The sequence below is a fragment of the Empidonax traillii genome, unplaced genomic scaffold (genome assembly GCF_003031625.1).
Source record: "Empidonax traillii isolate 1590-97213 ecotype Southwest subspecies unplaced genomic scaffold, ASM303162v1 scaffold178:size2223814, whole genome shotgun sequence".
NCBI lineage: Eukaryota > Metazoa > Chordata > Aves > Passeriformes > Tyrannidae > Empidonax > Empidonax traillii.
Window position 1 is genome coordinate 1,449,891 of NW_020955371.1, and position 72,089 is coordinate 1,521,979.

Genomic DNA, 72,089 nt, shown 5'->3' on the forward strand with positions numbered 1-72,089 from the left:
TCTTTGTAAAGCCCTCATCAGGTCCAAGTTGTTGATCACTTTGGCTGAGATGTTGGTGCATCATCTCTGGGTTTGGGACTGATTCACTGAATGAAGCCTTCTTGATAAACTCTTTGGGGGAAGTGTCAGGCCAATTTACAATCAATTGCTACAGACAGTAGAAACATCTGCTTCCCATCCTCTTCCTTTCATTCACCGTTAGAGACAATTTTGGCTAAAGTGGAAGAAATTGTAGGATGCCCATTAACATCAGTTACTTTATTTAGCATCTGCATTTTAGTCCTCTGTCATTTGTTTCTAAACTCATCTTCATCTGCTGAGCCAAGAACAAATGACAAAAAGTACAAAATCTGGTGAGGCAGTGAAGATCGAAAAGATGACTGCAGGGGACAAGAAAATGAACCAATTTCAGTGAGATTTTCAGTTGATATCAGAAAAGCCTCCAAGATTGTCAGTGCACCACTTAGAATAAAAATATGTTGAAATTATATTTAAAAAAAAAGAGGCATTTTAATTTTCTGTGGTATCTAAGCAAGTGGTGCTCAGTGTTCAGCTCAGTTGCCCACATACAGGTGTGTAGAGGCATCTGAGATGCCTGGTGACCGTGAGCTCCCTTGGCTCCAGAAGGGCATGGGTACACCCATGGGTCCTCCCAGCCCTGTGCAGATGCCTTGGGTGTCCAGGATCATCTCAGATCTCATGACAAGAAGACTATGGGGCAGGTGAATTGAGTGCTGAGATTCACTATTGGTGCCCAGGGACAGAGACAACATTAGTGTGCCTGACAACCTGATGACAACACACTACAAATGGGATGTCCAGGCACAGATTTTATACATAATTCTTATTTATAATTAATTTTAATAAAATTTTAATTTTCAAGGTGGTGTTTAGTCCTAGTCTCATGGTGGTTTTGCCAACTTGCTGGACCACGAGCTGTCATCTGGATTCCCTGAATTCTCCTTGCTCTATCTTCCCCATGTTTCCAGCCAGGACCTGTCCACTGCCCTGGGGCGTGTTCAGGTGTAGAGTCTGATGGGTCTGGAAGAGAACAGGGCATGCTACTCCCATCACATCTGTGTATGATGTGTGTAGCTACAGATTTAGCTAGCTCCTAAATTTAGACTAGGAAAAAAGTAACCAGGCATGGAGTCAGGGATTTTTTTTTCCCCTGACATTAGAAGACTCTGTGTGACACTGGTGCTGCTCATGAGCAGTTTGGCCTAGAGATTGTAAGAGTCACTCAGAGTATTCAGCCAAAGGTGTCCTAAAGGCTACAAAACCTGACTGTGCCAACATCCCCCTCTGCATAAAGGAGCACAGTTCCTCCCCCAGGAGTTGCTCTGTGACAGAGGTCACCAGCACCTCCCTGATGAATGTGGTGGGGGTTTTTTGTCTTCCTTTTCCTTATCAATTATAAATTAACTAATATTAGGGATATTAGGGAGGATCAGCCCCTATCCTAGGACAAACGGAAAGAATGACTCTTTTACTTGCAATAGGAAGTGAAAATACGAGAAATTAGTGCTTCCTTTCTCTGTTGCAAGCATCCAAGGTTTAAGCACCATCTATTCTGTGTTCCTGCATCCTGAAAAGATACAAAAGGGATTCTCAAACAAGGCACAAAACCTTCATTATTAAGCAAATCCTTCTCCTCTTTCTGACTGAGTATAAAAGGTGAGTTCCTTCCACAATTACATTATGTAAGGACAATTACTCAATACCTTGAAAGAAATCTCTTGACAATCTGCACTGAATGTGATCCTTTCTCAAAGCTCATGTCAATACTGGCCTATGACATTTGAAATTGTTAGCATTCTTTCCAAAGAGGTCTAGCTCTATGAATGATTTCTTGTAATAACAACCAGAAATAGCTCCATTTTCTTTTCTTTGAAGTTAACATAGAACCCCCTAAACTGCACAGTGAAATTCCCCCATGAAAATATTTAACTAACAAGCGCCCACATTTTCAGCTGGAGACCAATGTATACACTTTTTAGGCTATTTTCTAAACCGCACATTTTTATTATTGATCAAGAGTTAGAATCTAGGTTTATTTTAATCTTTCACATAAATAGGCTAAAAGCTCTGGATCATTAGTTTTTTCTGCTTTTATTTGCTGGAAAATATTTCACACCACTTTTAGAGATTAGGATTTGGTAACACTTTATTCTAGCTGTCTTATTGTTTTAATTTATGTGGTCATAGGAATAACAGAGATCATAACAAACTCTTTTGGTATTAAAGAGAGTGGTATGTGCACACAGATGCAGTCAGTGAGACATTTCTTTTCTTTAGAATCTATTACACTGATTTTAAAACTCAGGCAGCAAATGAATTTGAAAATGTTTATCTTTGGGTGAACAGTCAAATTAGTCATTTAAAAACTGCACTATAATAACGTTTTTATTTTAAAAGGTGGGACGATGTTTGAGGTCTAAGGGTAAATATAATATTGTCAGGACACTGATTCGTAAACTTTCTTGAGAAAGATAAGCCACACACAAGTAGCAACTGACTTGTCATTGTCTCTACCTCCAGTCTTCATGTAGGCTGGCAATGACTGCAGTCTGTATCTGAGACTACACTGTAAGTCTAAAACAGCAGAAAGATGGAACTTGGGATAGCTGGATTTTTAGAAGAGTTGAAGATAGATTTTTCAAATAAGGTTGGAAGAATGAGATGCTCAGTGTTCCATGAATTTCAGTGATATCTGCCATGAGCCAAGAGTATCTGTTCTCAGTAGGTCTTCAGGAGGTTTATAAAGCCTCCTCTTTTGCTGAGGACATACCTTATCACCAGTATCTGTTCATCAGACAGGAGGAAAGGAGCAGAGGGAAGTGTTCTTGTCTAAATGAGAAAGTTAAGGGGAGGAAGTCTGCTCTGAGGTTAAATACTAGAGAAGTTCTGAAACTCAGGCCAAAAAAGAGGGGCAAAAAAGAAAGAAAAACTGACTATAAATATCACAGGAATCCTTGTCTAAGCAACCTATTACATAACCATGAATCCTGGGAATGAATAGTGAGCAAGTACAGTGTGCTGCTAAAGCACTGGAATCAGTCTGAGTATAAAGAGTAACCTACTTTCATTTTGTTATTTTATTACGTCCAGGTGTAAAGTTGTTGTCCTTGGCACCAGATACTGCGTTTAAAGTGATTTGTACTGCATTAACCTGGACTTCTGTGGGTGAATGGCGGTTCACAGGAACTGAGGGAATTTCTCCAGAAATTATTCCTTACTTTAATGGTGGATCACCATAACTTGAGTTCTAGTCCTGGTATATTTTTTAAGTTGTGATGACCCAAGGGATTGATATAACATATTTTCTGGGACTGTGAATTTTGGGGATGGTGACTTACTGCTGGAGGGCAACGTAAGTCACCTGGAATGTACCTGCATGGTGTCAGACTCTCTGGGAGACAGAAGCTGGTTGCTTCCAGAAGGACCTCGAGTACAAGTTCTCAATCTGGAAGCAACTGTGGGTTTTCTCCCTGTCCTACCTGACTCTCTACAAGATCACTTAAGCTGATCTGACTTAATTGGTTCTCTACCAGTGTGGGTGTTTGGGTGTCTCCTGTTATCTCTGTACCATGCCCTTACTCTGCAGTTGATTTCATGTGTCAAGTAGGTCAAGTTTTTAGCAGACTATATACTATACAAGAAGTCAGCCTCCACTAGTTTCTTCTAGCCTGAAACTCCATGAAATTTTATGAGATATCAAAGGTAAATTAAATGATAAGTGGCAGATTTAGCACCTTTGAGTCCTTCTAGAGTCTTCATCTACTCTATGAAACAGGACAATGCTCAAATATAACTCAGTATCGTGTAGTGCACCAATTCACTGTGGACTAAAACTTAACCATTTTAATAGAAACTTTTCCTCTTAGCCATGTGTTAGTTACCCTTAGAGAAAGGTGGTTGGAATGGGCATGGAGACGCATCACTGCTCATGCATGTGATCAGCAACAACAAATAACTGTGCTTTACTGATCCATATTTAGGGAGCTAAATAAGTGGCTTCACTTCGAGCTGTGCTGCACACTTGAAGATGTGCCCAGTAGTGTAGGACCCACAACAGATGCTGATTATTATTGACATTTGCTTTTAGCCAAACACAAGCTGCCCAGCTGACAGCTGCACTGGCAATTTGCTGTTAGCCTCAGAGAGGTCATGGAGCCGTGTAACATGTACTCACCACCATTTTTCTTGATCTGGCACGCAGCCAAGGGAAGTTATGGAGTCCAATACGCATCATGGAGAGAACAGTAGGGTCATGGAATCAAAATGGGTGATAAAGACTCAGACAGACAGTCTGGTTAGGGCACATTTTTATATAAGAGAAGCTGATGACTGCAGGAGGACTAATTATGGGACTCCTGGTCACAGCATCCTGTAGCAAAACTATGATTTATCTCGGGGAAAGAATCAAAAACCCCAATGAAATATTCAGTGCTGCACCTCCTAAATGTTAGCTGTCTGGCACCAAGGATTCACAATGCTTTGATGGACACCTAAATTGCTATGCTGAAAGTAAGTATTAAGTGAGGCAAAAAAAAGGGGGTTTGGAGCAACCATAAGCTAAATCAGATGCTAGAAAAAGCTAATATGAGGCCAGCAGATGAAAATACTTCTCCCTAACATGCAGGGCCCCAGCTCAAAACTGTTCTGAGTTACCTCTGGGTACTTTTCTATTGCACAGTGCATACTCAGCTTCTACTCACTGAAGTTTGAGCTTCCCATACCCTGGGTCCAGAATCAGTTCTGCCACAAAAATTTTTTAATATTAGTTACATTTTTATTGCAAATAATGGACCTGTAATGACTCAGATTCCAAAAAATGGCACATGCAGACATTCCTATCAAGAGAGTTTGGGTCCAGAGTGCACTGGATGCAAGGAGGAGACACATTTTCAAATCAACGTGCAAATTCTTTGCTTGGGTGTGGTACCTCTCAATATCGTTAATAGGGATAGATATATCTTTTTGTTATAAATGCAGCGATTTATACATAAAATGCTTTTAATTTGGTTTGGTTTGGTTTGGTTTTTTTTAGTCAAAGATGGTCTGAGTTTTGATGCCTTGTTTTTGTGTGGCCTATAACACCAAACCAGTCCCATGCTACCTCTTTTTGTGCTCATGGCCTAGAAAGATTTTTAAGTTATCTCCATTATATCTCTACCATGCTATATAATTCGATCATTTCTCTCTTTTAAAACATACGTTTATGGGTTCAGCTTAGTGAAACTTGTGATGATGTTGTCAGTCTTTTAAAAAACAATTATATCGTGCATCCAAGTGGTTACTTGGAAAAAGTGGAAATATTTGATAATGGAATAAGTAACTAGTATGAGAGAGTAAGATCAATACAGTAAAAATTTAGCAATTCTGCAGTGAGAAGGTAAATAGTTCTGATTGAACGTTATGAATTGTGAGTAATAAATACTGAAAACTAGTAGAAACTTTGTATGGGCAGGAGCTACAGACCTCTTGAGTTGTCTTGGCCTTAAGCATCACTACTAGGAAAATTATGGAGGTAAGACTTGTGAAGATTTCATACTGGCTCTCTAATATAGATGCAGAAAGTAAGTTGTATTTTTATTATTACATCAAAAAAATAGGCTAAATTATCCCTTTGTCTTCTGAGTATTGGATTATTGCAGAGATGGGTGAAAGAAAAACAATAAACTATCTGCAGTCAATGGATGGGACATACCCACAATTTTAAAAACAACGTCTGGGAATAGATTTTTTGACACTTCTACTTCCTTCTCTTCTGGGAAATATTTCTACAGATATACTGGGAGAACTATTTTCCCTGTTTATATTAGCAGGTAAGTACATTTAATTCCAATTGCATGTTCAAGATAATGTATTACATTGGTACATATTTACGTAATGTTTAGAGACTGAATTTTCTTCAGTCTGAATTTTATTGCCCTAGAGTATTTTCATATTAAGTCCCAGAAGATAATGATTGAAAACCCACATTTTTGAGGATGTCTCTGGGTGCTTAACAGAGTAACCCCAGGGAATAGTTTGTATTAGGATTTTTGGAGTGCTTCAGGACCCTTCAGCACTTGGATAATGGCAAACTGACACTAAACAGAGTTATGACAAAGCCAGCAAGGCAAACCCTAAAATATTATAAAGTGAATAGCTTAGTTCCCTTGGCTAGAAAGGGCTTCTATAATAGAGGGAGAGAACATGTGGTTCAGAGGAGGGGGTTTTATCGGCTTTCTTCTGCATCTGAATTGAATGTTTGACTATTTCAGACATTCAGAGTACTGGCAGGCTCACAGTAAGCCAACCTTTTGTTGCTCTGCACAGCCTAAACAGTGCCGGATGTTGCTCTTGCATACCTGACTCTACTGTCATGCACAAACACTTAGGTATTCCAAAGATTTTGCCCCAGAATTAAAGCATAACCTAATATGATACTTTCCAAACAGAAGCTGCAATGCCTGTGGTCTTCAGTGAACACACGCTTCCAGAATTTTAGTAAAGTAAAAAAAGTTGAAGAAACCCAATCTTTTGGCTTTCTCTTGTCAATCAGGTGGATAAAGGAAAAAGGCACAAGAAACTTGCCTTTGGTAGAGAAGGAAAAGTTCCTGTTGAATTTTCATGCACATACTGTCAGCAAAAACTTTTAGCAGCATAAAGTACTTCTCAGGAAAAAAAAATCCAAACCAATTAATTTTCTTATATAGGAAATCCCTTCAAGTTCTCAAAATAACACTTGACAAATTAAAATAACTGCATTAAAGTCCCATAATTTGTTTTTGTCCAATGTATATCCATGTTTTGTGATTTTGTCCAATTCTCTCTGAGAGTTGCAAATGTGGTCACTTTATGCAGCTGACAGCATTTATTATACAATATGAAGAATTGTGGCGCTACTGCATGAGTGTGATGAACTTCTCCAGCTCTGAGGCATGTTCAAGGGTGGAGATTACCAGAAGCTTTGTCATGGGGGCCTGACTGTATCAGTTTTTTCTTTTGCTCTCCGTTGTTGGCCACATCTCTCTATCCCTTCCTGTACTGTTTCACCTGGATTCATCATGGAACTCAGAGGCATCTCATTGCCCCTCTCCAAATGGCTCCTGCTCCCCAGATGTCTTGCCGGCACTGAAGCTGTGGGTTCTAAGAAATGAGCCAAGAAGTCCTCAGCAGGTTTTTAGCTTGTAGTTCCCATCCTGCCACCTGACTTCTTACAGTCAGGAGACGTTGCACACCTCAGTGCTGGGCACACCAGTGTTAGAGGCTCCTGTAACTAATACGGAGGAGACCTCAAAAATAGTGAAATACTGCTACCTTGGTGCAAATGACCTGGGAGAATAGAAAAGCACCTACAAGCAGATAGATGAATGCCTGAAAATATTCTGGATACAAAATCTAAAGAAATATGTCTTAAAAAAAAAAAAAGATGAAAAAGAAAGAAAGCATGAGTAATTCAGATAAATAGGCTTGGAAGGAAGATTTTGCTAGCATAAAGCTACAGTTATTCTATTTCCTCATTTTGCAGCAAAATGTGTCTCTCTGATGCCACTACTTTCATCTACATCTACAAGCCTGAGTAACTACTTTTCTCCCATTCTGAGTTTTCTGAAGGACATAAATGGATGTTTAAATTATTTCAATGGAGAGAAGATGAGACCAAGTCTTCCAGAAGGAGAATCACTGTGCTTAACTTGCTTATGAGCATATTGTCTATGGAAGGCAGCAAGAAGGGAGCCCTGGCAGGTGGTGCGGTCTGCCCTGAGAAAAGAAGGCTGGCTGCATCCCTTCTGTCCCTTCTGTGAGACTCCTCTGGGTCCCACCTGAGACACTTATCCTGAGACTGGTTTGGGGTTTTTGTGATTTTTCAGTTCAGAGCACTAAAAATATCCAGGGAGCCATTTAATCAGGAGTCTCACTCACTTTTGTCCTCAAATCATTATGTTACAATAAACATTTTATTTATAATCTAAATAATATACCAAACATTTTGCCACATGCTATTACCAGCACTATTACCAACTTCATCCAGCAAATAATTACTAGTAAAAACTATTTGTAGAGTAGAAGTGTTAGCAGCCTTTGACTTCATTTTATGTAGTGCTTGCAGTTCTCCTTTTAAAGAAAAAAAAATTAGTATGAAAGAAAGACAATCTGTCTTATGTTATTTAATAAGTTCCCGAAAATGCATGAGCTCAATTTTTGTTCAGCTTTCAAACAGATGTTATCTTCTTTAAAAATGATCCCATCTCAAATGCAGCAATTTTAAGTGCACATTTACTGTGTAGTCCAACACTTCTTGGGTTTAAAAACACATTTTATTACAAGCCAGAACATCAGATCTTGAAACAGATTGTGTACATATTCTTAGGAGCAGGGACCAAATAGCAGATGCCCTTGGTCCCAGAGGAACTGTGAGGGTTAAAAAATAATTTTGTTCTTCACTCATTACACTTTTCTTAATCATATGCATGATACCTACTTATTTTCCATATACAGACAAGCACTGCTCCCACAGGCCAGGTCACAAACCCAGTCTATCTTTCATCCTGGTGAATTAGGACTATCAATTAGAAAAGTTGGGTTGAGATGTCCTGGCAGATAATTTCTTCTTCACCTCCTATCCTGCAGCATGACCATGCCTCCTCTACAACCGAGCACCGCACAAGTCCAGCCAGGTCAGGGTTTTCAGAGCAGGACTTCCAAATCTGACCTCAGAAGGGTTTCTGGGTATTTTCAAACCTTTGGGATCAGCTAAATGCCTAATTGCTCAGAACTATTGAGACATACTGTTCTGAGCATGGCCAAAGCACATGTGGACTTTGAAGCTGTGGAACTTTTAGAAACTAGGAAATTTCGTTCCAAATGTTGCCTCATTCAGAACTAGGAAACATAAGGAACATGTTGCCTCTTTGGGAATGTAGCATCTGAACAGATATATAAATGCTTTTCATTTCAACAAGTGCAATGATTTTTTTTTTTTTTTGTAGACCTGCCTGAGAGGCTTATATAGGATATTGGAACTTGAATCATGCACAGGGCTTGAAAGTAACAGCAGCTCCTTCCTTGAAGTGCCCTCTCCCAAGGTAGTGGGTGTGTTGCCAGAACAAGTTTCTCCTGTACAGGGGAATGAGCCATGATGGGGGATAATTTGTCCCTTATTTTTCCCTTCACTTTGTCATTCATGACTGATATATCTGGCAGACAGGGAATAAACTGAATTTTTCTTGTCATCAGAATATAAACGTTGGCAATTCACTTGTGTTAATGCTGTGCAGCTGTTTGATGCTCTGACTGCAAAGGACCAAGAAGACATTTTAAAGCTTGGACTTTTTCAGACAATGTACTCCTGATTGCTTTTCAGTCAGCTCAGAAGCAGCCTGGTTGCAGGAACAGGCTGACTCTGCCATTCAGGCTGCTTTTAACTGAGACACAAGAATCAATGCAGAATGAAAGTCCGTGCTTGGTGAAGAACCCCAGTATAGGGAAAAGAACCCAGGTGTAAGGAGAGGACTCAAGCACCAGCAAGTGTACTTTCAAGCTGTGGGTTACTGGAAAGGGGCTAGGATCATGGGGTTACAATTCTAAGAGCCCTTAGCTCTAAGACAAACGAAAAAAGACAACACCCCCCCTTCCCCCCCCCTTGAAACCAGATCAAGGATGCTCAGGGAAGTGATGGAAGCACCATGCCTGGAAGTGTTCAAAAGGTGTGTGGATGTGGTACTTGCAGGTAGGGTTTAATGGTGAACATGTCAGTTCTGGGTTAATGGTTGGACTTGATTTTAGAGATTTTTGCAACCTTAATAAATCTATGAACATTAGAAATATTGTCAGGAATAAGGCACTGCTTGCCAAGTATGAAGCCACTTGAAGGAGACACTTAAAGTCCTTGTGTAGTGTCAGAAACTTTTAAATTCGTAATTACAGCATAAAAGCTGATAAAGAAGTCTTTTTTAAATAAAAGATGACAAGATTGGGAAAAGAGTAGAATGTAGAAAGAATCAGTCTGGACTAGCAAGTGATAGAAAGGTCACACCTCAGTGGGATTAAAAATGCATTTTAAATAGAGTTATCAGAGTCATTAATATAGAGTTAGATAAGATTTAGAAAATTGTCCTGGATGAAACTACCTAGACCATTTTCCTCCTTCACAAATACACTGGTAGGTTTTGCTACCTGCAAAATGTTTCTTAGATGATATTCACAGGTTTTCCCTGTCCAAATGTTTGGGCTGGGTAGATCCTAACCTCTTTCTTATCCAAATTATCAGAAGAGTTCAACTGTATGCCTTACCTGTCAGAAAGTTTTCTTTCAGAGCAAACAGCTGTCTCCTGCATCCCTTGCAATGAGCTGCATCACTGATGCAGTCAGAGTCAACTTAAGAGTTTCTTGGATTGTCAGGAAATGCTGATAAGTGAATGGAGGATGTTGCTGTGAGTAGGGAATATGACATTTATTTAACAAGAATATGGTTTGTTTAAGTGGATTTACCTCTTGAGGTCATCTGTCAGGTTTTAAAAATACCATTTTCAAATTCTTCAAATGATACTTTTGAAGTATAAATACTGTTGCTCTGAGTTTATTACCACAGTGTAGGGGATTAAACAAGCTCTTCAATTTTCATTAGTTTGCCTGGCCTAAACTTTCTCTAAACCCCTCCCCTGACACGATGCTGGAAAGGAAAAAGCCAAAGTTCTGACATTAAAAATTAAACTAAAGTTCTATTGTATTTTATTGAGTTTGGATTGAAGGTGAGAGGATGGCGACTGCTGCACATTGTGCCCCATGTCAGCAGTTTCAGAAAAATTATGTCACTTTTGTACAAAGCAAAATTATTTGGTTTCAAAGTGCAAAGTGTAATTAGACCTTTCCTTTTAGTAGAAATACCCAGTGCATGTAGGCAAGATCAGCTGCCTGCTTTGTGTGAATTCTCAGACTGCAAAGCTACTTTCCCTCCATCTGATTTCCTTTGAAAAGGCCTATTTCTTTAGACTGTATTCATCCATTTTCATTGTAAATGAGTAACAAAACATAATTACTTTATGAAAGCTGGAAACTCAGAATGGCCTTATTTAGAAGGCAGAAGCCTGGGGATTATTGGCAATTTGTAAAAAGTTATGACTATGTTGCTGTGATCTGTCAAACTAGCAAATAGGAATATTGTTATGCATGCTTTAAAAAATAACCACGAGAATCTAATCCTGGATTACCATAGTGCTCATGGGTCCTCAATTAAATCAGAAAAAGTGGCTTAATCTTTCCTCCTCATTTTCAGAAGCGACAAAGATATTTAAAAGGTTTTTATCTATTAGTTTTCAGTAGTGGAGGGTAATGTGATGCAGATGAACTAAAAGGGTTTTTTTGTTTGTTTTGAATTAGCAAGAATGGCAAGGAAGGGATAGATTATAATGATAGAAAATGGCTGTGGGGGTTCTTGGAATAGGAGAAAGGAAAGAAGACAGAGGGTTGTATGAAGGATTAGAGGCAGAGGGGGAAACATAGACACAGCAGAGAGAGAAAAATGGAAGGAGCAGGCAGAGAGGTGGAATATAATTAGAGGCAAAGAATGAAAGTCTTTGCATGAGGTGTCTCAACTGACAGAAAAAACATTAAAATATTCCGATAAATGGGGGGAAAAAGGAAATGCAAATCAAAGTATGAAGATGATAAATCAAGAGAATGATAGCTGATTCCACAGGCAGCAGAAAGTGTTGTCAGTGGAAAGGACCTCATTGTGCTGGAAGATCAGCTGCAGAGGCAAGAGCAACTACATGGGAGTGAGAGCAGGAGGGAGAATGATGGGAGCTGAAGGTAGAACTGAGCAACATCCAGCATGGACTTGGCAAGAACAAATAATGTTAGATCTTAAAACCTTCTTTTCTGCAGCTCAGTGGGTGGAAGACAAGCAGAAGATACCCTGTGGGGTGTCTGTAATAAGGCTTTTGACATTGCATTAAAGAGTATTCTCACAAGCAGGTCTTGAAACTGTGTTTCTAAATGAGACTACAACAGACTGAGGCATAGAACAGGCTGGAAATATGTACTCTAGTGATAATGAAGAGGGATGCTTTGGAGCCTGTTATCATTAACTATGGGAGGATAGAACAGGAGAATGCTCATTAAACATACAGAGGACATGCAACTGTGAGGAGTTACCAGGACATTGTATAATTTCATCAGAATCATGGAAGAAAAAAAAAAAAAAAGGGAGAAAAAGACATCATAGGAAAAAAAGCCTAAAAATTAGGACACATTTCAATGAGAATAAATCCTGGTGTATGCTTTTTAAGTAGGTATAATGAGGTGCCATGTAGGAAATATATGATGTTGAGAGAGAATCACAATCTTCTGAATAGTTCTTGCCAGCAAAAAATCTTAAATAAGTGTCTGCATGGAGAAAATATAGAGATCAAGTCAGTTTATTTCTCTCTTCTTTTTGCAAAATAGACTTCCTCCTTGATTTTCACCACCATTTAAAAAATATAATGGTTTTATCATCTGTTGATGCAACCTGATATCAACTTGTCTTTCCCTTACCACACCAGAAGGTCTGAAAGCAAGTTTCAGCTATTTGCTCTTGCAAAATTAATTTCTTCTGGAAAAGAAGAAAAAGAAAATAAATCATTAGTAATCCAAGAAGAAGCAAGGTCAAACTTTACTCTTAAGAATATGCATTTAATAGTTTAAGGGGTTTTATAAATCAGATTGACAGCTGGACTCACCAGTGTATTTTTTCTTAGAAGTCCAGTCACTTTTTGCATGTTAAATTCCATGTAAGAGATCAATAATTGTAATGATCAGGAGACACCTCTCTTTTTTCTAGGAGAGATTTTTACTGCCTTTCTAACAGCTCTTTAAGTCTTGCTGATCTGTTTTGGAAAAATAAGTTCAACTGGTGCCAGTTTAACTCCTGTTCATATACAATGATAGCCTTTACTGTCCAAGGAATAGATTTTTCATTGGATGATTTTTTTTCAGAGAAAATCTCTGTGCCCAGAAACCCTGGGAAGTGCCACAGACTCCTTCCAAGCCAGCCCATTCTCCAGAATTTCACATCTCACTGCTGAGGTAAGTTTTGACTTGGATTAAAAATGCAGCCAACTCCCTCTTGGAAAGTTTTTAGAATCCAGTCTGAATGGGGATCCAGATGCCACAGCCAAAGCCCATCCTGGATCCAGGAGAGTCAGAAGTGGTGAATAATCATGTTTAGCTGATTAGTTGCTGAGAGGTATTTGCATTAAAGAACAACAAAACTAAATACCAAAAATCATCAGGTCCTATACATTTTTAATGCCATTGTCATAATGTGGAAATCATTGTTCCTAAATGCAGTGTTCCATCTTTTAAACATGGACCTAAGTTAGAGCAGTGTGTTCCAGAAGACAAGCGCTCTGAGGGTCTTCAAGGCCCATCCATTTCCTGCAGTTGTCTTTAACTTCTGCAGACTCTCTACAGTTTCCATTTTGCCTTGTGTTCCTGGGAAGTCTCTGAACATTTTCATAGATGCCACTAAAGTATGCCAGTAACTTGGTATTTCCCTGGCAGTTGGTTATTCCATCAAAAAAAAAAAAAATCACATAATAAAATCTATAATTATCTATCACAGAGTTTCATGCCAACATATGGCATTGAGAAAGTATGTTTAATGAACCACTGGTCTTGATAGACCAGCTCTTACATATCCTTATTTTCTGCACAAATGGAACAAGGGAATAAAGATTTTAGAAAAAAGAATCAGGAAAAAAACCACTGAGTTATTTCCTTCCTATTCATTGTTCTGTAAATCCCCTGATTTGAATTATGTTCATGGGACTATAGGATGAGGGTTTTCCCCTTGCATGTTGGTAGATAATTCTATTTAAGTTTTTAAATAAAACTTAAAAGCAGATGTACACAAAATAATGTATGCACTGAGAAACATCAAGTTCATCACAAAAATTAGAATTAAGAATGCTGCACAGAATCTGCTTGTTTGTTTTAAAAAACCTTTTCACGTGATGCTCCCCTAATGACTGCCACAGAGAGGCTGCTGTAAAAGCAGGAGCAGTAGGGGCAGTGGGATGAGTTCCCACATGCAGGGTGCACATTCCTCGTCTGGGGGATTTACAGTTCCAAAGAACAGTGCTAAAAGCACCACTGGGTACAGATCCGTGTGTGTTAATTCCAAGTTCTGTGTTAACAAAATTACTGTTTTAAGCCCTTTCTTTCCACTGGGCTTTTACCGAACAAAAACCAGTTGACAACTGCGGACAAAAAGCCCCAAGCGCTTTATGTTTGTCAAATTGCCTCTTCAGTGGATGCATTAGGAATCAGAAGCATAAGAAAAATTCAAATTGCTTCAGGCTTTTGTGTTGAAACTTCTTTAAACGGAGATCTTATTTGACCTTCACAATACACACATCTTTCATTAACCTGATGATCTGAAGACATACTGTCAGGTTTGTTTTAGAACAAAGAAAGAATAAGAGGGAGAATTAAGGGCACGTAACCCATTAAAACTCATCTCTTATTTCCTCTTATCTCTCTGGGTAACATTTAACTGTTTCTGCAGTGACTCATACCCCATGTACTCACAAGCGAACAAATTTATATTCTCTGTGGAACTTTAATATCTGTATAGATGGTTTTCTTCTTCTAGCTGTCCTTTATTTTCTTATAATCCATTAACTTTATTAGTTAAAATAATTGCTTCATTGATAAAAGATGAAGGGGTAAATTAATAGAAACATTGGTCAAATTCCAGGTTACAATTTAAATCTGTAACCGAAATGGATGTGGTTGAAAAAATTGTAGTGGATAAACTCTTTTCTGATTATTCTTTGGGAATTGACTGGTTTTTCATTAGAGTCACAGGTGGCTCCTGGTCTAGAGGCGTGGGTCTAAATAAAATGTCTTGTAAAGAAATTATTAGGCAAAAGAAAAACACTAAATCATTTAATCATGCAGTGGGGATGAAACTCAGGTTTTCAGCTCCTGCAGAAAAATAAATGAAAATCAGCCTCTTAATTTGGGAACTGATCTCCAGGTTATGGTAGGTCAAGAATCTAGAAATTTTAGTTAATTTTTCCATTGTATGAATGAAACCTGGAGCAGTAGTCAAGGAGTTGGACTTGATGATTCTTGTGGGTCCCTTCCAACTTGGTATATTCTGTGATTTTGTGATTTTCTCCTCTTTTCTTTACAGATGACTTGATGACTTGAGAAAGATCACAGAGATTGAAGTAATAAAGTATTTTCTGAACCATCACCGGAGCTTCACAGTAAATCACATTCTTCATGATGAAACTTTGAATGTCAGAATTTATATTTTTTTTTTTTCAATTTCCTGTCCTTGAAGCACAGATCATCCAGGAACTTTTGAAGCAGGTGTATCTCGGGAGATTGGAAATAATAAGCTTTTTTATGGAGACACTATACAAGTCTTTCAGTTCATCTAAAGTTAATTAAAGTTTGAAGTTTAAGATATAATAATGTACCCAATTCCTTAAGCAGGCCATGTGGATATCACAGTAAAGCCAGCTTGCTCAGGTCTTGACAAGGCAAAGAAAAAATGAACATCAGCAGCATGGCTATGTATGACTCCTATGGCCATTTCAAACCCAGCACTGATTGAAGCTGAGAAGAAAGGCATCCAGTATTCCTCTCTCTCAGTGTCACTGCCATACACACTGCTTTAAAATGGATGGGAAAGACTGTTTAAAACCAGAGCCATTCCTTTGAGGCAAAGGGCTGGAGGTTTCAAAAGAGGGTATGGGCTCTTTGTCAGCACTTTCAGCATCCTGTTTTGAGAAGTTGCCGCTGTCAGCTGGAAGAGGCTGCCCTGCAGCCCAGGCACAAAGGCTGGCTGTGTAGAAAGGAAATCCGCTGCAGTGGGAAACAAAACAAGTTTACTGACCATCTTCACCTGATGCACTGTAACCTTCTGCAATGGTTTATGCAAGGTTATTTTAGTCACATTTTCAAAAGACCAAGACCATGTGCAATTACTCCAGCACAGCTGAGAGGCTGACATCACCAGGTACGCCTCTAGGTTTCTTGCAGTTGATCATCCTTAGAGGTTGGTCTTAGTTTTGCTTAGTTCTGGGTCAACAGCAAGTGTTTAATTCCTTGGAAAAGAGACAACAGGAGAAAAATTTCTGGAAAGAAAGTTTTCTGGTGGTTACCTGTACAAGGGTTTCTCTGACTCTTGTGGCAGGTACCAGCTACTGGGGCACAGAATGCAATATCCAAGGGTGTAGTGCTGGAGTTTACAGACCTGTATTCTTCTTGAAAATCATTATTTACAGTAATTTAAGATTCATTTGAAAGTTCAATGTAAGCATTTTTGCAGAAAGCAGATAAATAAGGAGTCTTCTTTCTCCAGGTGGCATCTTAAACCTTTTGTTCACATATTTTCTCTTTAAACAGCTGTGAGCAAACTGAAGAAAACCCTATTAGTTTAGGCTGGCTGTTTGAGCCATAGTGGGTGCAAGGTGTCCCAGGGAAAGACAGAGGGGGTCAGGATCTGCAGTGCTGAAACCAAGAGATTGTCTGCCTGGTTTGGGAGATGAGGGGAGCGAGCAGATAAAGGTTTTCTGTCTAAGCAGAGAAACAGCAGAAAGAGGCAGGTTTTCGTGGCTGATTCAGTATTTCTGATCTTTGTGATACCTTGAGCATATTTCCTTAAGCATGCACAAGTGCCTAAGCTGGCTCAGGGTCTGGTTACAACAGGAACTGTATGTAGAAGGCACACTGAAGTGAATTTTCTGGTGCTGACCTACAGCCAGACACTGCTGTTTGAGTGGGCATTGTTAGTGTGTGGGATTACTCTTTGCTTCTTTTGTGAACATAAAGAAAACAATGAAGAAAAAAGAGTTGTGGGTTTTTTGGAGGCTCCTGTCAAAGTATTTTTATTGAAAAATCCAAACTAAAAATGTTGTCACTGGGTGGTCTTTGACAGGTGCATCTAGTTCCACAAAGTTAAATGACTGAGTAATTTGTAAATTCCTTACCATGGATCTGGGAGGCTGAATTACTTGTGCAAGGTGCTGCATGCACAGCTTGTGACTGCAGAGATCTATTGGCAGCATCTTCCAGAAACGACCCACTTCCACTTCCTTATCTAGTGCTTCAGTAAAGCTCTCCAATAGTAACTCTGAAATCCTGCTATGGCTATGGTACAGCTATATGGATGAGACCCCAAATGTGGATGAAAAGGTGCATAGACACTACTAGCAGTGAATTTAAAACAATTCTTCCAAGGATCAGTTGGTAAGTAACATAAAATCCTTTGTATGTATGCAAGCCATGCATGCACACACTGATAGATATTCAGCAAACTATTTGTTAGAGAATCTTGGCTACAAGTAGATAGGTAAAAATATAACTCTTTTTGGACATAATTTACCAAAAGAGTACAATGCCTCTAACTAAAGAGAAAGGCTGTGATTAAAAATCAATATTCGTGCTGTCTGCCACACTGTTCACAGCTAACACAGGCTACAAAAGCCTGAAACAGAGATGCTTAGTAGTGTTTCAATGGTTTAACACCAATGGTTTATTCACTTCTACTTTTTTCCAACATTTAGATAATTTTGATTGCAACCCAGAGCAGGTGCCAGAAGACAAGGTCACTTCTCACAGTGTGTGCTGGCAGGTGTCACAGTGCAACCTGACAGTGACACACACAGATCCAAAGGGGTGGCCAGTGGTCCAGGCACTGCAGCAGGGAAACAGAGAAAATTGTGGATTGTGACTGTGTTTTGACAGGATAGAAGATCTCATTTAACAGAAACCAGATATAACAGCATCAGTCCCCTGATGCAACAAAAATGTGTTTTTCTGAGGATTCCCACAGCACTGAGAAGTAATCAATTCCCATGCTACACCAGAAAACACTTTCTCACTCTGCAGCGACAAAATCGTGGAGCCCCAAGCCAGCTCTGCTGAGATGAACAACTAAATGAAATTACTCTGATAATTAAGTTCATATAGCAACTGCTAAGCATGGTACTGTGCCCACTGAAGAATTTGTGGTTTAGTTACATTTATTATAAATTCAAATATCACATCTAGGCCATAAGCTAAATTATACTAGTATCTATTAGAGGCAACATTCAACAACAAATGTTTGAGAGCAGCTGTTTGATTTAGTCTTGGAGAAAGCTTTTCATAGATCCAGCAGTAATGTTCAGCTCCTCTGTAAAGGGCTTTCCATGCCTATGAATTTAGGTAATTTTATTTTAAAAGTATATATTTTTCAAGACTCTCTAATCAAAAGTCTAGCCTCTGTAAACTGAGGAAACATTTCTGACTTCATTGGGATTGTGACCATTTACCAGGGGCTGGTCTTTGGCCTCCAGGATGAAGTTACAACCCCTGCAAATGCTACATCAGAGATAATTTTGTGATTGGGTTTTTTAACTAATGTTAGACATAAGTCCCATAGTTAAGACCTATTTCCTGATCTTTTAATTGCTCTTTTCCAGTACAAATCTCTTTGTGTTGTTATCAGAGCAGGAGATGAAACTCAGCTCTTTTATCCTTTTGAAAACCACCCACAAGAAATAGGCATCACCTCTGTACAAACTTGCATTTGCTTGTTCTCTTTTTTAATTTAAATTTCTAAAAGAAGATATATCATTATTTCCAGTGTTATTTCTGCACAATCAACAAAAAAAAGTAAAATGCAATAAAAGCACAATCCATATGATATCTGCTTTCTATCATCCTTTCTCCCCTTTAACTCACTTACTGAATGGGAACAAACAGAACGAAAATAAAATGTAAAAGAATATATATAAGTGAAGCATGGAAAAAAAAAATCTTTCACAAATATTTAGAATTGTGTTTATTTTATGGCTTTAATACTTGGTAAAAATAGTCCTCAAAACTGATTGCATGTGGAAAAAATGCAAACTCTGCTCTGTGTCATCAAAATGTAATTGTGCTAATGGCACATACAAAACCAGAGCAACTTACTGCAAAAATGGATTTCCATGTTTAATTAGAGTGGATAGCACAAGAATATTCCGTGAACCTTTACCATAAAGAAAATGTTGTCCTGCCAGGTTCTATTTTCACTTTCTCCTAACACCACAGCATGCTCAACAGTTTGCTGTTGTTTGCCCACTGGCATCATGTTCTCAATTTCCCACTAGTTATCACTTCTGCAATTACCAGGCTAATACATTCTGTGAAATGCTGCCTTAGATTCTGTTTGTCAGGGCTTCCATATAAGCACAAGCATCCACTTTGCATTTTTCCCTCATCCATATCTCCAAAGATAATGGCAAGGTAGACTTCTCCTTGGAAGAGCTTTTCGATTTGAGAGGCTTCGGAGCTGTGAGGGGGGATTTGCTGCAAACAGGGGCTCGGGGTAATCTTCTGTAATCTTGTGTAAGTTGCAATAACCATCTTTTTCCCTTGGGTTAATGTAATTGTGAGCACATGGAGGAGGCCATAGGAAATGAAGAAAAGTGGTCTTCAAACGAACTTGCAAAATAAATGCATTGGTGTGTACTGAGGAGGGAGGAGATGCGCTCAGAGGAGCGAGCTCTCCCCAACTTGCCCATGGTAAAGCCTGTAACTCTTGACACATGAGAAACATTTGCAAAGGGAGGAGAAACACACCACCATTTGCTGAAATATGGGTTATGTTCTGTTTAATCCTTTCATCGTTCTTCTTTTTTTTCCTTTGCTGCCTTTCCATGGAAACATAACATAGTCTATTGTTTTGTTTAATTTTTGTGATTTGCTTTTCTTCTATTGACCTCCTCTAATATGTGTCTGATTCTATTTTTTTTCAGACTAGTTAATGATCCAGGAAGAGGAAAGACATTTTCAGGGCAGTTCGAATATAAATGATAAACTGTAAGTCACATTTGTTTGCACATGGATAGTATTTGTGGTTTCACACTGTTCCAGTGCAGGGGCTCTTCTTCCAAGAACTGGCCGGGTAGTCTGCCTGTTATTTATCACACTGTCCCAAGCAGATGATTTCTGGATGATTAACAGAGCTATCATTGCATTCTTACATGCGGGCTGAACTTATCTTGCTGCTTCTGAAATACTTAGCAGTTGTTAAAAAAAAAAAAAATATAGAAAAAAGCGTGCCCAGAAACACTCATCTACTAACCTTGTTGTTAAATGTCTTTTAAATATTAGCAGTATTTTAGCTGTAATTAAAGCCTAGATGAACTTTCCCAGCCTTCCCATTGTCCATGGCTTGCAAATAGTTGCAATCCCAACCTTTATTTAAATCACCGTGAGGAGATTACACTAATGATTATTTGACTTTTCAGAGTGCGAAAGGACCTCGGAGACAATACTGTCTTCCAAAGAGCATAGGAAAGTTTACCTTCAGCATCCCAATGGGGTTAATTCAAACAGTAGCCTGAACTACAGAATATTTCAGGTAGCTTTTATTCCCTAGTTTAGAAACTATATAAGCAGAGCCCCAGGGTAGGGATGATGCTATTGAGGAAACACTTTCTATATGTCCTCCAGTTTATGGAAGTGAAAGGCATAATCTGAGGATGTCCTTGGAAATGCAAATTCAACTTAAAACCTGCTAAGTTGTCTCCCTTCTTACTGCATGGGTTTAACAAATGCCAATTGCAGCCATTGCTCTGTAGTATGTTGGGGGAGTTATCTACGGTTTGTTTAGGAACATTTTATGATTGAAGGGTAGGAAATGACCATTTTTACTTCAATTAGTTAAACTGCTCACATTGCACTGTGGTAGAAAAGTCTGTGACCCGAGAAAGTTTGCCAAGTTCCATGACACATCTCCCAGTACAAGCAAATAGTATATAAACCCATCTTGGGTTACTTTATTTTCCATTTCTGGTCTGTGGGAAGCTAAAGGAGAAGCCATGAATGTTATTATTACCATTCCATTCACTGTTTCATATCACTGAGCCTCAGCATCAGCTCTGTGGAAGTAGAAAAGAGTCAGAAATATTCTTTAAATCTCTTGTCATAGATCCTAAGCTGCATTCATCTCTGTATTTCCTGTTTATTTATGGGACTAATCTATTTTAATATTTTAGAGAGGGCTCCATCCAAGAGTACGCAGAGAATTGTGTTTATATACACTTCTATTCTTAAAGATGAACTGGAAACACGAGGAGTTATTCAAAAGCGACTAAGCTGCTTTTATATCCATATCTTCATGGCTTTTGATTTTCTATAAGTAATGTGGGTGCCAAGGGAGAAGAGTAAAGCGAAAAACCTTCATTTTACTCAGAGGGGACTTGGCCATCGTCACCCCTTTCTTCCTGCAGTAACAGGCCTTTGCCAAGAAAAAAGTGCCATGTTTTAACTCTTTTTTATCTTTGAATACCTCATATACACTCATCAACCCAAAAAAAAGGCTTGCTTTGCTCAGTGAAGACAATCCTATTGCCTCATTGTTAAATTTGAAATCTAGTTCTGTATAAAAGTGTTTAATCTAGTTTCTACTACAGTGAAAAATAAACCCAGTAATTTCCTCATTCTTTACCTAGATATAACAGTAGCTTAAAAATGTAAAGAATGATACTTCATTGTACCTCTTCTGTGGTGGAGGTCTGTTTTGATTCTCTTTTCATAAGAATGAAACTCTTAATTCGACCTGCAGCATTTTTTCCCTTTTTTGTTCTGTTTTCCAGATGATATCTTGTACCCTGGCAGTACAGCCATTTCCCTGTCAGAGAAGCACAGGAAAAGGAGGAAAACAAATGCAAAATTTCCTATTGAATGATTCAATTCATCTGGAATAACATTTGAAATAATGAGAGCTTTCTCCCATTAGCAAAGTCCTGTGCCCACTATTTAAACTGAAATGTGTGCTGTGGAGTTGCAGTCCTGTCTTCCGAAAAAATTGGTTTTCCTGCCTAGAGAACACTGAGGGCCAAAAAACACTCCACTCAAAATACCACAGGGATTTATAGCACTCATGTCAGTACAAGAAAGGATTAATTTACAGGTTATTAATTAGAAAATTTTGCAACAGTTTCAGTGCCCACTGTTAATGCATTATGCAGTAACATCTCTAGATAGTGATAAATGTTGAATTATTTTGAATTATTTTGAATTATTTTTGAAAGTTATATTGAATCCTCTGATTTTTATCTGATTTCCAAAAGCAGTGAAGTTGCCATATGAAGATTGTAAAGATCGATGTCCTGAATCAGGTCTTAATGAATACTGTTTCCCCAAATCACTGATTCATGTTCCAAAATTTATGTGTTCATATGCCCATTATTTGGTCAAATGTTGTAAAGTCAGTTACGTATGACTGATGGCCTGACAGATAGCAAAGATGGCAAATGTCTATTAATTCCCATTCTTTTTTTTTTTTTCATATAAATGGTCTCAAATAGTTATTCTTATAGTTTTAATTCAGCCAACAGTCCAGCGCAACCAGTGCTGGTTTAAGATGCTTTTTTGCGTGACAAGAATCTGATCACCAAAAATTATGATCATCATGGTGTTTTGCACTGTTTATGCAAAGTGGTTCAAATGTCCCTCATGAGACCTTCAGAGAAGACTCAAGACAGCAGGAGGAACACCAGGCAAAGATGTGTCTGTTTGCAAGTGTCTGAGGAAAATTGAGGAATGCCTTTCTGTCCCTGAAGGAGCATTGCAATAGAGGACATATGTTTCAGTCCACTGGATTTAAAAACTATTCTTGAGTAAGCCTGATGTTTGAGATTATCACATACAGGCTCAGCTCTTTAGTGTTGGAGCCAGAATATGTGAAAATGAGCTTTGCAAACTGATGAGAGAGATCATCACGATGTTCATTGCCCAGCCAGCTCTTCTCCAGGGTTGCTGTGTGCTCTGAGCTGAGGAAAGGATGGACTTGTGGTGGAGGGTTCCAGCCCATCCCAGCTGTACTTCTGTGTCAGTGGGCCCAAGATACATTTCCATTATTCTCATCCAGTGCTTCTTTTAGGACAGAAAAGGTTTTGCTATTATTGCTCATTAGTTTTGTCTTCATTATGACATTGACAATTAGGGTATTGGTTATCAGTGATAACAGATAAACTGCTGGATTCTTCTAAAGAAAACTTAGTGATATAGAGAGACCTCTTGTTCTCTTTCTAGTGTTTAATTTAATATGCTGTATTTCAACATCACTGCACTCAAAAAATATTTCATATTTGTGATAAATGAAACTTTTGCATCTGTGACGTGTCTGTCAATATAGAAATAGTTGGCATGTGCCAGCCTTATTTTACAAGACAGTGGGAAACAGTATCAGATGTGCTTAATTAGAATAAATCTTGGGAAAACTCTACTGTATCTCAAGAGTAAGGTCAGTTTTTAGCTAGCCCCACAATTCCCATTGAGACCTCGGGGAATATGAAGTTCAGCTGACATCTTTCCCTGAAAAAAAGTACTATAGAGCTCTATCTAGCAGCCTATCTTTGATTTTTTTTTCCAAGTCTGGCAATGCTTAGAGTGTTTGAAGATCAGCTTAGAAAGGTTCATTCAAACGTAGCTTGTTAATCTTTAAAACATGTAAGATTTCTATGAAAAGTCTCCATGAGAATTCAGGAGAGTTGTACTGGGTAACAAAGCAGTTTATGTAGAGCACGGTGAGCCTTGGCTGCTGTACACCAGTGCAGGAGACCAGAGCTGAGAAAAGCCCGTAAGCTGGTGCTCCGAGAGTTGCCTTGGAAAGGCTTTTATTACGCTCTAACTTTTTGCTGTTCAGAACAGATTGAATTGAAATGAAATTCAGGATGGGAGTCAGCCATAATGAAAGAGAATTTTTGTTGTCTGGTGACTGCTCGGCTTGCAGTTCGCTGCAATTATCTCTATTGTTCCCCAATTAGCAGTTGCTGGCCTTCTGCCACTCTGCTTCATAATGATAATGTTAAAGAATTGAATTCACATGTAGCCTGTTACAATCTCAGGGATACCAGTGTGGGCTCTGGCCAGAAGCTGCTCATCTATCTTTTTGTAAAAAAGATACATCTATGTTTGGTAAGAAAGCTGAAAGAATGGGACACAACAAACTGAGATTTGCCACCTACTGCACCTCACTGTTATATTTTGGTATAGTTTTGTAGTTTTGGGCTCTGGTTTTGCATGCTGGGAAGATTTCCACCACTTAGATCTGACAGTTGGCATTTCACCTAGGCATCATTTTATTTTTTGGTTGCTTGCTTCAGTGATAGTGTATCCCCAAAAGCCGCTTAGGTGCAATTCCTGTGTCTCTGCACTACTGGGTGGTTCACGAAGAAACCACCTAACTCCTCAGACCTTTGAGGTCCCGAAGGCATTCTTAATTTTTACCCTCCCACATGTCTTTGCCAGAGGAGAGACAATTGGATGTGCAGGTCTTTCCCTGCTGGGTGTGGGTCTAATCCTTAAGCACTTGGTGCACAACATCTAGGACCAGGGGGTTTTTGTAGGTAGCCTCCTCCCTCCTAATTCCCACAAACTGACATAAACTTGATACTGTACAGCAGGAAAAAAAAAATCTTACTTACTCAGAACAGAGTTAGGGCTCAAGGTCACAATCTCCTGGACTTTAATTTTTCCAAAGGGCTGCAGTGTCTATATACAAGACAAGAAAGAGCAATAGCCCAGTGACTCTTGTGTAGAAGGTCAGAAGAGTGTAAGTTATGTTTTCTCTTTGTGCCTGAGAGGTCCTCAAGTTACTGCTGCACTGCGTTTCTCACCAGTATCTCTTCATAGCTACTACTTAACATCTCCCCAGCTGCTTTTACAGCTCAGCTCAGAGCTGGGCTGATGTATCCAAATTCAATTTGGTTCTCAGCATCCAGGGAATTTAGTTAGATTTTGGTACTTGCACATGAACAATGTGAACATCAGAAAGGATAGTTAGAAACTAAATTACACTGTGTTACAAAAAATGAATTAAATCTCAGCCTTTCTTTCTGAACTACTAGATTTGAAAGGTGGACTTCCTTTACAAATACTTGTAACTGATTTCTTTCTTTGAAAATTATTGTCCTTCTATTCATAGAATCATAGAATTATTAAGGTTGGAAAAGACCTCAAAATCATCAAGTCTGACCTTTGACTGAATACCACCATGCCCACTAAAACAGAATCTCAGTGTGCCATATCTACTCATTTTTTGAACGCTTCCAGGGCTAGTGACTCCACTATGTGCCTGGGAACCTGTTTCAATGCTTAACAATTCTTTCAGTGGAGAAATTTTTCCCAGCATCCAACTTCAACGTCCCCGGGTGCAACTTGAGGCCATTTCACCTCATCCTGTTGCTTGTTGCCTGGAAGAAGAGACCGAGCCCCACCTTGACACAATCTCCTTTCAGGTAGCTGTAGTGGGAGATAAGATCTCCCCTGTGCTCCAGGTTAAACAACCTCAGTTCCCTGAGCCATTCCTCATAAGTGATGTTTTCTAGACCTTTCATGAGCCCTTTCATCATTCTCTGGATGTACTTCAGCACCTCAATGTCCTTCTTGAAGTGAGAGGTTCAGAACTGGACACAGGATTCAAGGTACAGCCTCACCAGTGCTGAGTACAGGGGAACAATGACTGCCCTGGTCCTGCTGGCCACACTATTTTTGATACAAGCCAGGATGCCTTTGGCATCTTGGCCACCTTGGGCACACTCTGGCTCACATTCAGTTGCTGTTGACCATCACCCTCAGGTCCTTTCTTGCTGGGCAGCTTTCTAGTCACTCTGCCCCCAGCCTGTAGCACCACCTGGGGCTGTTGTGACCCAAGTATAGGATCTGGCACCTTGCCTTGATGAATCTCATCCATTTGGCCTCAGCCCATTGATCCAACCTGTCCAGAACCCTCTACGGAACTTTCCCATCCTCCAGCAGATCAATATTCTCACCCAACCTGGTGTTGTCTGTAAACTGACTGAGGATGCCTTCAATCCCTTCATCCAGATCATCAGTGAAGATATTAGACAAAACCTGAGCCCTGAGGAACACACTTGTGGCTGACCACCAACTGGATGTAACTCCATTCATCACCACTCTCTGGGCCTGGACATCCAGCCAGTTCTTTTCCTAGGGAAGAGCACACCTGTCCAAGCCATGAGTTGCCAGTTTCTGTAGGAGAATGCCAAGGGGGACAGTGTCACAGTCTTGACTGAAGTTCAGATGGACAATACCCACAGCCTTTCCTTCAACCACTAAGCAAGTCATACTGTCATAAAAGGAGATCAAGTTGGTCAAGCAGGACCTGCCTTTCATAAAACCGTGCTGGCTGGGCATGATCCCCTGTTTTTCTGTAGGTGCTGCATTATGGCAATAAAGATGACTTGTTCCACCTCTTTCTCCATCACTGAGGCTGGGTTGACAGGCCTGCAGTTCCCTGGATCCTCCTTTCAACCTTTCTTATAGATGAGTTCACACTGGTCAGCCTCCAGTTGTCTGGAACCTCCTCAGTTAAGCAGGACTGCTTCATATCAGAACTAATTTCATCTTCCCATTCAGTTCTCTTTGATCTTCCAAACTACACACTTTTTGAAATCCCTTGTAGTACTCTTAAAGCACTGATGCTCACATTATTACTCATAATTAAAATACACTTTGATTGGTGCTAAATTTGAGAACATTGACCTTTTATGTGTGACAAAAATATATCACTATTTAGCAAGGCTTTAAAGAGCTCAGAAAGCTAAAAATTGCTGTGAGGAGAAATAAAAAACAGTTAAATCAGAAAACAGTGTCTAGTGTACTGGGCAACTATAAACCTATGCCACTGTGACATTACACAATGACTCTATTCTCATGACAACAGCATTTTATTATTCTTACTTCTACATTAACTTAAAGATTTTTTTTTAAATGTGGATATTTCTTCCTTGTGATTTCCCTTACAGAGACACATATATTTCTTTTAGTGTAGTTTAGTTCTTTTGTTGCCTTATGTTTGATGCTTTATTATGTTGTGATTTCTTTTACAAGAAAATTTATTTAATTTCTACTATGTAGCCATCTTCATCTTATAATCACTTCAGTTTATCATCTGTTTTTCCTTTGTAGAAGAGAACAGGATGCCTCTTCGTTTTGAATTTATCTTGTTTTGAACGTTTTGTAATCAAGTGGAAGTAATGAGGTTGAAAGCATCACTATACCTGTGCAAATGTCTTGTAGAACCAAAGGAAAGAGAAATAAATCATTATCAGATACAACCTGCTTGGTCATTAAGTCCTTCCAAGTAGCACAGCAGAAGAAATACACCAGAGTTAACAAGGAGTAGTGCTTTCGAAGTAGACAGAGGAGGGAGTGAAGCACAATGTCTTCCTTGAGCCAATATGACTTCCTTTTGGTCTCCTACTAATTTTTTTTATGGTTTGAGCCAGTGGTTTGAATAGTTGGAGCTAGCCAAGCAATGGATAATTGAATTTTTTCCATTGTTAGGTTCACCTTTAATTAGCACATTTTACTGGCATTTTCAGCAATTATTGTTAATCATTTATGTAGCACCTTAATGATCTTGTGTGAGGACTTTGTATTTTTCAGAACTAATTGCTGCCTTACAACAGAAGAGGAAAGTGTGACTCCAGCTCCCCAAGATAAAGTTGAATGTCAGCTTTTGCACAGCTTTTGATAAATAACACTCTGAGTATCTATTGTGTTACAAAGGCCATTTGCCCACTTAAAAAACACTTTCAGAGCATCTGTCACTGTCTTTGTTTTGCTTCAGTGCACTATGCTCTAAAAGCATTATTTCCAAAAGGGGAATTAGAAAATCCAGCTGCAATATTATCCCTATACCTCCCAGCTAGCTGGAGACTATTAGCACCGGGTTCTTCTTATTATTGGGTTTGCTTAATCAAGAATGCAAAATAAATCTAATTAAAAATAATTAAATAAATCTGGGGGATTTTCTTTCCTTCTCTGTGGCTGACATCTACACTTAGACTTGAACTTCCTTTCCCTTAATACCTATTGCCTTAGGACAAATCATGTATATTATTTTAACTGTGCTCTGGTTTGACAATCTCTTCTGCTCTGTAAGTGAAACTTCTTTTCTACTGGGGAAAAAAATACAAATACTAAAAAATCAATTCTGTAATAGTGTAGATACTTTATGAACGTATTGATTTTGACCAATACATCAGTTGGATCTTTCCAGTATGACAATTTTCTGAAATCTGGCACATTTGAAGAGATAGAGAAGACAACATGTTCTACTTGAATGCATGTCCTGGGACCTTGGTGTTTTAGGACTTGAACAGAAAACAGAACAAAAACATGGTCAAAGCCCTGAGAACTTGTGTCCAGTATGCAGGAAGAGACAGCAGAGTAATAAAAGTCTCATAGATGCTTGTCAGCAGGAGAGGAGACAGTTGCCCCAGGAAACTACCAAACTAGCAAATGAGCTGTTGAAACATTGTGGAAAAGGAGGTTTTAAGAAAGAGTTTAAAGACAGACTGAGAAGTTTTACACATACTTGTAAGAGGTTGCTCTCAAACGTTAACAGTGGCTGGAAAGAAAGGATAAAGCTTCTTTTTGAAAATGTAGCCAGGTAAAATCTAGACACATGCTCTGAACAGAGCCTGGAGCTGGCTTCAGGGCCAAATCAGAAGGAAAAAGCTTTTGTTGCCTGGGAAAGCCCTCAGAAGCCTTTCTTTGATATGAAAGGGAGGGGGAACCTCAGAGACAGAAAGAGAGGGAAAATTATCTATGCAAAGGTCCTCTGGGTGTAGATGTGAGGCATGGGATTTATTCAGTCCCAAGAAAGCATGCCACATGTGTGACAGCAGAGCCTGGATAATAGTCTGAGCTGAGTAAATTAGTCAGGAACTGTGTATTTTAGAGGTGTCAAAGTAACGTGAAGGTCAGGTTATGGTCCTGTGTGATCAGATGCTTAATAGTTCTGTCCACAAGAAATGAGAAAAAAATATGATGGAGAGTATTACTTTTATACTGGTTATGTTGAGCCCAAATGTCTACAACAAAGTGTTAGAGATGGTTTAGGATTTTAGTTTGGACAAAAGAGTAGGATTTATCCTGTCTAACTTCCCATAGCTGCAATTTAGGTATTACCAGTCATAGTGAAAGGAAAGAGCAACAATTAGATCATGATTCAACTGCCAGATTTTAGAGATGTTCTTTAGCAGTTGGTTTAATTGCACCCTACACTTCTTTAAATATTAGTGGCTTCCTTTTCAGACTACACAGAGACCTACAACAGATGCTTCTGAAATAAATACCTACCTTCAGATATATGAATCCCAGTCATGGGGTAGAAGTTAGGCATAGAAGCAGAGGGAAAATTTATGTTGGTAGCAATATTTACTTAGAAGAAATGTACACAGAAAGGACAGAGCTGTAGGAAGTCCCCAAAGGGGAATGGAAAAAGACAAGGGCACACTGAAGAACATACAAAAGGAACCGTTTGAGAGGTAGAAGGATTTATTTACTTTACATCAGTAACTAAAGACTGAGGAGAAACACAAAGTGGGCTAAAGATGCTGAGTCGAACATACATGGAAAAACATACCAGAATCTGTCAGCTTTATCTTGGAAAAAATAAATTATGCTTTCTGGTGGAGTGAGAAGCAGAGACAGGCATAATGAAAATTTTGAGTAATGTGTCAGTTTGTTGGTAAATTCTTATTTGTTTTACTTCAAAACTCGGTCTTCATACCTGTAAAATGGGACCACAGCAAATACTGTGTCCTGAATCATCAAGCAGAGCATGCAGATACTGTTCCTGGAGGTGAACAACATCAGGAGCCATAGCCACTCCGGGTCCTCAGCAGAACTTTCTGGTTCTTTTTGCTTCTCACTGCCCTGCCCCAGATGGTCTCTTGTGGTGAATCAAAGGTACTCTGTTTCCTCCAAGGCCACACTTCAGTCACTTTATGCCATAGGTCACGCATGGTGTACAAGAGCAACGGTGTTTCCATGAAGGCTCTCCTCACTTTGTTTCTTTTCTATCCTCCCTGTCTCTCATATCTTCCATTTCTGCCTTTAAGGAAACAGCCTAGAAAAGGAAAGTTACAAAATGTGCTGTTACTTAACTATTCATTGGATGCAGTTAAAAAATCATGCGAAGGGTGAGCTGGATGGTATTACAGATACATCAGGAATTAAACTGCTTAGGGAAAACTGTTGCCCATATATTGCGGTCCTGGAACTTAGACGTCACAAGCAATGAGGAAAGATTTTCCATTGGGAAAAATTAAGCTTCATCAGCTTGAAACAGGCAGCACAGATTACGAATCAGGATTCCCTATTTTCTTCATAATTGTTAATAATTTAAGATTATATTTTACAGCAATGACATGTGCTGATTCAATGGAATATCCTACCACTGGTGTCTGAGTTTACTCGTGTGGAAGTGGTTGGTTGTTTTCTTTGATTTTTGACACATCAGCAGTGTTTCATAACACCATCATCTTCATCACTGCACGATGATTAAACCATTTTGTTTCAGTTTGATCCAAGCAAACTGGTCTTTTTGTACTACAACAAGAATGAAAAATCAAGAGGAAAATAATTACTGTATTACTTGGGGAAAACTCTTACCTTCTAAAAATACTCTGTAGCTGGATGTAAGCCTTCTTGGCAGGAGACTTCAGGTAGGAGGTCTTCAGCTTTGGAACTTTGCTTCAGGTGTTGAATGTCACTCGCCACCCTTTTGGCAAAAAGTACACACAGAACTTGGATTTTAGGCTAATAGGGCTTGATGGAATTGAAATAAAAGTAAATTTACTTGTACATACAGCTCTTTTGAAACTCCAGAAAACCTCCTGCCACATCAAGGGTTACATTTCCAGTGTATTTTAATTCCAACAAGGTTATGTGTCTCCTAAAATAGAAATACTTGTTTTTCTTCTTTAGTTCAACAGTGATCTCTCTGGTTGGATTAATGCTGGCAACATGGACAGTGATAAGAGAGTTTTCAGGCAATGTTAAGAACCAAAGTTTTAGATTTTCCCCTGAAATAGACTAATCAGGGTAGAAAAACTTTCAAGATTTTTGAAAATGTGAATGAAAACAATAATATTTTTAAAAAATTAAACTTGTTTCTGCCATTCTGGATACACATACTTCAGAGTATCACACAAGTGCATGAGAACTAACTGACTTACATCACTTTGTGTTCTAAAATAAGGGCATAATTTGCTTAAAAAGCCAAAATGCATCTATTTTTGTACTCAAGACTGCTCCTGATATAAAGGAAGCTAATTTCAAAATGCTTTTCCAATTATAAAGGAACAGATTATTTTTCTGCATTACAATAGTTCTTTCCTCCTAGTTTTTTATGCATGCTATTATATAAGACTGACTGACTTGTATTGCTAAGAAAAATGTTTTAACACCTTTGAATCCAGGTCCGTGGATTTGCAATGTTAAGATTTATCTTGGTCATTTTTTTTCCCTGCCTTGTGGTTTATTTACATTAATATGTACTTCTGGAATTATGAATACATTATGTTATTACATGTATAATAACGTGAGAGGATAAAACACCATAATAAGTTGCATGCTGTGACTTTTGCTATAAATAACATCCTTGGTTTTAGTCTCTCATGTTCAGTTTTCCCCGTTCCTCTGCTTTGAAGTTCTTTGTTGGTTGGCTGCAGTTACTCCTGCCATCCTCAAGATTTTAACTGGTTTTTTTCAGGCTGAAGTAACAAACTGGGAGCAGAGCTGATGCAACACGAATATACACTGTACATGGAGAATATGGATAATACAAGCTAGTTCACTGGCTGTAGCTTCTTATTTCCTCTTTGCACCGAAATAGAAAGAAATCTGGCTAAATTACATCACAGAATGATCTTGATCTGTTGGTATGTGCACCCATCAGAAAAGAAAGGCAGGAGCAGGACTGCTGTGGGCCGGGCCCTCTCTTTAGAGGAAGAGTGGTTTTAATGACCTTGTGCAAGGCATGGCTGGGACCCCGATGGAATATGGCATGCAAATTTAATCACCTATGTTCAAACCTCCATGAAAAAAATGCAGGCAACCAACAGGGAAAAAATAGAGCGCAAAAGATTCATCTTCTCTAACTGTGTGAAGCAAACACTGAGAGGGAATATCACAGACTTGGAAATAGAGCAGAGAAAAATAAAGTGCTGTTAGTATTACTTAATATAACTGACAAGGGAGATAATGGATCCAGACTGTTTGGGAATACAGGTAGGCTGGAAGTCAGGATTAATTTTACCCATCAAAGCAATGTGGTCTGGAACAACTTTCCAGTACAATAAGTATAGCAAAAGCCATGTATGGTTTAATCTTGATCAGTTTTTAAAAAATTCATGCTATAATCTGAGGTCTCCAAGTGATATTTTATACAAAGATGTGAATCTTGAAAATGTCAGTCGAGACCACTACACATTGTCATTGCAGACAATGTTTACTAAAAGTTTTTGAGTTGGAAGAAACATCACTGTTTTATCTCAGGTTCTGAAAGTCTGTTATTTCCAATGATTAGGAGAAAATTATATTTTACCACAAGCTAAATAACTTAGGAACAGAAAATATGTATCAGAATATAGGAGGTTTGGTACAGTCCTATGACTGCACATATATAGTATCACACAATTCATAAACATTTTGTATTAATTTGTTCAGCCACTGAGACAGTTGCTCCATTTGTAACTTCATTTATAATGTTTATAATTTGAAAACTTTTGCCAAACAAATACTTTTGAAATGATTTGTGTTGTTAGAAGTCTCTTAAGATTTTTCTTTTCTTTCCATGGAACTCTAGCTTCTAAGTACAATCCATAAATCCTTTCCTCTAAAACTTCATTTTACTCTCAGTATCCAAATGTGTGTCATTTGATACTTTCTTAAAATATTATTTTTATGCCAAGATATGTCTGAAATGAAGATGTATGGAATGTACAAAACAGATTGAAATTGGGATCTTTACATAAACAGTATACTTAATGCCATGGTCCACTGAAACCACAGGGAACATCAGCAAATGAATTTATCAAATGGCACAAGTGGGATTTTTTAGGGGTTGAAAGAGCCTCTGAATTGTGTTGCATCAATTATTTCAAGTGGAAGGATGAAGGCTCTGTATTAGTGAACACATCTATTCTGTGAAAACCAGTATGGCAAATAGTGTTCAAAAAAATTTTCCTTATTATTTGAACGGTATTATCCTGAGCAAACTCCTCTCCTGGTGGCAAAGACAGAGATGGAGGCTCTCCATTCCTTTAAAGACTTCCATGGTGTCTGAGGCCTGTCTTTTGGAGTTCAACTCATATATTTTGCAGTTAGGATGCTATTTCTTCAACACAGCAAAACTGAATTTCTTAAGAATTCTTTGGATACTTTAACTTCTTGGTGAGCTTTTCCTAAGCTAATTCTCCCTGCGTTACAATTGCATAATAATCTCAGACTGAAGTCTCTTTAAAAATGCTGCTGCTGCTTTAATTTGAAATAAATAGATTTTTATTTACGTCTTTCAGTTCCTTAATTTATTTGAGCTCAGGGGAATCAGTTATTCTTGGGCATTGATTCATATTTAAATCTATCTACAAGAAACGCATTAATGAGTATTATGATAATAACACAATAATACCCTGATTAAGATGGTAGTTTTAAGTCATAAATATAAATTGTCTTCAGCCTGAGATTCCATGCATTAACTTTTGGGAGAATATGTGCTTAGCCCAGCCAGATTGGCTCCTTTACCAAAAAAAAGTTATTAGTATAGAAAACCTTAAGTGAAAGCTCCAAGTATTTTATAAATGGTATTGATGGGGGTTTGCATCCAAGAAATATCACAATTTTAGATATATTAAGTCTTTAAATTCACTAAGGCATGTGATTAGACACAAGTATCTGCTTTCAATAGAGTCTTGCTGCAGAGCTGGGAAAGTGTGTTTGTCTGCATGGACAACAGTTTAAATAATTCAGGAACAGAGGAAAATGCTGTTACTTGAATAATAGATAGATCAGAAGACTGTGAGGAAGAGATCTAAAATAAAACCAGCTATCTGAAAAACTGTGTTTAGTGACAGGGGAAATAGTTTTGATGACTCAGAGCTTCTCTGTCTTCAGAAACTTAGTGGAATAGTAGTCTCTTTAAAAAAGAGTGACCATTTGAGGATTTATAATGAAACAGTTATTTCACTGGCTATTTCACCACATTTTCAGCTGCAAACAAGTCCCAACTGCTGATGTATTTATGAGTTTAGTTGCTGATGTTGTTTGAAGTTGATGTTTGCAACAGTTAGATCACTTAAATGATCAATAATAGAGTCAGAGATCTCAAATGGTTCTACATAGACTATTTACCTTATTAGCACTGTGATTTGAGGTGTCAGCATGGGAAACCAGATGGTAAAAATATTTTTGTTATAGAGAATGTAATAGAAAATAATTAGTTTTTTCTATCATAGACATTACTAGCAGGAGTCTAATTTAATCACACATGCTAACACAGCTAAATAAAGTTGCCACTGTATATTGAGGTACCTGACAACAGAGAAGGATTCTGTGTGTTCCTCAGTGTGCTGCTGAATATCAGCCCAGGGACCTACAGCTCTGGGCTATCTGTAATGCTGCTACTTGGTGTGGTTGATACTAAAGGAAATGCTGGGAAATGTAGGTCTGAATGTGAGAAAACTGAGAGTAAAGGATTTTTGGATTCTCCATCTACTGAAATTAACGCCCAGACCTTTCTCCTAATTTTGCTGAAAGGAGACATGTAAAATCAGACTTCTCTACAAAAAGCTTTCACTGGCAGGTAAAAGCCCAAAGTGTTTGGATTGTGAAGGCTGGAAAATTTGGTCACATATTTTCAAAAGCATCCATGCACACCTCACAACAAATAGTGTAGAATTGCATATTATTTATTTCCTACTCTAGTGAAACAGTCCAAATTGTTCTTTCTTCTACATGCATCTTGAATAACTCACTATTCTTGATAGAATTTTGTAGATATGTTTATCCAAACTTTAAACAGGTAGCCCAGTACTGATTCCTGTGGGATTTCACCAGCCAATTTCTCTCTCCTTAATAGCTGATCTATAATTTCTCATTGTCAGGAGCTCACAAGCCAGCTTATGACTGGACTAATTGTCTTTTTGTCTAAGCCAAACTGAATTAATTTTCTCCCTAGACTATCATATGCCTCCTTAGCAAATGCCTGTCTAAAATCCAAGTATATCCAAGGCCCTCCCTGACTTCAGTTTTCTGCCTAAAAACTATCAAGCTTGTCTGGCCTTCTTTATTTTTAGATTTCTGTGTAGTTTTGTTCCCATGACAACAGTCCCATCTATGGACTAGTGACAGCCCATCATCTGTTACACAGGGACTACAGGGGCTCTGGAACACCTCATGGCACTGCCAAGCCCCACCCAGATGTTCAGGCAGGCCTTGAGGGTGGGCTCAAGGACTGCTCTCCTCAAAGTCCTCTGAAAGAGGAGCACCAAGAATAAACAAAAGGCATTGTTGGCTACAGTCCACGCTCCAGCTATCAAGACTAAACGGATGGTAAATGGTTCCACTGGAACAGGCACAAAAAGACGTTGTCACCAAACACGGGGAAAGCAGTGAGAGAATTAGGACTGGGAATTAGGACTGGGAATATCAGAGGCGCAACGTGTCCACCTGACATGCACCACCTGGCACTGTGCTGCAGTCAGGAGCTAAGGGATCCCCTGGGAATAGGACACAGCCCTTAGCAAGGCAGGCTCTGTTAGCTTTGCTGCAGTCCAAGGTGTTCTTCACTCGTAGAGTTTGCTTCAGGGTGGTCTGAAACCTTACCTGAGAGCCAGGGTGTATGATGAAGCTGGATCATTTCAACTTGGTTTTTCAAGGAATTCAGGTTTGGCTGAAGTAAAGCAAAGGTTCCTTTATCACATGTTATGCATTTGGAAGAATAACTAATATTTTTGTGGCTTATTTGCTATCATGGTTGTTCAAATAGAGTAAATTGTCGCTCTATAGTAAGGGAGAATGTGTTTATCATGTCAGTACAAGGTTATTTAAAATTGCATTTCTAGTGTATTTTCTGAGTTTCAAATATGACTGCCTTTCTGACAGTCTTTTAAAAAGGAAGCAAACATTGCATAAATCACATTCAAAGCTTGTGTTACGTGTATTAAAGCATGTTAAAATGTTCTGTGTTAACTGATTAGATATATTGAACTATCTTGTTCCGCAACAATTGCTTGTTTTCTTCATTGAAACAACTTCAGATTTTCCCTTCACTTGCCCTCTCAACATCATTTTACAAGTGTCAAACATACATACTTAAGTGAAATTTAAAATAGATATAACAACAATAAATAAATAAAATATAAGATGCTTTTAAAACAACTTGAAGAGGTTCTGCTATTTTGCCCAAGGAAAAATAAAGGGATGTTTTTGACCATAGATTAGAGAAATAAGCTTTTCTCTTAAACACAGATCCTTAATGCCCAACTCTAGTTATATGAACATGGACCATTATATTTTAATGGATTTTTTTCAAGTTTTTGAAACCTTTAGAGGAATTTTAGGTGCAGTGTTGACCTAATTTGAATATTTCATAGTCACAGTAAAGCCAGCTCTACAAGCATAGTAGACAAGGCTACTTACATGACTGGTGAATGGACAAATTGTAAGAGGTAAAAAAGTTTGAGCCTGGTACAATCTCCTGAACATTTAGCAGCAACACTGTAAACTGGAGGAGGAAAAAGGCCCAAGAGGGAAAAAGTACTGAGATAATCCTTTTTTTAATGCAGGTTTGTTTTTTGGTTTTTTTGTGTTTTTTTTTTTTTTTAAGTGAAGCAAAAGTCCTGTGCTTTTTAGCCCACATAGGTGTCATCACCCTCCTGGGTTTTCAAGTGGTCTCTTGAAATTCAACACATTCTCAAGTCCTCTCTGACCAGCAGTCATTTACTTGTTTTATATAAGAACAGTTTCAGTGTGACAGAACCAAATCTATCTGTGTTTATGGTAAACACCTACGAGGTGGGAGACATTGGTTCAAGTTTCCAATCCAGCCACGTGAAGGGAGACAACTAACCCAAGTCTCCCCTTTTTAGAGAGCCAGCTCTGTGCCAGCCTCATCATCAGGTCAGATCTGTCTTATGAGAAAAGGACTGAACAGATACAGATGGTTAACAGCAGGAGAAGGTGCTCACTGTGAAACCCAAAATAGCTCTGATGCTTCACACTGTTGGGGAACAACACAGCCAAACAGGAGAGCTTTGTCTGTGCATTGTGAAGGGAATGCTGAATTTCTAATTTCTTTGTAATCAGGGTCCTCACAAGATTGATTCTCTGTCCTTTATCATAGAAGAATAACAGATAAACAAGTAACAGCAATTTTGTTCCCTCCCTGTAGTATCTCATCATACACTTCCATACTGCTGTTTACACAATTCTACTTCATCAGCTTTATGTTTTTGAAGAAGGCAATGTTTGTACTAGAAGAGATATTCCTTTGTGTCCAGGCAGTAACACTGAGCATTCTTACATGAATACCAGTAGATTTCTTTGGCTGGATCACTGGTTTCTGCTGGCCTCCACTCAATGGGAAGATCTGCTCTTTTGACACTTCACCTCTCTCGTTACTTTCTTCCAAAGCTGTAATACTTCAATAGTGGAGGCAAAGGTGAATCACATTAAATTTCTTATCTTCCACCGAGACACCTTAGGTGCATCAGACTTTTTATGGAAATGAAATATTTAATGTGTAGAATAATCTAGCAAGAGCTAACTTATATGATATCTTTACAAGAATCATTTCCACTGAAGAGTAATCAGGTATGCTCTCATAATCATCCGTGAACTCAGCCTCTATTTAGCAAATCTGTTGTGTTCAAATTGTGTCTTTTTATCTGTACTTGCTGCTATTAGCTCAGCTATGACTTTTACCTTTTTTATGTTTGAAAGCTCTTTTTTTTTCAGACTACTAGTTAGAAGCTGTGGGTCAGGCACATTTATATACAAAACCACTACGTGTGGGATGGATAATGGCAAAGAAATTACCATGAAAATCATTTAGTCTAGAGGAGTGAAATTACATCTATTGTGCTCCCAAGAAGACAATACATGAAGTGCTAAGGGAAGGGTTATAATCAGATACTTTGATTAAGCCTATCAAGAGAAACACAAAAAGCCGGTATTATGAGTGTCCATTCCCACAGTCATTGGCAATTTTCATATTTAAGTTTTCAAACAAACAAACAAAACAAAATAACACACATCCGCAGTTCCTCCCCTAATTTATGAGGACCAGCAGTTCCATTTTAGGTTAAGGATAATGTTTGTTTCCAAAACCTATGCTGAGTTAGGTATCAAAATTTTGGCTGCTAATATTGTCTTAGACTAAGCATCCAAAATCTCAGTACCTCTACTGAACTCCTTCAATCTGGAAAGACTGAAAGAAAAGAATTGCATTCATGGTCTTCTTTCTTATTTTTCAAAAGTGCAATTCTTATCAAATTGAGAATGTGGCTATATTAAAAACATTTGTCTAACTCTGGCTATCCATATCTTTATATTTTCTGTTTTGATTTTAAAGACCTCATTCCCAACCTGCCCCAAAGTGCCACTGAATTATTAAAAAAGAAAACAACACACCCTTTTTTCCCTATAAACTATTTTCTCTCCAAAAATATGAAGCTGTGTTGTCTCTTGGATCCACTAAATCTCTTTCTGGATGAAAGCTCAGGATATAAGTCAAGATAGACTTTCATGTTCTCTACATTTTTTCAACATGTCCAGAGATCCAAGTACATCTTAATGGTCCCAGTGAAAGTGGCAGCACTGATTTCTGGAGCACATCAGGCTCTTTTAGCATTGTAGAACATGAGAAACCTCTTCTCTACATGGAAAAAAAATTTTACATTGAAATTAAAAAGTAGAAGCAGAGCAGCCAAGATCAAAGGGAGAGTTGCATGACAAACTCTGTAGGTTTTAGATTTATAGGAGTGCTATATTACAAATGGATTGCACTTCCCTTCCAAATTCTACTTTGGTGTCTGACTACTAAGTACAAATCTAAGTAATTTGTCTGATAATTCAACCTTAGAGTCCCCCTTCATCTAAAAAAGTCAAGTCTCCCAAGTAAACTGTCTTTAAGATAAAATGAGAAGGTATGAACTTTCTAATAACTTCTAATATTTAATTTTTATGCTATTCTTGTATAACTCACAAAAAGGGATTTTTTTTTTCTGCTTTTGGGCTGTATGGAATAAAACCCCTTGCCAGTTTATTGCAGGTCTGACTCTAACCTATTCTAAAATTATGATTTGAAAATTATGTTACTGTATTTATTCTATGTATAAGACTCAGTAGAGCTTAGTAAAGCTGATTTCTGGGTAATTCAAATAAAAGGTAGTCCCCCTTGTTCTACCTTTCAGAGGGATGAACCTATCAGAGCAACTGTAAGGTATAATTAAGGTGTATTGCCAAGAGAGTGTCAGCCCACTGCTCTCTGTTTTGGCAGGCCTTTTACTGCTGGGAGCCTACAACCAAATTTACATGTTTCAAATCTTGGGTAAGTACCAGGTGAGATTTCAGCAGCCATGGGCTTGTTGTTCCTTTACAGGTCCTTCCATTCTACAACTGGAAAGTCACATTAGCAATATATCAATAACATTCTTACACATATTGTGCTAAAGCTAAGGCCTGCTTGACTCAGATGTTGGATACAATGAAGTAATTTAGCCTAATATAGAACTAATCAAGGCTCCATCTTGATGTGACCCAAGAAAATAGCTGTCTTCTAACCATCAGTTTCACTGGCACTAGACAATTATGCTTTCTCTCTTGAAAAATGTTATTTATAGTGTAGCAGATAGCTGCACTGGGTATATTCTTGGAAGCCAAGATAAAGCCCTTACTTTTCTGCACAAATAATCTGGTTTTGAAAAGCATTCAAATGTAAAAATGATGTTAATAAGTATGTTGAAGTAACCTCCAGTGGAAATACCATAGCAATTTATCAAGTAGGAGTTTAAAATGCCTACATTCACATATTTTTATTTTCATATGGTCCATTTTGACCTCAAAATGTTACTCTTGACTAAAATAACAACCTATTCTTGAGTTTTCATGAGTCTTCAGGAACTGAAGAAAATTTTCATCTAAACTAAGACAGCCTTCTCAAGTCAGGCATCTGGTTTGCCTGTCTGTTCCCTCCAAGCAGATAATAATCTCCTGCAATTGCAGTTCATCATCTAGACTGGAAACTAAAGTGTCTATAGGCATTTGTTGATTTCAGCTGCCAGGAGATCAAAAGAACTGAAAGGTTTGCTGCTCTGAGGGATTTTTTCCTCTTTGTGAGTCTTCTTTAAAGAATAAACTGTTACAGAAGTCTCCTTCCTGGCAGAAAAAAACATATTTAACCCAGGAATATTTTTTTTAATACTGCATTACAGTGCTACAACATTCAGAAGCTAACTATGTTCATATATGCTACTAAGCCCTAATTCATGTGAACAATATAGTATTCAGCCTTATGAAATATTTGAAAATAGCATGGCTATGGCAATGGTTCTGTTTTTCTTCCTGACAGTGGAATTATTCTTTGCTTGAAGGCTTTAATTTCTTATGCAGGAGGGAATTTCTCCAGGGAAAAGCACACACGTTATTTAGAGGGAAGGAAAAATTTGTACTCATAAATTTTAATGTGTAATTTATTTGCTTGTTTCTGTGGATTAGTTTGAAGAAAAATGTGAAGGGCAAAAGCCAACATGTCTTGATTAATGCTCCAAAAGACCTTTCAGGGATTAGGAATCTGGATGAATTGTTTAAAAGCATCTAGACTTTTAGGGGGGCCTTTCTAAATGTTCTACCCTAAACCAATACCTTTTTAAATTGCATAATAATAACTCTTACCATATGGTGAACATAAGTGTACTCCAAAGGCCTCCTTCCAATTTCACTTGCTGCTTTAACTCTCTGTTGAATACATGGCAGTATATGCTTGTCATGTACAGCAGGAGATGAAACACAAATTGGTCACTGGAGATAAGAGAAACAAAAACATGTGCTACTAACTCCTAGTTCATATCAGCAATACTGTACTAGAAAAAAAAAAAAGGTATGAAATATCTGAAATTAACATAGTTATGGTAATGGCCCCTCTGCTTTCTACTGCTGATTATAACTGGCTAGGTCCCTCAGAGGTCACTAGTTGGAAGGAAAGTGAGATCTACCTCTAAATTCAAATCAGAGTTCCATTTTATTGAAAGAATTTGCAGCATTGACTCCTCTAAGTAGAGATTAAAGTTTAGTTTGCAGGTTTAGACCCAACTCAACAGACTGAGGATATGCAGTGAGGCTCTATTGGGAAAACCCCCACAGAGCTGGTACACCTAACTGGACACAGTCTGCTCATATGAGAACTCCTAGTTACAAAAATTGTATTTTTTATTAGTTTTATAAAAAACCATGCACTGACAAAGACATGGTGGGAAAAAAATTAATTTAAAGAAAAATTTACTGACTGATTGTGTCTCATTCCATTCCTGTAAGAGTATCTAAATCTAATTCTGGGGGAACATTTTTTTTTAATTTAGGAAACAAAAATTGACAAATCAAAAGAAAGAAAAAACAAATCTTTACCAAGCAAGGAATCTAGGCAAGAACTTTTCCTGTGTTCACATAAACTCCAACCCCAGCTTATTTAAATAAGTCTATGGCAAGTAGGTTAATGAGGAACTTCAGACCCAGTGGCTGGGAAAACAACTCAGAATAAATGTACAAATATAGCATGAGTTTCCAAACTAAAATGATGCATAGACTTCTGAATTGTTTCTGGCACAGGAACTCATGAATTATATTTCCTCATGAAGAAATCCATGAAGTAATTTGGAACTCTCCCAGCAGAGCTACCAGGTACCATATATGTATTGGAAAAAACTTACATGAATATCTGGCTATGCCACAATCCTTAGGACTAAATATAACAAACTATCTGTGATAAGAAAGCAGATGAAACATAAGAAAAAAACCACCTCTGAAAAATAAAAGAGAAATTTGACCACAGAGGACTAAGACTAGTGCTATTTACTGCAGCATTTTCAAACTGAACTAAAGAGTTCACATACAGAAAGGCCTGACTTATCACAGGCCATCAACACTGACATCTTGAAGCCCTTTCTCTATGACAGCATCATAAATTCTGGAAAATATACAGTTTCCAGAGAGGCAATCCTTCAGCATGGGTAAATACAGAGATTTATCAACAAAAGGAAATCAGCCAAAATACACTTTTTCAAGAAACCTTTTAAAAAACTCCAACAAGCTCACAACTCTTCCATGTGAAGTAAAATCAATAAAAATCATGTCAATAAAGCAGTACAGAAAAATCCAAGAGGATTTACGTGAGTAGTAAGGAAATTGATACAAATGTTGCAGGTTTACTTACAAGGTCTACTACATTAATCTATAATATTAAGTTGTATCTATAATGTATCTATTATCTATAATAATAAGTTATAAGGGCTAAATAAATTATGAAGCTCAACTTGGGCAAAGTTCAACAACAGAATTAATAAGTGAAATACGCATCTTAAAAAAAAAAAAAATTAAAAGAAAGCTTAGCAAGAGCAGGGTTTGCCTTAACCAGTCTTTAAACACATTTTCAGCCATAGAAGGCTGTATCAGAGATATATCAAACAAACACTTAAAAGAGGCACTAAAAATTTCAAGAAAATATTTGATAGCCTCCTTCTTGGAACATTGTATAAGCAAAAAGAAAGTAAATATGATATAATGGTTCTATAACGGCATATCTTTCACAGGTGAGTAGATAGAATATTGACAAAAGTAGCATAGATGTCAGAGAGGTTCTCTCAGTGCGGCATTTGGCACTGAATATATGTTTTTAAGATGGAGTCAGACAAAGTCAGAAAAGAATGATCCAACAGCAAAACATTACTCATGTTTTACCAATGATACAGCTTCTATTAAAGGCAATCAGCGAACAGGCAAATCAAACAGCGCTGTAAGAAAAGGTGGGTTAATAAGGAGTAATAAAACCAATACAGAACAACAAATGCTTTTTAATTTTCCATTGTGTTTAAGAGCAATAAGTGTCACGAAAATTTGCTTTCATGTAGATATAAGAAATAATCAGATGAATACTCTATAATGAACTAGGAAGTCAATTGCATCATTCATTAAATCAAAAGAAATATGGTCACTGCAAATTTAGTAACTCAAGACCAAACTAATCTTTGCTTCCAATATAATTTCTAAATTCACACCTAGATGTCTCCAGTGTTTCTGAAATATAGTAAATATTAAGTAGAGATTAGTTTAAAAAAAAATTCATAGATTTATCCTAAAATTCCAGAATGAGGTTATAAGGAGCATCACTGCCTGACAGAAAAACATGGAAAAGAGTGACTGATAATAGAAAAGCTTTCTTGTTCTTTTTTTTTTTTTTTTTTTTTTTTTTTTTTTTTTTTTTTTTTTTTTTTTTTTTTTTTTTTTTTTTTTTGCCTAGCTCTCTTTTGATTGCATGGGAGAATCCAGATTCAGGCAAAACCCAAATCACTGACTATTTTGACACTCAGATCTTTGCAGTTTATAATTACCTTTTATGCCTTGGGAAAAAAAAGGAGCTGGTACCTTTTCCAAGATCCCTCATTACAGCTCTGAAGTTACTGTTGATTTTCATGAATTTGGTTTCCTTTCACTTTCATTGCTGGGATAGATTGACCTTGGGTGTTTTGAACCTGCATTTATAAAGCTGATGATGCTGATGGAATGAATCACATAGGCTTGCATTTCCATTTAACTCATATGTCTTTTGAAATGTGTCTTTTTTTCGCATCATGCTGAATTAAGACCTTGGAAAATTGAATTGCTAGTTGAATTATAGTGCTAAGTGTCACTTTGGAATGCCTATTGAATGTTCTTAGCTTTTTCTATTTGCCATATGCAGTACTAATTTTCGAAAGTCATTAGGGTTAGCTTATCCTTCTGAAGAACTATTTGTGGACATGACAAACTCACCCTCCCTCCCCTCTGCCCACGTGCAGCCCAGAAGAGTTGATTTTGTTGGCAAAACGATAAAGACTGAGCACATGAGTGCCTGAGCCTGCAGAGACGCTCAGCTGGGGGATTGGATACATCAGGAGACGCAGACCAGTTCATGGCAGATGGGAAAGGTGAAACCATAGACCTCTAAAGACACTGTGGGACCACAATTTACTTCTTTTGCCTTTGACCCCTGAAAAGCTGCAGCCATTGCTGCATTGACAGGGCACTGCTGGGTAAATGGCAGGAGCAGGGGGTGCTGGTAATCCCTTCTACTTCCACCAGAAGTAGAACCAGTTCTTCCACCTTCACTTACTGGCAGGCAACTCCATGGCTGTTCTTTAGGTTGCTACTGATGTCTGACTTGGATTTTATCATGCTTCCTTCCCTATGTTTTCAGCAGGAATCAACAGGTATGAGTACTCGTTCCTCAGTCTTGGAACTGGAAAATGAAAATGTAATGGTGACTGCTCTGCTGAGGGACCCTGAGCTGGCACTGTGGGCTGAAATTACATCTGTGAGTGTAACACAGACAAGCCCAGGCCTGGATTGGGCCACCTACAACAATGACCTGCCAGAGTACACCCTCCTAAAATGAGTCTCAACCTGGAAAAAGATTTTTGTCCAGCCAGGTCAGAGTAACAGCAGAAGCGCTTCAGAAAGTCAGATCCATCTATACCATCTATGCTATCTATCGCTGCTATGTGATGAAATGTAACTTCTCTCTTTGCCCAGAGAAGCTGTGGATGCCCCACCCCTGCAAGTGTTCAAGGCCAGCTTATATGATCAACCAACCTGGCTGTTGGCTGGCAGCCCTGCCCATGCGGGGGAGGTTGGAACTAGTTGATCATTAAGGTTCCTTCCAATCCAAGCCTTTCTATGAATTTTATGAATCTACAAAACAACTGTATCGCATTTATCACAAAGCAGATGAGCACAATCCTGCCACTAATCATGCTGGAGTAATCCTGAGGTGGTGCCACAGCCTCTTCTGAAGCCACTCAAGCATTACACCTGTGTAGGTCTGCGCCCAGAGCTGGGACTGAATTACCTGTGTCCTGCCTATTAAACCAGAGATCTTGTTGCTTCTTTCTTTGGGGCTTTGTGTCTCTACATTACTACTGCCAACCCTAAGTGCAACAGTTCTTGCTTTGCTTAAAAAAAAAGAAAAAAAAAAAGTAGCTTAGTTTAGTGTTTCACTTCTTAGTACTGGAAGAATTATGGAATATCTATATATATATCCTGCTCCAAAGCTAAGTCCCTTCTGAACGTGATTAGCCTTGAAAAATGTGGAAATTTTCAGTGCTTTTAGACCATAAATCTGTCAGGATGCATCTTTTTTTTCACTTTGTGCTATATGAGTTGAATGTGAAAGGATTATTTTTCAATCTGCCTTTTTCCAATCTGGAAAGACATGATATGCATTTTTTAATTTATTTATTTGATTGAAAATTCATTTTCTCATTCTTGATATTACAGTTTATTTTATGATTGAGGTTAACACAAAGGGCACCTTTAAAAAGTTTTGCTTTTTTCCTGATAGCATTTTTTGTTTTTTTTTTTTTTTCTCTGTGAAAATATTACTTCTTAGTTGAGTAAATTCTGCTATTACTATTGTCTTTTCCATTAAGCTTTTTTTAAAGTGAAGTGAGGGAGAAGGAATTTGAAGGAAGAAATGGCAGTTCAGCCATCAAAAGAAATTTCCAAAGTGTTGTTGAGCTACCATGGCTGTCCTTACTGTATTTCTATTGCAATCTGCTCATAATTTCCTGATCAGCTTGTATATTTTTCTGAAGATTGCGGCCTTGACAGGTATGGGCTGAGTCAGGAATGGTTCTTAGAGATAAACGGGTCAGTCTTTTTCCGTCAGCTGCAGCCTGTTCATTGTGTTTGTTCATGTATAAATTCAGATAGTATAGATTAGAAGAAGATAAATTGATTCAGACAAGTTACTTTTAAGGGCTGATCAAAGTCACAGTTCCAGGAGAAAGAAGGCATTTTTTTAAAATTTATTTTTATGCATATGTTAGAGGAGGTATTCTAGATCTGTACAAAGGAATTAAAATAAGTTCTTACAATTTTTTTTTTAAGAGACTAATCAACACTTGGATATCTCCTCTAAAATTGTGCTACGTGCTCCAATATTGAAGGTTCACAGACAATGGGAAACAAGTTGTGTTGCTTTGCAATATCATCATGTAGCTTTGGGCCATTTTTTATGTACATAATACAGAGCTTCCTCTTTTAGCAACAAATTTGCAAAAGGATTTTTGTCATACAACTAACATTCTAGGCTTTCTTAAATCAAAATCCTTTTTTCTTTTTCTTAAAAAAGTGAATACAAAGCATCTATATGAAGTTTAAACAAAAGAAGGTATATAACAGGTTATTTGTACTATGTCTTTATGTATAGACTCCAGTGCATAGCACAAAGGAATCTTGAAGACATTCTGAGCTATTCAACCTAGGAAATCATTAATCCTAGGCTACAAAGTAAACCATGCTGGTGGGATCTCATGAGCTGGTGTAGGGTCTCCTTGTGCAGCTCTCCGAAGGAACTTGACCTTTATAAGTAGATGATGAAGTTCAGGGTGGTTCTAACATCCCAGCAAATAAATATTCAGGGGGAAAAAAATTCAGCATAACAGTCATATGCTTCCTAAATTGCTGACTGGATATGTTTTAAGCATATTCTCATATCAATCTTACATTTTGATGGGGAGAGACTAGCCCATCCCGTGTATATTGTGTTTTTGAAAGTAATAGGTAAGACTAAACAATAACTAAAGATATAGGGGAAGTAAATATTTTCTGATGTGCCAGCTCTGGAGTCATCATGAAGCATTTAACATGAAGAATTGGTTAAATGGGTACAAAAAAGTGACTGAACAAGCTAAAGTTAGTAATAGGTAGCTGCAGGCTGAAAGCTTGCCCAGTTTCTGAGGAGTGGAAAGATGAAAGACACTAAAAACTTTATTTGTGTTCTTTGTGTTTGTGTTTCCCTCAAAGAGGGTTATGAAGAGTCTCAAGAGAAAGAAATATATTCATGCATCCTATATTGTCCACTAGCAGCTGGCAGAAGTCAAGAGCTTTAGAAGCTTTGTCTTTCTGCTGTGTGTCCTAGAACTCTGACTTTCTGCATTTTCATCAATATGACAAAATCTGTGATCTTCTTATAATCCTCCTTCAGACAAAATTTTGTTTATGTAGCTCAAAACATAGCACCTAAATGAAGTTTACCCACTGCAAGTGCAAGAAAGGTGCATAGGTATTGTCTTTGGTTTACATCAGGGTATATTAAGAGCTAAATTCAGCCAATGTTTTGGGGTTTTATTTTGTTTATTTTTTCTACTTTTTGGCAAGGTGCATCATAGTCTGTTTAGTTAATACAATCTTGGTAACAGAAGATCTTGCTTGGTCTGTTTTCTGTTGAAGATTGAAGGTTTTCAGGGATTTGAAATGGATAGATTTGTTACGAAGCATTGGTGGATTTGTAAAACAGCAGAATTAGAACTGGATACCCTGCTCCTCCAGTAGTGACTGCCAACTTTGAAAAGTAATGCAAATCCACTGTAGTAGTCCTTACTTAATAGCAAAGACCTGAGTTATGTCACTGCTTGTCTGGTCAGAGATTTTGTGAGTCCCAGGGCACATAGCCCTTGTACATTGGAAAATATAGGCCAAGAGGAATGAAGCAGCACAGCATGTCCACAGTCTGTGCACTCACAAAATAGAGGCAAAAATCTAAACTAAAATAAAATTTAAAAAAACTATTCAGGGTTTTAATTCAGTCACTGAATTTCCCATGTAAACCAGAATGTCCAGAAACTTCCCAGGAGGATTCAGGCTATTTCTTCCTTCCCTGCACAGGGCATAAGTAGCAGTGGTTTGGTACTGGGGCAACAGAGTAATTTCTATTAATGTCATTATTGTACATTGTGATTGGAATCCATCTACGTCTTTTGCAGGTAGGAAGTTTGCTTCATTAAATGCAACAGAATGACAAAATTAAAACATCCTCTCTCTTGCAATACTGAGTGCGGTCCCAGAATGCCTGTGCTGAGATCTCTGTCTGGACAGAGTCCAGTCCTCTTGCCGTTTGCAGGACTGCTCAGATTTATATTATCATTGTCACTAGAGAAGATTATGGGGTGGTCAGGAAATCTTTTACTTTTTTTTTATACAAGTTTTGTTAAATAGAGGGCCAGATATGCTTAACACTTTTTTTTTTTTATTTTCCATTGTCTGGAATGGAATTCTGCTTCATTTACTTGCATGTCTGGTCCTTGCTGTGCCCCACATTTGAGGTAATATTCCTATGCTGAAAAAAAAGGTTTTTTCCAAAATAGTAAGATTTTGGTATAGGTGTTTTAACATTTAAAAATAGTTGAATAGGGCACACTACTCTGACAACATTGTGAGTGAAAGTTAAGCACAAAACATAGATAACAACTGAATAGACTGTTGGTATCATAAGTTTGTGCATCTAAATTAAAATCAATGTTTTTTCCTTATATTAAAATATTCTTGATTACAAAAATTGAGTTCTCAGAGACAAGATTTTATGTTTAAAAAAAAAAAAAGCAGATTAAATCATTGTAATCAGAAGCTAAATGTGACTTTGATATTGGTCAGAATACTACCCAAAAGTATGAAGTATTTTTGTAAATTAGCAGTCTAGAGTTCCTCTCATTTATCAATCACCATTTAAAAGGTAGGCAGGATATATAAGCACCCTCCATCTCAATGGTGTGTCAAAGGCACCTCCTGGAGAGAAAAAGATATCTCAGACTGTTGGAATGAATTGCTTTTTCCCAGGTGTCGGTTCCTATAAATTGCTGGGAAAAGGTGGCTCAAAGAGTTTCATTCTAATATTTTCCTCTTAGGTAAAGTGAATCCCATCTAATTTTAATAACTTCAGAGAAATATTGGAGTGGGAAAAAAACTAAACCAGGCATTCTGCAGTGCAGGGCATTTATGTGCCTTCCCACAAGTAAAATTATGTTTTGGATAATAAATGTGCCTATAAATATCAGGTAGCTATGGGAATTTTTAAAGATTGTATGTTTCTGGAAGGGTAAATAGAGACTGACTGCCAGTGCTAGCAAGATGGTAATCTTTCAACAAAACACTTGCAAGTTGTTATTCACATGTGAAACACTGTAGAGGACAACATTTAAGGGTCAAATATAGTAGAAACTGGATTGAAGGGATATGGTTAGCATATAGGGTAGTTTTCAGTAGTGAACAAAAACTAGAACCCATTAGACCCTGGGAATTCCTGAATGTTCTTTAGTAAAGTTCATTTTCACCACACGGCAAATGATTACAGCTTTAAATGGCAATTTATTTTTGCCTCAGTCTCGAATGACCCTTTCCCCCCCAGCTGGCCTATTGTCTGGCTTTATCTCTTCACACCTTCTGGGGTAAGAAAATATTCAGAAACCAAAGCTTTAGGGATGCTTCTCAGGATTTAGGAACTCAGTAATTAGATGCTTTAATTTTGAACCGCATAAACCTGATTCCAGAATAGAATCCACTGCACTCATCATCATGCTGTACCTGAGGATGGAAACCCAGCTCTTGTCACACTAAACACAGAGAACCCTTGGGCAAACCAAGAGTAAGCTCTGAGGCTATATATGAAACACAACACACCTTGCAGTACTTTAGAGAGGGCTGTACAGAGGCACTGAATCTGAGTTCTACAGTCTGTAACCATTCCGTGAAGAAACATGTATAAATCTCTCTTCCTTTATTTTTTTCCCTAAGTAAAACTTCTTTTCTTCTCAAAACATAGGAACTTTTCCTACTTTTACACCTTTATAATATAGGACACACAGAGCTCAATGAGAGAAAGAAATTCGAGTGTGTTTTCATCTCAACAGCTCTGCACCCATTTTGTAGGAAAATGTCCTCCCCACACAGGTAGGAGCTGCTCAGTAGTGCTGCAAACTGCTCCAGCTAAATCTGCTCCAGTGCACAGAAAATAGGTAATTAGGAACTATTATGTGGTTTTATTTGCTCAAATTATATACCTGGAAAAAATGACAAACTTTTGTACTCCAGGTGGCTTCATCAAAGTTACTAGGAGGAAAAAAAAAAAAAAGAGTAATTGTAATAAGATTAAATTAGATACACTTATATTTCACTTGTTTTGATACAGTTTAATCATTTTGCAATGTCTTACCTTTTTTGTCAACAAAAAACCTTTTCCCCAAATTTGTCTGTTTTCCCACATAGATTAACTTATCTCTTGAAATACATCTACTTATGGTCCCCAACTTTGTCTTTGATGTTTTTAATACACTTAGATAAAAAGAAGGCAAAGTTATATGTCCTAAAAATTATACAGAAACAGCTTTGTAAGCACAGGGGTGATCCATGTGGTCCTGCCCTGCCTGCCAGGAATGTGTATGTATAAAAGGATATGAGTTGACAAGATATAGATACATATAAGACATTTTACATCAAATGATATAGATAAATTGTATTTATATCAGCACCTAAACCTTTATGTTATCATACTATTCTGGAGTCCTGGAGAACTTTGCAACTCAGTAAATCAATCTATAACCAGTATTTTGTTACTAGAAGTCTGGGAAAATATCATCAGAGTTAAGGAATTTCCTCTTCCATTACTTGTTATTTCTAACACTGTCTTCACTTAGGCCAGTGTGAATTAGAAGTCCTTGAGCCAAGTGATTTTATCTCTTTCCATACCAGGAAACTTTATTTTTACAGAGGAGAGCAAAGATAAATACAGTTTTCCCTCCCTTTCCTTTGTGAGCATGAAGCTTATCACAGGATCAGAGGAAATATTAAAAGAATACAATTATCCCAGCATTTGCTGTGTAACGTTGGCAGGTAAATGTAGGGAACAGGAATAACTTATAAACTCAGGAAAAAACCTGCTGCTTTGACACCCTATTCTCCCAAGGCATATATTCCAAGAAGGATTACAAATTCTCCATTCACATTTTCTGTTTTTTAAGAGCTGCTCACATTTGGAGCTACAGTGAGACACCTCAGCCCCTGAAGGCAGAGTCTGTGTTCAGTGAGATGATTTCTTTTCCCCCACACTTCCGACATGAAGATGCAATATCAAGTATATGGCCCTAAATTTTCAGTTACACAAAATCAGTTTGCAAACCTGCAGCCAGGAACCACTGTATCAGCAGCAAGAATGCACCAGAGTTTTCTGATTTCCAATATTTAACACTTTTACAGAGTATTAATGTAGTCTTCATTGGTGGTTTAATAAAAGAAAAAATATACACCAAACGTAAAACCTAAGTTGTTTTGGAATAAAGTATCAGTTTTTATAGACTGAATTGCCGTATCAAATTCATAGGCGACTGCAAAGTCTACCAAAGCAAATCCTCTTCAGGCACAAAGTGTGGACAGCAGCAACAAAAAAGAAAAACTTTTCCTAAAAAAATGGAGAAAACAAAGGTACCTGATGTTACCTTAAATACAGTGAATAATAATAAGTACTGCTAAAACATGATTCAAATATAATCTTGACAGTGACACCAGTGATTTGTGCCGATGGCAAATGGTGTTTTCTTAATGGACAATTTATGGTCCATTTTCTTAAATGAGTCCAGTCGCAGGGGATCCTGGGTGGACATCCATGTGGTTCTGCCACACTCTTACCAACATACTAATCTGCAGAATCGTGAATGTCAGTGTGTTAATGACAATAAAGGCTTTACATGAAGAAGATTAGTTACCATCTACCATTTCTAGATAGTTACCATTCACACTTTGAATAAATGTTAGTGGTGATCTTTCTTTTAGCTTACAGATAGGGGCTTTAGAAAGGTCTGCTCCCATACGTCTGCACACATTAATATCTGTACTGGTGCTGGAGTCTGCAAAAAACACTGTTGGTTTGTGGTTATGAGATTATGAAATCAGGGGTACTAATGGGGAAAATCTGTGTCATTCTTGCCCCCTTTAAGTAATTCCTTATCCTAGAAATGAGTTCACCATTTTCTTCTTCTTGCCATTCTTGTCTGCAGGATCTCTCCTAATCCACAGCTCAATTATGCTCATGTTTTAGTTTTGGAAAAATAGAAAATCCATTACACCCAGGAAGGAATGGGATAAATGCAGCCCAAGATCAAAAGCGTGGGTGTGCTTTTATTGATCACAAATCATTAAAATGGGCTCCTATGCACAAAAAAGAAAGATGTTGGACATCTCCTGCTTTCCCAGATCCTGGAGTTGGTGATGAGTTCCCAGTCTTTCCCTATTTGTACACACACAGTGGCTGTAGGTGTGACTACTGCCCTGAGCTCTTCAGACTCTGCCTAAGTCAGCCTTCATTGCAGTTCAAGCCAATTTCTTACCAGAGTACAACTGATGTATTTGAATAGGAATCACTACATTTGGGCAGAACTAGCATGGAAATCAGCTCATTTACATTTTCCAGGCTATGCAGAAGTCAGTAGACAAGAACACTGTTTGTGTAGAGATTCTTGAATTAAATGAATGTGAGTCAGCAAGTCCATGGCATTCAAAAAGTTATTTCTTAGACTGTCTTCCAGCTGTCGTATAATATTCCGATTTCATTTATAATATGTGCAGTCACACAAATTCTGTTGACGTCAGTTGTAGTTTCTCCTTATAATTAGTGCATAATGCTCTTCTCATGTTTAACACAGGGAAGTGGAGGAAGCATTAATTTTTCTAGAATAATTAAGTTGTCATTAAAATAAAATGAAGATAAGAAAATTAAACACACTCTCTTATGAGTCTGAATGAAATTTAAACTGAAAAAAAATAGATAACTGTCTACATCTGGGTTTTTTCCAGAAGTAAATAACCTTGTTTAAAAAAAAAAAAAAAAAAAAAAAGCCACTTCATCTGGTGCCTTGACAAGTGTGTACATCTGTCACATTAAGAGCAACCCCCAAACACTTAAATAAATTAATACTTAAGGATATCATAACTCTTACGCCACCCACATAATTATGTCACTTTAGTAGTGTATTACTGCATAAAACAGTAGACTTGGAATGGATTCCTCTGGTGCAGACACAAGAGAGTACTGACATCTAGCTTAAACCCACATTTACCCCCTATCAGCCCTTCTCCTGTGCCTCAAATCAATGAAATTCATGTTGAAATCAACAAAAAAATTCTCAGTGATGCTAAAAAAAGCCTCAAAATAATGCAGATCTCTTCATATATAAAAGACAGATTCTAGTCTATTATTCTTATTCATGTCTGTTCATAAAATGGGTTTGGTTGGAAGCAACCTTAAAGATCATCTAGTTCCATGCTCCTTGTCATGAGCAGGAGTAGTAATTGTAATGTCTCAAAACAAAAACCTCTTGTGCTGGCTTACTAGTACAGTAAAAAAATGAAAATAAGCCTAGGAAAAAAAAAGAAAGTATGAGGGTAGTTAATTTTCAAGAAGGGGGTCAGAAACAGCAGAGTCAATACAATCCTCATTGTGCAAAAGCTTCCACTAGTCGTTCATTTAAAATCGTTTATAAAACCTCTTTGAAAAAGACAGTATGTTAGGAAGAAATTTGTCTGCTAATGCCAAGACTAAACCACAGATGTTTCTTTTTATTCAAGCCTATTGGAGAAATGAAGAATATCTGTTTTGCAGAAGAGAATATGCGAAAGTTTTCTTCAAAACATATTTCATATTCCAACATTTTTCAAAAAACTGCTAGTTTTCATTGTTGCAGAAGACCAAATTTGTATCTTCTGGCATGACCACAGGGATGGTTACATCTTGCAGATAACAATTTTGAGAGCCGACAGACCCTGTAAGGACAGAAAAAACTAATGACTAGAAGCATTATTTGTTTGTCTGACTTTGAAGAACTCAATGATCCGTGAGCAGGCAGAAACAAAAGACTCATTTGCAAGGTACAGCCTTGGCTATGTGAAGCTTTTGTGTGCACTTACTTTCAGGCCCAGTTAGTCCAGCATATACAGCTGAGAAATTGCAGCCTATTTTCCAACTTCTAAATGGGGAAAGATTTGGGACCTGGTCCAAATCTCAGTGAAGTCAATGGGCATCTCTCCATAGACTCCAGTGGACTTTGAACTGGGATCCTTGTTCCAAACACTGCTAGTAAGCAAAGCTGTGAGAAAGTATTATGAGTACTTGCTCTATTGAGAGTCTTTAGGAAAAAACTGGTCTGTGAGATGTGACTTTGCACATGTGACTGCGTGGGTGTATATACAAATTATATACCAATAGGAAAAAAAGGCATTTTCATGAGCAAACTGCTTTCCTTAAATGACTTCCTCCTGGCCTGGCTATTTTTGACTGAATGTACTATAAACAGAGCAGGACAGACATTTTTATCATTCAGACAAGGACTTCTCTTGGGTCAGCATAAGAGCAAACACAATTAGTCACCTCTTGAGAGAGGCAGCGGCTGTGTTCATATGGGTATGTGCATGCACCCTAAGCTTTCCATGACCCCCTTGGTTTTGTGCCAACTTTTCACTATTAATTGACATCACCCATACTGGCTTTGCATTCCCTCCTCACCACCAAATGCCTCACCACTTGCCATTCCTCCCCTCCCCACTACTGCATCCAAATCCCACCCACCATTGGGATATTCCTGCCTGTATCCTGAATTGGCTGTCTGTTTTTCCGGGGTGATTCTAATAACTCAGAAGGAAGGGGGGAAAAAAGGCAATTTGGAACCTGCCATTGATTCTCAATGGATATCCACTGAATCTGTCCATCTTCCTCTCTTCTAGTTGTACCTGCAATTGAAGATCTTCACAAAGGCAGACTTAACCTTGTCCAACCTATTTACTCCTTCTTTCAGTGCCAGACTCCCTCGATCATCACACAGTCTAATTGTTTTTTGTTCAAGGTATTCGTAATGTGCAAAGAGACAGTTTGAGGACTTGGCTCAGCAAGTCATTTTGCTATGCCATTAAAAAAAAAGAAGCATCCACACAAGTGAAGAGTGAAGAGAGCAGGTCCCCAAATCTGCTAACTAAAAACTCTTGTGTTTGTCTTGCTGAGATAGTTGGTAGCTATATTTTTGCTGCAAATACATGACTTCTGAGTTGTAACCTAAAAGGAGATTTTGTTTCAGCCGGAGTTTTGTATAGGAAATAATGCACTCCATTCCACCAAGGATCTTGTAATTCACCCTGAAAAGCCTGAAATTCATCAACTTCACTGCTGTTTTCCATTCAGTCATTTTGTTGTAGAGCTAGACACTTCTCCCATAAGGTTAATAGGCTATTCAGTTCTCCTTCCTAATACTTTGTAGATATGTGATTGAAGGTGATGGGTATGAATATAATGCAGGCTGCTTCTCAGTATGGTAAATCAGCCTTTGTTAAGGATTTTCATACCACAGTTAATTCAGTTAAGAAAATCTCAACACTGCTGAGTAGGTAGTAATGCCCCTGCTCCAAACTTAGGAACAAAACCTCATTTTTATATAGGATTCAGGGATTTGGGATTGATTTTCTAGTCTGTGGACAGATTTGGACTCTACTTAGAATCACATCGCTGCTCCAAATTTCTGTAAAATAAGTTACATTTGTTCTTTAAAGAATTTCAGGGAAAAAGGTCCTTCTTGACAAAATTTTCTGAGAAAGACCCAACTCCAGCTAAAGTCAGCGGGAGTTCTGCCACTGAATTTTCTGAGACCAGTGTTGTGCCTCGAGGCCTGTAGATATCCTACAACCCTGTTGGATCTGTTCATGTTACATCTGATACATTTCTTGTTAGGGAAAACATAGGAGCTAAAGCACTTATCCATACTGGATCCTCTCCAGTACCAGTTCCCTTTCAGCTTCCAAGCAAGGCATGAGATATATAAATGAGCACTCTTCTCACCTTCTGGACAGCTTCTGAGCCATCTGTCTGGAAAGTCACTGTGTAGAAGCTTGAAAACTGTCTCTTTTTTTCACAAACTAACTTTGCTTATGGCCTGAAAAGCAAGTGTCACTGTTGAGTGCAACCACATTATTGAGACTTTCCACAGTGAATTCTCTGGTTTGGGGCAAGGTGTTTTTTACTTTGAGGCTGAAAGGAATATTCAACTCTCTAAACCTCTGGCATGTAGCAGTTGCCTAAATCAGAAGGCCAAGTCCAATGTGTCATCTCTGATGGCTCTAGAAGAGGATGAAATGTATATAAGTTAGGCACCTACCTGGCTTCACTGACTTTAAAATTCTCTGTGTTAAAGAAAAAAGGTAAAATCTATTTTCATGCAGGCAAGCCAATAAAGAAACAAATCTTGATGTCCTAACAGTGACGTTAAACACAAATGTTGAAAAAGTTCAGGACTGAGAACCACCCAAGAGCCTGGATGGTTTTTGAAGCTATTCTAATCACTTTCATCCATAAATTGGGTTGGACAGTCTTGTGAGAACTGGTTTTTTATGATCTTTTCAAGTTCTTTCTGCTTATGGATAAGCTGTAAATAGCCTGAGAAAAGGCTTTCTCATCGAATTTTCTCATTCTAGCCCCAAGGGAATTGGGGCAGTGTGAAAACAAAGACAGAAAATAAATTTTAAGATTGCCTAAAAGCTTGAAGATGAAAGAAAAGTGCATGACGAGAGTGGAGAAGAGAGAAGTAAGACAGATGATGTGGCCAGTTTTTTTATTTGATTCCCCTAATGTAAGAATATAAGATGACAGTTGACAAGATCATAGAAATGCAAGGACAGCTCTACTCAGACCAAAGATTTGTCTAGCCTGGTATCTGACCAGCAGCAAAAGCCTTCCAGGGAAAGTACAGGACAAGCTTGTATTCATTATCTCCTTTGGGCTGCTCACAGTAGCTTGTGTTTTATGGCTTTCTTGAGCCACTGATGCCATCCCAGTGCCAGTCACTGCTTATTCAGGAGAAGGGCCATGCAGCCCCTTCCCACAGGATGGAGAGAGACTGCAGTTCCAGTGAATTCACTGCCCACCTACCAGCAGCTTTCCTCATAAAGTACTAACAATCCCCCTTTTTCTGAGCTGATCTTTCCCTGTACAGCAGGCAGTTCACAGGATGTGAGCATCTTACCAACAAAGAATATCGGGAAGAGGTTTGTCCTATACCAGCCTAGAAAACAATTCAAAACCACTGAATGAGGAAATGAGGGAAGGGTGGAGCAAAAGAGGAGAGTTTAACCTCTCTGCCCTTGAGTGCTACTGGTAACAACATCATTTCTCCCTGTGTTCAGGTTCTGGTTTGTGTGAACTAAAGCAGAGGAGAGATCTGTTTCCCAGGATCAACACAGAGGCAGCTATGGCAAACTGGAGGCAGAATTACCTGTCAGGAAAGTTTTCAGCCAGGCACATATGTGTGTTTGTTGTGAACACAGTGGCCCCACAACATCTACCACCCCCAAAGCCACCACTTGCTGTTCCCTGGGAGTGGAAGTGTCATCCTGGGGATAGCTGCACATCTGTGCCTCAGGCAGAGGGACATAGAGAAAGGGGAAAATTGCATGGAGCAATGTATAACAGCTAATTCCAATGCCATAAGGAGAAAGCATAATCTCTTAAGTCAAGATTAAGCTTCATGAGGTAGAGAAGACAGGTTTTTTTATTACTGAAATGTGTTTATTACTGCAGTAATAAACTGCCAGAGGGTAGTGATCAGTGGCTCAGATCCTAATGGATGTCAGTCACAAGTGGTGTCCCTCAGGGGTTTGTATTGGGACCTGTGTTATCTAATATTTTCATTATTGACATTGATGAAAGGATTGAGTGCACCCTCAGCAAGGTTACTGATGACACCAACCTGTGTGGTTCATTTGACAGACCTGAGGGATGGGATACTATCCAGAGGGACCTGGACAAGCTTGAGAAGTGGGCCTATGGTAATCTCATCTTGACAAGACCCAGCAAGGGTCTTTCTGTGCACTCACAGCCCAGAAAGTCAATTGTGTCCTGAGGTGCATCCAAAGCAGTGTGGGCAGCAGGTCGAGGGAGGGGTTTCTGTCCCTCTGCTCTGCTCTGGTGAGATCCAGCCTGGAGGGCTTTATCCAGGTCTGGGGTCCCCAGCACAAGAAAGACATGGACCTCTTGGAGCAAATCCAGAGGAGGCCGCCAAGATGATTAGAGGGGTGGAGCACCTCTCCTGTTGGGAAAGGCTGAGAGAACTGGGATTATTCAGCCTGGAAAACAGAAGGCTTTGGGTTGAGCTAATTGTGGCCTTCCAGTACTTGGAGGGAGCCCGCAAGAAAGATGGAGAGGGACTTTTTACAAGAGCATGTAGTGACAGGACAAGGGGAAATGGCTTCAAACTGAAAGAGAGAAGGTTTAGATTAGATATTAAGAAAAAATTGTTTACTGGGAGGGTGATGAGGTTGTGGATGCCCCTTAGTATTTAAGGCCAGATTGGATGAAGCTCTGAGTAACTTGGTCTAGTGGAAGGTGTTCCTGCCCATGGCGGGGGGACTGGAACCAGATGATCTTTAAGGTCCCTTCTAACCCAAAATACTTTATGATTCTATGACTCTATGTAAAATATCTGCATATTATAACAGGTTTTATTCTACTACAGCAGAAATTATGAAAAGTCTTGTCAGTAAAAAAAGAAAATGTATAACTTATTTGTGTTCAAGTATACTTTCTATCCCGATAAGTCAAATGGTCTCCATGTAGAGTGTGGGGTGGGAAAGGACTTCCTTATTTGTTCTAAGTGTTAAAGGAGATGAAGGAGACTATACAGCCATAAGAGGTATGACTTTCATCCTTGCATAGTTGACTCAAGAAGGTAAGGCCTTCTTAAAGCAGAATTAAGAAATGGTATAAACCTCATGGCATTTATAAAATACCGCTCAGCAACACATTGGGGTGCAGGAATATTCTCCTTAATGACAAATTGTCCTTCCTTTGACAGCTGTGCAGCTGGCCAGCAGGGATTACTAACCTCATTAATATCTCATGTTTAGTTCTAGTTTATAAATAGAGCCGCAATTAGGCATGTAAATGGTCCATGCAACTAAGTGTTCTTATCGCTTTTTCCCTCCAGTCCTCTTCTCCAGTCTTTCAATTTATTTTATTTGTTTATTCTGTCTGAATCCAGACTGTTAGCTCTACAGATCAGAAACATTTGTTTGTACAGTTGGGATGATAAGATGATCTTGTTCTGACGGAAGCTGTGGTAGTACAAATATAATATAAATGCTGCTAATTAGTAATGTTGTTAATCTGTTTGACAAAATCCTTTTGCATTTATTTTACTGACAAAAGAATAAGCACTCTGGTGAGGAGTATATGGATTAGAGCACTGGAGACTCAGGCCAGAAGTTACAGTATACTCTCACTTTTTCCTGCTAACTTCCTTAGGTGATTAAGCTGCAATCTCAATGTTCTTTGTGACTGTTTCTCTGTTCTTGAACTAAAGGCAATTGCTCATTCCTGAAAGCAGCTCTCTTTATGATCACCTCCCCTACTCTTGTATGTCAGGGAAGTCAACAATTATATAAGTGTTCACAGTGAATAGAATAATTTTTTGGTAGATCTCCTAAAATTGAAAATCATTGAGTTTAAAAAAAACAAAAAAGGACAAAAGTGATGTTTTTTCTTTCTTTAACATAAAAAAAAAAAATTAAACTAAATGTTTTCATCTGTCCATCAACAAATTATTTCATTTGAATATCAGTCATCAACCTAATCTGTGATGTAAGGAGAAGATGAGTGTGACAATAGACTCTGTAAAACTGCAGTTAAATCACTGCATTTTGTTAGAGCTCTAAGGTTGAATCCTCTGCTCTTTTAAAAGGTTCTCGCATTCCCCACTATGTTCCTGCCTTACTCTACATGAAGTCTAAAATATCAGTATTGTCACTGACTTCCCAGGGTGGCTGTTATCCCTTCCTGTGTGCAGTAGTGCTTCAGTGACTTCATTTCTGTGATTAGTGTAGTATAGTTAGTGGTACACTATCAACAGGGGAGTGAGGTGCTTGGAAAGTGGGAGAAGTGAATAAAGAACTCTTAAGGAGAAAGGGAAATAAGACAGATGTTCTCCAGTTCCTTGGTTGAAAGCCCAACTGTGATTTCAAAGGATAAAACCTCTTCCAGTATTTTTTAACTCTAACCAATCATTTCTCTTTCACTGTTTTGATCAGATTATCTCTAAAATAAGTAGAAAATAAGTTACTAATAACAGTTTATTGTATGAAATAAGTGTCTAATTAGTAATAATTTTCTTTAACAACTTTCTCTGAATTCAATCTACAATTATAAATGGGTTAGGGTTATTCAAAAGCATATTTTCTAGTTAATAAATAGCTCATGAAGAAAGAATCATCCAGTGCTAGCATTACTTACAGTTGAACATAGTTCTCACTTAGCTAAGATGTTTTCAAGCTTTTGTTGGGCTACTCCTGATTCCATGCTGCAGTTGAAACATAATGACTGCAGAAGAGTAGTTGAATCATAGAATGGTTTGGGTTGAAAGTGACCTTAGAGATGATATAGTTCCAATGCCCCTGCCATGGACAGGGACACCTTCCACTAGACCAGGTTGCTCAAAGCTCCATCCAACCTGGCCTTGAACACTCCCAGGGATGGGGCACCCACAGCTTCACTGGAAAACCTGTACCAGTTCCTCACCACTTTCCCAGTAAAGAATTTCTTCCTAATATCTTTCCGTCTATAGAAACATCTTGTAGCTCTGAATTTACACAGGACAGTAAAGCTCTTTGTGCTGCATTGACTGCTTTTACAGCATTGCAATGCAACCCTGAGATTTTGCAGATGCTTCTTGATATATCCCACATTAATATTTCAGAGCATCTGAAAATGTTTCCTACTCTATAATAAATGTCAGAAAAGACGTAGTATGCAACTAATGAAAAAGCAACCAATGACATCCAGCAGTCAGCAATCCAGCAAATCAGTTTTGTTGTGGTGTTGGTTCTTCTTCTTTTCAGAACGATTACTATAGCTTGAATTTGTGCAAATGAGTCTTGCAAAAAATCTTTCTCATGTTACTTCAGGGTATCTATTTAATTCCCCTTTTACCATCTTGTCTTCTTCCTACACCCATTCTTTTGATTTCTGACAGGTTGTGTGTGCAAAATTTTAGGGCCAGACACCATATGTCTTCATATAATCCTTCACCAAGGGAACAAAACAAAACACTTTGGTTGTGTATGGACAAATTGCTTGGTGCATTTTGAACAGCAGAAAGTGCTTTAAAATGACTTGTAGCATTTCATAAAAATCATCAATTCACTCAAAACTTGAGTCCACCACTTGAGCTTTTTGGTACTACTGGGCCAGTGACAAAGACTGGAGCCTTGACTTGCCACAGGGACACAAAAAGCAGCCACAGTGCTGGCTTTCCCAGGAAAAACCCACTTCTCAGTGACACCGTGTACACACAGTCCTGCTCCTCTGCATCCTCCCTTCTTCCATCCCTGACTGCACTCTTATTCCAGGACACAGGACAGGAACAGGTAGTGAGAGAAAGTGCTTGGAGCCCTGCTAGTTGGCACCTGGAGCTGAGCTGCTCCCTTGTGCTCACAAATCCAGCACCTTTTCCGATTTGTCATATCTGTGTTCTGCCACGACACTGCAGACAGGTTTTTTTAATTCTTCTGTATATATTTACAAGCATTCCATCAGCTTAAAAAATAAACAAACACATTCATCAGGCATAAGTATCCAGGGTTAATGTAGAGGTGGAAAGGATAAGGGAAGTTGATTACTTAGAGTAACATTGCCCAGACTGACAGTGATAAATTAGAAATATATGATTATTCCATAAGAATGCACCTGAAGTCAGACATTTAAGGCCATTCTTTTGTAGACTTAACCATAGGTTAAAAAGCATTTTCACTTCCTCAAAAATAAATAAATATGGAATTTACAGGAAGTGGCATAAACAACCTCTATGGAAAAACTTCATGGAATTTAATTATAATTAAAAAAATGGGAGGAGAGATTATGTGAATTAATTAGGTTTGATAAAAATAATTAAAATATAGAATTCAAAAATCACTAAATAATTATGCTAAATTAATTAGCTAATCATATATCTACTGTAGTGCTCTCCGGGAATTTTTAAATAAATTTAGAAAGGTTATAATTCTCTATTTGTAAGGAATAGAAATATTTATCTTGAGGTTTTTTCTGACTGAAAATATTGTATACTTGGCAATGTCATTGAGTTCATTGACACTGCACAAGTTCAGTGACAATGGTTTGAAATATTATCTGGGGATCAAACCAAAACAGAGCAAACTCAGAGTGCTCTGTGCAGTACCCTTGAAATGAGAAGATGACTGCTTTCCTGAAGCCTTCAGGGGTGTTGGTTTTGCAGACTTAAAACAAAAAATCTTATTTTGCTCTGATTTTGAGCTGCCATCTAATCTGCTTTCACCACTGCAGCTTCAAAATGCCCCAAGCATTTATGGAATAAATTTATGCATCACTGTGAAGCCCTTAATATCTAGACTGCAGTTTCTTTGTTTCACTTAATTGTTCCTCAAAAAGGTACTTACTGTTTCCAGGTATCTGTAGCTCACCAATTTCAAACAAAACAGGAGTACATAGAAAGTATTCAAAACTCACTTGATATTATTTTGTAACTCTCTAAGGAGTGGTTCCAGGAGTTCTGTGTCATACAGAACTGTAATTATTAACTGTTTAATAAAAAGTACAGAAATGCTGCAAATGAACTGTTTTGCTTGCTGAAAGCCCATCAGTGCCATGATGATAAGGCTAAAGCAGCATTATGAAACATATTTTCTATACAACTATTCTGGCAGAAATTAATGTAGTCAGAGTTGATTACCATTGACCAGCATATTCCATTTAAGGCTCTGTTTGAAGTTGCCTACAATGCTGTATAGAATGGACTAGACTTAAATAGAACAGACCTACAATGATCATCCAGTCAAAGTGCCTGAGCCCTTCAGGGCTGATCACAAGTTAAAGCACATTGTTAAGGGCACCGTCCAAATGCCTCTTAAAAACTGACAAGAGTGGGAGGGTGGGAAGTGGGAGTGTGAGGGGGTGTATACAACAACTGTGCATTAAAACAATCATTCTGCTGGGAAATTAGGGGACCTCTGTGGCTTGGAGGGCTATCCTGGCCTCATTCCTAAGTAAATCTTCCAAAATTTGGGTACATAGCAAAGTTCTGAAAAAAAATCAGTCAGCACTAGAAATTTACCAGTATTTAATAGCTGAGTAACTCTCCTGAGATTTTATTAAGACTCAGTATGTTGCAGTCCATGCCTGCACAGCTTGAGCTATTCTTTCCTTGGAATTGCTCCTTTCTCTTGGTAGTACTGAAAACATTAAGAAGGCTCTGCTGTTCCCTCAATATACTTATTGAATGGGAATATATTAAAGGCATGGGAGAGAGACAGAGTCTGCATGAAACACATAAGAAAGAAACAGAAGAAACACAAAAAATACTCAGAACATAATAAAAAAATAATGTATAGGTAAACTCTGGAATCCAGAACACATTCCAGAAGAGCATGATGAAATCCATGACAAACACTTCAATCATTATAAGAGGATTATTAGGATTTCTGCTGATGTTATTTGCCACTTTCACAAATTAAAATTACATCCAAAATTAACTTAAGTAATGGGTGGAAAACTGAAGTTTTCAAAAGGTGAGAAATACAACAAAGGCATCATGTGCACAAGCATTATGTTGAGGTCCAGAAGATTTAAATCTTGGTGAGGAACCTAATACTGAACTGTAATTATTGCTAGACTAATGAATGGTTCCAATAGATCTCACTCATCCCACACAGAGTATGTCAAGGCAGCAAAATGTATGCCTGTGCTCCCATCTGATTTTCATAAACCCTTTTTGGCACCCCGTGGCAGAGGGCTGAGACTTGAACCTCCGAGCAGGCAGAACCCACCCTGTAGTCAGGCACCTCCACACTTCTGCCATTCCTCACTGCTTGCATAAGCTCTGCTTCTCAGACTTTAAGTTACCATTAGTGCAAGGCCTCTCCTGGCCACCCAGAGCCATCTCCCACCCTGGTGGGAACAATTTCCCCTACACCTGTGGTGCCCTCAGAGCTCTATGGACACAGACTAGAAGGCAATAGTTTCTCCTTTTTTTTTGCTCTGTTCTCATCCTTTTTTTAACTCTCCATTCAAAAGCTCCTCTTCCCTTGCTCCTCTGAAAATTATTATCACAGTTAGCTCTGTCTTGGGACTTCTCCAGCTCACCATGCTAGAAAGGCAAACACCCTTTCCTTATATGAAGTTTAAACTGGTTTCTTCCCCATTTCACTGCTTACATTCTTATACCCACATCTATGAATTACTTTGGGAGTCTTTACATTTATCACAGGCACCTTTTGTCCAAAGATCTTCCCAGATTTTCCTCATGCCACCTCTGAAACCAGAGCCATGTAAGCTGAATGGTGACCACGAGAGTTTGAATGTGTGCAACAACCTGTTTGGGTGAGGCTGCTGCATGGTGGAGGTGTGGATGTGCTGTGGTTGATTTGGTATTTTCCTGTTTGAGAGCAGATTGCCTGGTCTTTTTGTACCTGTTCAGTTTTATGGGAGGCAATGAGCCGTTGTTTAGAGCTGAAGGCTGAACTACAACAAAAGGGAGGCTTTGAGCTAGGACTTGGTGGCTGTCTGTTTTATTGCCTTAGGTAATAGAGGAAAGTGCCTTTCTGGTAGCAGCAAGGCATCAATTAATATTTAAAGATGGTTATGAGGGCTTCTTTTTTTGCACTCACTTGGGAGATCAGAAGCATTCTGTCCTGGCTAGTGGGATAATGGTTTATCTCCCAGTACCTCCCACATACATAAAAACCCATGGAAGTTTGCCCAGCTGCTGACACTGAGGGACCCTGCAAGGTGCTGATGTGCTTTGTTGCTTCAGTCAGGTGCAGAGGGTTCCTTCAGGAGATGGCATTCACTCCCTGAGGATGACATATCTGGGTCATGAAACCTAGGACTTCGAAGAAGTTCTCTCCATGTGGTCCCTCAAAACAGCTGAGATCATGATGGAAAACATTTGTTCCCCTCTTGCAGTACTCTGTGGGGGTAGGAAGGTCCTTGGAGGTACAGTGGAAACAAGCAACACCACAGAGGCTGGAGTTTAGTCTGGATTCCCCCTCTCTCTGCTACAAAGGTCTGGCTGACCATGTCAAAGGCAGAACACTCTGCCTGCTACGCCAGGTTACACATCAGATCACAGGCTGTGCAGTGTGAAGACGAGGGGGTAAACACTGGAAAGTCCTTGCAGGATGTTAGTGAATTAGAAGCCTTTCTGGAAGCATCTGCCTGGCATTCCGTGTTGATTTCATTGGGACTGTCTGAAGCACTCTTGCCAAAGTATCTTAAAATTTCAGTTTGTAGGTTGCTAGAAAGTAGGAAGTCCTAAGCAATCAGGCTGCAGGCATTTCGGCTTGGAACACAAAATTAGGTAGTTAGCTTTTGACCTTCATCTCTAGGTCCCTATGAAGGGCTAATAGTAATGTGCCACCTCATCTGGGTGCTGTGAAAATTAATCCATTCCATTTGCGAAGTATCCAAATACTCCAACACTGAGCACATCAAAACAACCATTGAGAAAATTGGCAAATCTCTGTTCTGAGGAGGGTTTGGATATCACGAATTAAGTAAGATCTCCAAGGTCACATACTGAATAAAATAAAAGGATCATAGATACTGAGGAAAAACCATCATCCTGTAATGAAAGTCTGAATTGTAATGCACACACCAGAGGGCCAGCAGAAAACTTACAGGCAAACTTAAGTCTTCCCTTCTGAAACTTTTGAATCCTTGGCTTTGTAGCTTTGGTCCTTCCCTCCTGCTTTCCTGCCTGCCTGCCTGCCCTCGTTTCTTCCTACCTTCCTACCTCCCTCCCTCCCCTCCACTCATTTAATGGTGACTTGACAAACTCTGTAGGTTCGAACATCCCCAGTTTTATTGCTGAGTGTGACATCACGTGGTGTGGGACATCCCTCTGGTCAGTTGGGGTCAGCTGTCCCAGCTGTGTTCCCTCCCAGCCTCTGGTGCTCCCCCAGCCTCCTGGCTGCCAAGGTAGCTGTTTAAGCTCAGCAGTGCCTGAAAGACTGATGTGTATCAACACTGTTTTGGTCACAAATCCAAAACATAACAACATCTGAGTTGCTATGAAAAAAATTAACCCTGTACTAGCCAAACCAAGTACATTTTCTTTGTTTGCTTTCCTTTCTTTGCTTTTGTTTTTTATTTCTGTCCTTGCTTTCTTCCCTTTATCCCATTTCCCCTTCCTAGGACAGCATTTTTAAATGCTGTGTACCTTTTCTGCCACCAAGAAAGTGAATTCTACCCAGCAGCAAACAACTGTTTAGAGGGCAAATATTTCCAAGCATCTCAAATTGACAGGATCTTTTCCAGCTTTTTAGAGCTTGATAATATCCAGAAAAAAATCTGAATACTCAGATGTTTTTGCTCTAACATGTGCTCAGCATGTGACTCATCTTTACTGTGCACTGAGATCCAGCAGAACTTGGATCCAGGACACACAGAACAGACCAAAGTGATGGTTTACGTTTGTTGGTTTATGTTTTCAAAAGAAATACATTTCCTAAAACAATGAGAGATATTTTGGGCCACTGATGCATAGAGCTACATGAAGGGGCTTAGAAAATACTTTAAAACTACAATTGCAACCAGTTGCACATTGCTGACAAGGCAAAGTGATGAAAGAATTAGAAAATATTGTAATACCGAGGTATGGGATGGGATGAAAAATTAGTTTACAGCTTGTTTCTGCTCTTTATAATAAGCTTGTTTGTGCAGTGTGATATGCATGGTGAGCTCTGCGTTGCCTGACTGGGCAGCAGGCTCAGCAGGAGACCCTCTGCCCACTCAGGGGCTGTGGCAGCAGGTACAGCCACAGCCTGGCCGTGGGCTCTCAACCAGGCAGCCACACGGGAAGGAGGCACGGCACTCCTCATCCTCAGTCATGTCAGGGACTGCTCCTTCTGAGGAGACACAGCCCTAGCTGTACCCTCACTCTGAACAGATATATTTAGACAGTGTCTACTTGCTCTGTAATCTTGGAGAAGTCACTTAATTTCTTTTGTCCACGGTTCCTGAGAGTAGAGGCTGCCACGGGAAGTCTCCAAGTGATATTTGCTGGTAACTTTAGAGCTCTGATGAATCTTCCTGTGAATGTTTGGCAGCATTTGCAAGCCGCTAGTAATGCTTCCTAAATATTTAAGGCTTCCATGTCACAACTGATATAGCACCTTAAAGTGAAAGAGCAGGTGAGAGCTCAGCAATTCTAAAATCCTGGTTGTTTTTACTTAAATGATTACACAGAAGAGCAGCTCTTCTTGTCTTATCTTCTGCTCATGTACTTTTGTAAGCACTTTAATGGTACCATAGTGATAACTAAAAAGCAGGTTTATATGTTTTGAAACAAGGATGGACTGTTATTGATATAGATAGTCTGACTTCCTCCATAGATGACTGAAATTCTCTGTGCAATTCTTTCACCAAGTCCCAGCTCACCCACAGCATTTATTTAAAAAAAATCTGATCAGTTCAACATCTGGTTTTATTTAAAGATAGCTATCCCCTTCTTAAATAAACTGCTTACTACATGGTTACTAACACCAGTCACAAAATACTTTTTCCAGTGACAAAGGAATCCGGGTGTGGGGGTAGGATTCCACTTGAAAAAGCCAACTCAGAATTTCTTGGGAAATTGATTTCTTTTCCATAAGCCAGGTTACCTGGTTGAATTGCAACTTTCAAGATGCACTGTGGTCTTTATTCTACTCAAAAGAAGTGTAGTAGGTCACTGGTAAAAAAGAAGGGATCTATCAGTTGCCATGTAATTCCAGTTTCTAGTTGTCAATATAATGATTATACCAAACCCAAAATATTTTCCGTAGGAGTATTTATATTCAGAATTATATGAAAAACAGAAAAAAAGTAAAAAAAAATTAAAAATTGGATGTAATAGAATATACTATTTTTACTATTTTTTTCTCAGTTAAAAGCACCAATCAAATATACTGTTTTCAAGACTATGCAAGACAGTGTTATGACCCACAGCCAGAACGCTTCCAGTTCTGCTTGAACATTAGAACAATTATGATGCATCAGGGAGTTCTTTTTCCTCTGAATAATATATCAAGAAAAGAGAGAAAAGCTTGATGTTAAGGTGGGATTTGGAAGACAGATGTATCATTTCCCCCTTCAGACTTCCTATGTTGCTGAACATATTATTTGGGTCTCAGCTACTGGGGCTTTTTTTCAGGTTCCCAAACACAGGGGCAACAGATGAAGAAATGTGTAATGGCTTTTGGGACAATCTCTCCACAAGTTTTTTAACTCTGTTAAGCCCTGAGACAGTACAGGACAATTGCCTAAGTAAAGCATCGTGCAGCAGGGAAGCTCATCATGAAAAGGCAGAATATGTGAAGTTTCAACTCCTCCAACAGTAAGCAATGACCGAATCAGAGTTTTGGGGATCACAGTTTCGTACTTGCCCTTTATCCTCCACAAGATGGCTTTTTTTCTTTCATTGTTATTTTACTAGTGGTTTTTGTTGGGGTTTTTTTGTTTGTTTGTCTCTTTTTGTTTTGTTTAATCTGTTTGTGTCTCACTCAAAGACCATTCATAGATATGAAACCAGGGGATGGGTCTACCTGAGCTATCAGCCAAGCCCTGAAAGCAAAGGCTGTACAGACCGAGTCATTATCATTGCCACTAGGTAGGATCATATAACTAAGGTGGATGCTTAAAATAAAGCTAAAGCTGAGGACATATTCTTAGAGCAGTATAAATAAATTTTCTCACTTAAAGAAGTGATATCCAGAATACTCTTTTTGTTTAATTCCTTTTTTTTCTGTTTACAGTGGATTTTTATGTGCAGTATCATGTAATGAGGGCAGGTTTTTTGCATTTAAGTACAACCCTCACAAAGCCAGACCACCACAGTTACTATGGAAAGATGGATACTAAGTTGCCAGAAATTTTATGAAAATGGCTGAATAGAAAAAGGAAGAATTCCATCAGTCCATCCACTCCCAGAGAAGAATTCCCTTGCTACGAAGGGAAGTCATGGAAGAAGGAAACATTAGAAATATTCTAACCATGGGAAAAATGTCAGTGGGAACTTTACCTTATTAGGCACTGATGGATGCATTCCTCCCCCAAGATTTTTCTTCCATGTGAGTTCCCTTCAGTAATGTTCTCACTTAAGGCTAAATACAAATCCTTAAAAGTGCTGCTCTCTTCCATTGGCCCTGCAATTACTTTTTTTCCTCAGTGATCCTATTTGGATTTTAAAATTCCAGGAGCTTATATTTGTCAAGAATAAAAATGTTGTACTTTGCAACATTTTGCTGCTTGTTTTGTTAATAAGTGTTTAAGCAATTGAATCAATTGCATTAGATACTTATGGAAAACCTCAGCTCTTCCTCTAGGGTTTGCTTTGCTAGATAACACAAGCTAAAATAAAATTTCCTCTTTCTATCGTGTATGGGATTTAATGAGGTTGCAACCAAGAAAAGAGCTATATCTCTTTTATTCTAATATGAGCAGACTGTAAAGTCTGTCTGAAAAGATTAGCACAACAGTGACATATCCTAAATCAGAAGTGACATCCCAAGACCAAAGGCAGTGAAACTACAGCTATTCAGAACAGAAAGAATTTTTTTTAAATGTATTTATTTTTGCTAAGAAAATATTCTGAGTTTTCATGGATCTTCATTAGTTGTTACTTGATTTCAGGAGCCCTTTTAAAAAATATTTGGCATACATCACATTTGAAAAGGTTATTAACAGACTGCATCTTATTTTCTCAAAATAATGACTCAACAAAACAAGAGAAAAGTTGATATTTATTGTTTTTTTTTTTAAGTTCCAGGCAAAAAAACCAACCAACCAAACAAACAACAAATCCCTCAAACAAACTCCTACATCCCCTTTTTTTCCAAATGGTAGATAGCAAATACATATCAACAGTGTGATTCCAAAGGGCTCACAATCTCAGAAATCCAGGTATTATTTTTTGCAAACTACTTTTAAAACATGGCTTCAAATTTGCAAAGTATGTCCAGTAAGCCTCTTCATCTTAAATCTTAGTATGTGAGTTCATGAAAGATGAGAAGTTTTCTTGCTTAAAAAGCTGTGACCTCAGCTGACATGGGCATTACAGGCTATAATGGAACAGATGTTTCTCTCTGTGTCCAACAAATTAAAAATCTCCTAAAGAAATGTGTATACAAATATAGGTCAAAAATAAAAATTTCAGGGTAATAATCTAGAAATTGGAAGAATGAAAGCAATTTTTATTATGATTTTAGGGTCAGCTGCTGTGAAACTGAAATAACCTTAATCAAAATTATGTTGACACGGTATTTCAACAAGTTTACTCCATCTTTTTTATCCAGTTACTTTAATACAGCTTGTTTTCATATTTTTATGCATTTTGGGGCAGGAATTGATGAAAGTTATCTTACTAGCTGGTGTGAAAAGTGAAGGATACCTTACTTACCAAGTCCATTCACACATGTGCCTGTGCACATACAATGGAGCAAAGAAACCAAAGGCAGTGCACGAGACATGCTACAATCTCATCTTGGAAACTGCTGAAAGAAAGTTTAGTTTTTCTGTCATTAACAAATAAAATATACACAAACCAGAAGAACTGCGGATTTCCTGCCCTACTGATATTTTTGGAAATGCAGTAACTTTATTTGTTCCAACTTTCCTCAGTATTTGAGCAGATGCTGCAGGAAAGTTTATGAAGAGCATCTCTTTATTTTCTACGGTCTCAGAGACCAAATGCTGCCTTCAGGCTCAGGGAGAGTAAAATTTAGCCAGCTGCCCCCACCTCAGGAAAGCCCTGTCATCTCTGAGAAACTTGTGAAATATTTGCAGTACTCCTTGTCAGAACTTTATTTGAAGCTGGTGAGTGCAGGTCAGGTAGAAAGGCACGAAAGCCATCCAGTGGCCAACATACAGTCTCATTATCAAGCATCGGTGCCAAAGCCTTCAAACAGAATATTTGGGCTAATTCACTTCATCAGGAATGAGGAATTGGAAACCAAGACCTTTACCAGAATACAGGAATATATTTAGTTTTCTTTGACCTGATACCCAATTATATGTTTTAAAATCTCCATTTTCTGTTTGTGGATGGAACTAGTTTATAGCTATTTTATCTGATTTGTTTACAATGCTATAGGAAGGATTTGCAAATTAGATTTATCTCTGAGAGAAAGTTATTATAGGGGAGAAGCAGTTTGGAACAGAAGTAATAAACTAGGTTATGTATTCATCTTAACGATACTGGTCTTGCAGGAAATTAATTTATATTTCTGTTTCTGGGCAATTCCAGAGAAAATGTTACTAAATAATACACAGTTTGTTACCTAAATTAATTTTATAAATACAAATATTTAGAGCTAATTAAACAGTTTGAGCATTTGTATTGGGACCCAATCGAGCCTTGTGGTGTTAAGGCTACCTAGTCTTCACTTAGCAGCACATTTCTAGGATGGGATCTTAAAATCATAGCCAAAGTCTAGCAACACACTGACATATGCTTTTGGAAATTACAGCCTTCCAGGAAAATGAGCAGGAGCTGGCAGCTCTTCTCAGGGGTGCAGTCTGCAAGTACCAAGACTGAGCCCAGAATTTTCTGAAATACATTTTTCTTTTGTCCATTAGCAATGGATGTTTGGGCTTATACGGCTGTTTCTATTTTAAACTTTCCTTTTGTCTATTCTTTGGACAATACTTTTTAAACTTAGCCTCTGCCAGATATTTCTTGATTAAAAAAAAAAAAATTAACTGTAAGAAAGATCTGGATAGTCTTTAGAAATATCACAATCAAAGGTATTGTCATATTGATACATGCTTCATGAGATTCAAGGAAGCAAATAGGTTTTCTCTGTGTGCACAGTTTTTTCCAAGACTCCTTGTATCTCTTTTGCTACAGCAGCCCTACCAAGTCAAACTTGTGAGCAGTGTTCAAGTCTGTGAAGAAGGATCCCATGTTCCCATACCAATATGGAAGTAATTGGTTCTTCCTATGAAGTTTCTTACCGATTGCTGTAGAAAAATTTTGTTCCCAAATAACTCACTGGTGTTGCTTATATCAGTTACTTCCCATTTAGTGATAAAAGCATCAGCAAAAAGTTTTTCCAGGATAACATTCACAGACCATCCCAAATAACTAATGGCACTCGTATGGAGGACAGCTCCCTTCAGC